The sequence below is a fragment of the Solanum dulcamara genome, chromosome 4, assembly GCF_947179165.1.
Source record: "Solanum dulcamara chromosome 4, daSolDulc1.2, whole genome shotgun sequence".
Classification (NCBI taxonomy): Eukaryota; Viridiplantae; Streptophyta; class Magnoliopsida; order Solanales; family Solanaceae; genus Solanum; species Solanum dulcamara.
In genome coordinates, this window is record NC_077240.1 from 78,598,467 (window position 1) to 78,667,624 (window position 69,158).

Sequence of the window (69,158 nt, forward strand, 5' to 3'; positions counted from 1 at the left end):
GAATTACTATTGGATTGATTATGATCAATATTAGTATGATTTAAACAAACCCCATTTCCCAAATTTCTTGAAATAAGACCATGTTGATGATGATGTTGAATTGTACTAGAAGAAGACTTACCTCTTCTACTCTTTCTACATCCACCACCAATTGGAACATTCCTTAAAGAACCACCTTTAGTCCAATACCTTCTACAACCTTTGCAAAAATACCTAGGTTGTGTCAAACTATAGTTGTTGTAATAACAAAATTTTGTATTTGTTGAACCGCAACGTGGGCATGTTGGTACTAACTCAACATTGGATTTCCATATCCCTCTTTCCATCTAATATCAACACAAGATTGTTGTTCGTGTTGTTGTTGTCGTCGTCTTTGTTGTTGTTGTTGTGCTTCTTGATCAAGAACTTTTTCCTTTTGAATAATAACATACATCTCCCTTTTGAGCAGCTGCAAGCAAATGAAGTTAAAAGTCTTGACCATATGACTATATTCTCTTGAAATATATATATATATATACACTCCCCGTCTTTTCAATTTACGTGATATAATTCGACTCGGCTCAAAGTTCAGGAAAGAAATAAGAACTTTTGGTTTTAAACGTGTCATGGTAATTGTGTGGTTATAAGACTTTTAAAAACTTGTTGTATTGAATATATCAGAACGTCTTAACATAGACAAAGCCAAAATTTAAATTTTGTAATTCTAAATTTCAAAATAGTAATATCAAGTTAGTAATTGAATTCTAAATTTTTCATCTATGTTTGGTGCTTGAAAATAGCTTGGGAATTGCTTGGAGATTACATGACTTAGATTTTTGCTTCTAGTTTTGAACAAATTGTTGTATTATTTTAATAAATTATATAATATTGCTAATAAGCATTGGAGAGAGGGAATTGTCCATGATCCAAGAAGCCCATGATCCAAGACAAAAGTACCCACTTTGAGATTTGATTTTTTATTTATTTAGGTGTATATTGTGACATTCCTGATTTGCCACCACACGAGTGCACAAATGTACAATTACACTTTATCTTATATTAAAAAAAAGTCCTATACTTACTTCTCAATCTTCCCTATTACTTGCTCGCACTCTGTAATAATATCGATGTATGCGTATTAAAAAATAACATAGTTTGAAGAATTTAACTTAGGTCACTAATAATTTTGGAGAGTTCGAGCAGCAAAACATAATTCATTATTTTTCATCGTTCATATCATCTAGTAATATATAACTTTATTCTCGTAGTTATTTATCATACAATTTTCATTACTGCATGTTATTTTTTTATGCTTCAATTATCACATTATTTGAATTTATTATTGTTCTCTCTTTTCAATATGCTATGTAATGCCTTTTCTATTATTTGTTATTTCCTCTTTATAACTTATTTTTTTTAAAAAAAAAATGTTTTGATCTGTGTTATTTGAGACGAGGTTCTTTCAAAAATAGTCTCTATACTTTTACAATATAAAAATAAGATTTATATATATTTTAACCTCCGTAAATTTCACTTAGAAAATTACACTCATATATTGTTATTTGTAGTTTACTACGATATTATTCATTTTCTGCCTTTTTTTACCACTTTACTGTCAATGTATATGGCTAGGGTAGGTGTGGAAGAGTTAGACGAGTGGGGTTGGGGTGGGCAATGAGCTTAAAATAACTCCATTTTCTATACTATAATAAAATATCAAAATTTTCTTATTTGAGAATTAACAAAAGTCAAAATTAACATTTAAGGTTTATGATTTTAAATTTGTCTCCAAACACATTGTTCATTTTAGTTATAATTGATTTGCAATTACATATACTTATACAAATATGAGATTTATGCAAAAACCATACACTAAATTCATCTGAATTCGTATTTAATATTGTAGTTCCGCATCTGCATGTACCCTATAAATATAATTTCCAAAGTCATTAAAAAATAAAAAAAGAGAAGTTGTGATTAGGGGGATATAATCTCAATTAGATATTCACTAACTATCTAACATGTACTTGGGCATTGATGGCAACAATAACATGAGATTATCAAACCGATGAAACAATAGTTCAACTTGCAGCTAGCTTTTAAATTCCCAAGATATCTGAAAAGGAAAAACAAAATATTTTCACTGCAGAGGTTATTAAAGAAAAAAAAAATAGTTCGATGTACAAAGTATTTTGTATTAGTTGATTTAGGAAAAGGCCATACTCCAAGGAAATATGTGATGTAGACAATTTATTTTAATATAAACTGCTTTTACGGTTCGAATCCATAATTTTTAAGCTATACAAAAACAACTTTATCGTTACTCATAAATTCCCTTTCAAGAGCTTAAAGAGAAAAAAAGAAAATCCACCTGCAAACTTTTGAGACCAAACTATTGCAATAATTTGATCTTTTGGGATTAGTAATGTTGAAGCTTGTTATGCCTAAACGTTTGGGATTTGAGATTTTACTTACTCGGTTTGAAAATTTTAAAAATCATTTTATATTTTATATTTATTTTCTAGAAACAATCATTTTATCTTTACAATAAAAATATGGTCCGCGTATGATATTCTATCCTTCTCAAATTTCACTTGTAAAATTTCACTGTGTATGTTATTGTATTTTATATCTATTTATGACTTGTAATAATTTATTTTATTATTTTATAAAATTTTTCAACATTTAAATGACTTATAATAATTAACGATAATATTTTAAAAATATTATTAGTTTGGTTTGCATATTGGGCCAAGTAGCCATAGACTTCTTTTTCCTGGTTTTTTTTTATATTGGCGTTCAATAGCTATTTTGAGCTCGATTAATTCAAATTGGTTCAGAAATGATTTTAAGAAATAGTCAAAAATAATTTCTTTTTCAAGACTCAAATTTAAATTTTTTGATTAAAGATGAAAGTGGTGTGATGTCAATTGCTTGAATTATTATTGCCTAATAATCATGATAGGGGTATATATTGTAGTACCATTCCGACATTCAAATCAGATATTAAATACTTAGGTGAGAAATTGAAAAATAAAAAAATAATTGACGATCTATTTGAACTTTATTTTTTAAAAAAAATAAAAAATTCTGTACTAAATTAAACTGATTCACATAAATTAAGACTGATGAGACATATAGTTATTTATAATCCCTTAAATTATTTTAATTATTTTTTTTTAGAACCCAAGCTTTGTGTCCCTAAAAGCTACTTGAGATTCTCAAGGACTTTGCTCCCAACTCAACCAATCATGATTCTCCACGTGTCACAAACACCCGACACCTCTTCTTCGCCGCCGGGAATGTTAAAGTCTTCTAATTCCGTCAAACCTTAACGCCTCTTCTCCATGTGCACTTCTCATATATTTCCAACGCAACTCCCCATAAAAATAAAAAATAATAAAATAATAATAATATTTACTTTCGATTTTAATTTATGTGACACTATTCACCGATTTGTCAGTTTCAAAAAAATATATTTGGAAACGTAATTTATTAGCTTGTCTTAGACTTTCAGGGGCAGAGGTAGAAGGTTACGTACTTGATCTGTTGAACCTAATACATAGTTTTAGTTCGTATTTTGTATTAAGAAACTTACTAAATACGTAAAAAAAAATAATAATCAAATAATGTTGCTATTCTAGAAATTAGAAACATAAAATTCAAATGATGGTTTCGCCTATGTTTACACTTCTCATTTTATCCTTAATCATGAGAAACTTTTATAATTGCCTCATTATTATGACATTTTTAATATCATGAGTTTTAAAAGTCTTATAACCACACAATTATTACATCACGTTTAAGGCTAGAAGTTTTGAAAATTCTCATTTCTTTCTTGAACTAATTTTGATCGAGCTAGTCAAATTATATCACGTAAATTGAAAAGGGGGGAGTGTGTGTGTGTATATATATATATATCAAGAAAACATAGTTATATGGTCAAGAATTTTAACTTCAAGGGAGATGTATGTTATTATTCAAAAGAAGCAAGTTCTTGATCAAGAAGTACTACTACAACAATAATAACAATCTTGTGTTGATGTTAGATGGAAAGAGAGATATGGAAATCCAATGTTGAGTTAGCACCAACATGCCCACGTTGTGGTTCAACAAACACAAAATTTTGTTATTACAACAACTATAGTTTGACACAACCTAGGTATTTTTGCAAAGGTTGTAGAAGGTATTGGACTAAAGGTGGTTCTTTAAGGAATGTTCCAATTGGTGGTGGATGTAGAAAGAGTAGAAGAGGTAAGTCTTCTTCTAGTACAATTCATCATCATCATCATCAACATCGTCTTATTTCAAGAAATTTGGGAAATGGGGTTTGTTTAAATCCTACTAATATTGATCATAATCAATCCAATAATAATTCTTCATTGGATCATCATGGTCCAAGTATTGATCTTGCTTTAGTCTATGCAAATTTCTTGAATAGTGATAATTCCAAGCCATCACAATTGGAGGACCATCAAAATCTTGAATTGCCTAATCAAGAAGGAGTAGTACTCGCTGCTCCATCATTTGAGTTTTCAAGCATGATAAACATGGAGTTCATGACTAGCAATTTAGGCCAAGAATCGCGATTAATTGGTTATGGTGATGGTGTTGATGTTTACTTAAGTGGGATTCATGAGGAGAAGCAAAATATTATGAATCATGGTGATGTCCATGATGATCGCTATACAAATATGAATAATGTGGATGTCAATAATATTATCAACCATGATCAATTAGACAACAATTATATGGAGTTACCTCCATTGCCTGGTGAAGAGATGATGTGGTCTACTAATTCTCATGATCATCATCATATGGTATTTCTTAATGATATTCTAAATTCAAGTCATAATCTATCAGTCGGAGGATCAGAGCCAGAGCCAGTATTAGCAGTACAAAATCCGAGTCATTATCAATATAGTGCGAATAATGCAAATGATGGGAGCCTTTTCAACTTGTCCAATTTTGAAAATATTTTCAGGCCTTGAGTGAGATCAAAATGGAGGTTCTCATTTTACTTAATTTTGTCTCAAGTCTTCACATTTGATATAGAGAGAGAGAGACTACACTAGTGCATGTATAGGAAAGGTGAATACATTTTTCTGAAGAATAATATATACCTACTGAATTTATGATATATTGGTGAAGTAAACATTTCCATTTGTATTAGTATGATTTTTAGTAGATGCTATCTCATAGCATTAAAATTGATGTAGACAATCACTCATTGATCAGAAGCCTCTAACGAATTTTCTAAATCGATTGTGTCGTGAAGTGAAATTGTATTGTAGATTAGTTAAAGAGATTGAGAACTACTATAATTTAGGGAGGTCTATCTTAATCTGCTCTACTGTAAATAGTATTCATAATGCTATTAAATGTAAACCACATTTGGTTTCTGGTTCGATGGAGTGGTAAAGAAATATTCTTTTTAAAACAAACTAAAAAAAAAGTAAGATAAATAAATTAAACAAGAGAAATATTTATGTGTGAAATTATAATTCTTAAATAGTATTTATATAGTCGGTTTGATTCGATTATTTATTACTAATCAAAATCAAAACCTAAAAAAATTATCGAGTTTATTCTATCTATTTGATTCAATTTATCACTTTTTTCGTGAATTCTCCTACTTCAAAGTTCAAAATATTTGTCAATCATCCAACACAACGAATTATTCATAAGATAAGAATGAATTACAAAAATTAGTGAATAAAATAAAACGATAAAACAATGACTCTAGTTCGAGTAACTTTGAAAAATTCATTGAGCATGTTTGGTAGGAAACCAAGAAAATATTTTCTAAAATATTAAATAATTTCTTACTTATATATTTTCTTGTAAAAAATATTGATAACATTCTTAAATTTGACGTAAATTATTAATTTCGTCTTCGAATTTTTGACAGTTTTAAACACATCTCTCTATTTGACTAACTAAACTTAAAATACATCCCCGATATTGCAATATGAGTGAAGTACACCTTAAATTCTCGTCAAGTTTAGGGGTGTTTTCAACACTTCTCTCGGCTTGTCATGTGGTAGATCAGGGGTATATTTTAGTTCAATTAGTCAATTACAAAAATATTTTTAAAGCTTTTTATAATTTAGAGACGAAACTAATAATTTGTGTCAATTTTTGGATATGGAAATAAAAAAGATTATCTAGAAAATTTTGTATATATCCTAAACTATTTGTTCACATATCCTCAACGTTTCATCTACATAAGGAAAAGGGTCCAAAAAAATTCCACCGCCATAGCTATAGCCACCATGAAACTCAGAATCAGATGCTTCGAAACCAAGGAAACCCTCAAAATCGAGGTACCATCTTCTTCCTGTACACTTCAAGAACTCAAAAATCGCATTTCTCAAGCATTGCCATCATCGTCAACAAATTCCATTCATCTTTCCCTTAATAGAAAGGACGAACTTCAAACCTCTGAAGAAGAAGATACGCTTCAATCTATCGGTATTACCTCAGGTGATCTTATCTTTTTCACACACAATCCAATTGGGTTTTCAATTTCAACTGAAACCCATATTCCCAAATTGAGAAAAATGGATACCGAAATTGTCCACGAATCTGAAACTGTGGATAAAATGGACACCCAAATTGTCCAAGAATCTGAAACAGTGAAAAAAATGGACACCCAAATTGATCAATCGGAACCCCACGAGACGAAACCCCTAAATTCGATGGAAGATTTTATGGAGGTAGATAATAATGGAGATTACAGTGATGTGAATTTTACGAAATCGTTTTCTGTACCTGGGTTTTTAAGGAAAGTGTTCATAGAGGAGCTAAACGATGACGACGGTGGCCGTGATCATAAGTTGTTGGTGATTGCTGTTCATGCTGTTTTTGTAGAATCCAGGTTTGTTCTTCTTGACCCTTTTACGTTTACTGAGATTAGTGTGTCTCATTTTTTGAAATATTGGCCTTCGAGGGCATCACGAGTTACATTGTTTTACACCTTACCTGAGGTTATTGATCATGTAAAAGGAGGTAATTGTAACGTGATTCACACTGTTGAGTTAAAGTTTCAGTCTTTAGGGAAGTTCTTTATTGCTCATGGGTCATTATCTGGTGGGGGTTCGGTTTCCACGAGTAGAGTGGCGTTAAATGAAGATCAATTGGTTCCTTTTTTGAATGTTGTGTGGGCTAATTGTGGATTAGATGAAGAGGTAGATGGGGATTTTGGAGAGAAGGAAGTGTTTGTGTTTTGGAGGAATGTAAAGGATGGGCTTGTATTGCCATTGTTGATTGATTTGTGTGAAAAGTCTGGTTTAGTGCTTCCACCGTGCTTTATGCGACTTCCGACTGACCTTAAGTTGAAGATTTTGGAATCCCTTCCGGGAGTTGAGATAGCGAAAGTGAGTTGTTTGAGCTCCGAATTGCGATATTTGGGTTCGAGTGATGATTTGTGGAAGAAGAAATATGTGGAGCAGTTTGGTGATGGTGAGATATCGGGAGAAGGGGGACATTGGAAAGAGAAGTTTGTTAAGTCTTGGGAGAGTAGGAAGAGAAGGAAAGTAATTAATAGAAGAAGAGTGGTTGATCCGTTGAGATTTTTAGAGGATTCTCATCCATTTCCGGTACCTTGGATGCCACATGTAATTGGTGGAGATTATGATCTTTTTCCTCCACAATTTGCTAATACTGGAAATCCGTTAGGGCGGGCACCACCTTCTCGATTGCTCCATCCATGGTCCAACCATGTACGTCGTTGTCATCTTGCAGGACATAGGAGCAACTTCACTTGAAGTCTTTAGCAGTAAGCTTTGTAGTTTATGTCTATATAGGTTTCAGTTGCAAGTTTTTGTTAATCTGGTACTTTTGGACGTGACCTTTTTGTGTTTTATTAGGAAATTTCAAAACTTTATCTTAGGCAGTTGTGTTTCCTTTTTCTGTTTATGCAAAAACAGCGAATGTAATCTGCTGGCTAGCTCATGTATTGAATTTCATTTTCGTTGAAATGAATCCAGCAAATTATGATTTGCTATGATTTTTGGTTTGTGTTTTGCCCTTTGAATCTGCTTTCAAGCACCTATTGTTTGATAATATATGTGTTGAGTCAGACCTCTCTATAGTATTCATTCTCTATAACAACATTTCGCTATCACGGCCAAGTTTTCTTTGGAACCACTTTCATATTAGTTTATATTATATATAATAACATCTCTCTATAGCAAAAGATATTTGAACAAACGATGTTGTTTATAGAGATATTTGACTGTACGATAATTGTAATGGTAGCTACTGAGGTTGTTCTAGCTTAAGAAAGAGGGACGTTCTGATCATAAGCCATGTTCCAACCTGGAATATTTCTGTTGGGGCATGGGAGTCTTTTGTTCAAGAGATTTTGTTTGCTTTGATCAAATAAGCTATACCTGTACAGTTTATGCATGTAGCAGGTCATGTAACAAGTTGTCCATAAGGTTCTAGTCGCAAGTTATTTCAAGCCGGTATAGTTAGACATCTATTTTAACAATATTTTACTATAATGGCCAAGCTCTTTTACAACCAATTTTTCATGCTGTTATACTATACATTCTATCTAGCAGCATTTCGCTATAGCATTCAAAGAATATCCGAGCAAACGACTCCTGTTATAGGGAGGTGTGACGGTACTACAGGGCATTTGATGACATTTTTGAAGAGTTCGTGCAACATAGCTTCTTGGTGGTTGGACGACTTCGTTTGGCAGATATATTCATTCTATGTCATGTATTTTTTTGTGTGGAAAGTGTTAAAATGGATCTGCTAACTCATGACATGATAGTTCTGGTGTAGTGAGTTGGATAATATTGCTGTCCTTTTCTTTGGTTTGTGTTTTGGCCTTTGAATTGCTTGAAAGCTCCTCGCTGCCTAAAACAGTTGCATATGATATTGGTACCCCAGAATTACTGATATAGTCAAAGCTAGAAAGAATCTTTTGAGCTGATGGTATAGCGGAAACAGCCTTTCTACTTCGGAAACAGCCTATTCTATCTAGACTCCATTTTTGGGATTATACTACTAGGGTTTGTAGTTGTAGTTAAAGCTAGAAAGAAAATGCCTGGATCTTCCCAAACAATGGTCTCTTGAGGAGTTTTGATTATGGTTTGTATCATTTGATTCTTCAGCAACTCCCTGTATAGTTTTTATCAGACATACACCTGCCCAGCGCTTGTCGAAACGCACCACCATTTGGGCGGAGCCAGCATTCCGATTACGGATTCGGTAGAATCCTATAACTGCCACATATTGTATGTGATAAAATATCATCAACTATTTATTAAAATATGCTTCGAAGCTGACTAGATCAAGTGTTTGAATACAATCACCAAAAGACGTATACCGACTTAATTTGCCTGAAAAATTTTGTTCACATGGCAGTTGACTCATTAATTTTAAAGTATTTTTTGATAAATAGAGTTGGTGATAGCTTAGGTAGGAAAAGCGAAACACTTGATAGTTGAGGTCTGAAAGTTAAAAAAAAGTGATATTTCAATTGTAATTTTAATTATTATCTCTTAATTTTAAAAATTTTATTTTTCAATTAATTTCTTTAATTATCTGTGTGGAGTGTCATTTGGCTCCAATTTTAAATTAAAAAGAGAGTGTACACTACAGCACTATCAAAGATAAATGTTAACATTTGAGAAAATGGTGAAAAGTTTCTCAATTTGTTGAAAGATTCATACAGTTTAGGAAGCAGAGCAAAATTGAAAGATTTACATTAACCCTTTCTTGACTTGATTCATGATTCCTCGTCGTCGAGCTAAACACAACTAATTTATGTTGCTTGTAAACGACTAAATCATAAGCACAAAGCACAATCGAACACTGTTATTCTTTTCTCTACTGTTAAAGGCAAACACTATCTCATGGTCTACAGCTTATTTCTCTGCCCAGTTTCACATTAAGTGAAAATTACAGGATCCACATAGATACTGATAGTGTGTGTGGTTTCATCACATTAAATATCTATCGAGGTTCAGAAAGCTATATTTTAATCCGAGTTCATTATGCTACTTAAACAAAGATCATAATGACATTAACATTCAAAAACTCAAGCTCGAAGTCACTCAAAGAATAATCACTGATAATGTCATCCCTCAATGCAAAGCTCAGGCACCAATGTTCTCAATTTCAGCACCTCTGTCCATCCTCTTGACAATACCGGCAATAACCTGAAACATCGAAGTCCAAATCAAGCACTTGCTAAAGCGATAATATCATTAGTCATAAAGTGATACACTGCCTCTCTGTCGATACTGATTTCTAAATCAAACTCGTAGATAAAAGATTTCTGGAGTGTCAATGAGTTTCACCTTTCCAGGTCCTAATTCGTAGCTCTTCTTTAGCCCTTTTGTTAGGAGAGTTTTCATTGTGGTCTCCCATTGAACTGGTGAAGTCACCTGCATAAGTCAAACATGACAAATCAACATTTCACAGAAGATTGTGACCAACCATCTTTAATCAACTTGTGTTCTGTCTGTTTCTTACCTGGCTAGCTAATATTTTCTTAATTGTATCTGGATCTGCATGTGGTTGCGCATCAACATTTGATATTACTGGTATTCTGGGAGTTCTGATCTCTGTTGCACCCAAAGCAGCTTCTAATCTTGAGACAGCAGGATTCATAAAACTTGTGTGGAAAGCTCCAGCAACAGCTAGACGTACCTGGAACAATTAAATCCAATGTTAAGAAGCAAACACCATAAGCAGCTGGCGGCAAGACCTATATTAGCATTTGGAGAGAAAAAGGAAATACCGTCATTCGTGCTTTGAATGATTTTGCTTTTGCTTCTACTGCTTCAATTCCTTTAACACCTCCAGAGACTGCATAATTTCCCTATAAAAAGATAGTGAAACAACAAAACTGGAAAATGCTTAGCCAGGTGCAATATTCCACAAGATGTAGAGTAAATATGGAATTTATTCTGTCTACAAAGCTTTTGAAGAAACTTACGGGGCATAAGAAATTTGCAATCTGAACTTTGTTGGCTTCATCAACTTCCTCATTAGCTGCATCACACAGTTTCTGAACCTTGTCAGAATCCAGTCCAATTATACTAACCATTGCACTTTTTGCAGCATCAGCAGCGTCCTGGACAGAGTAGATATTGTCAGAGCTCCATGCATGACACATATTTATGATCATTGACATTACCTGCATAGCTTCTCCTCTAAGCTTAACAAGCTTAAGCCCATCCTCAAAACTGGCAAAGGCAATAAGATTAGTGGAAATCCAAATACTTGCATCTTAAAGAATGAGAAGGATAAGAAAGTACATCCAGACATAAGCTACTCCTAAAGCATAATGTTATGTAGGGTAGCAACCTGAAAGCTCCTGTAAATGCCAGAGCAGTGTATTCACCCAAGCTCAGACCACATGTGACGTCAACCGAATCAATTATTTGCTGACCCCCTTCACGAGCACGGAGTATCTCTACCGCAGCTAAGCTAGTGACATAGATAGCTGGCTGGGAACAAGAAAATTATGAGCCAGACAAAAATGATCGTTTAAGTTATATCCTATTGTCATAACAAACATCATCTATAAAACTCTGTTAACTGAAAGCAAAATGTGCATGCTTGCAGAACCTTATGCTGTTCCTTTTGTCTATGTGGTTTAATGGGATCAATGTATTTTAGTTATTAACAAATTGTTTAATGGGATCAATGTATTTTAGTTATTAACAAATTGTTTAATGGGATCAATGTATTTTAGTTATTAATAAGTCCTTTTGCCAAATAAGAGGAGTGATTCAAAAATAAGAAAAATATGATGAAACGAATACCTGGCTTAGAACAGTGGAGTCTAACTTCTCTTTTGGACCATTAATACATATATCCAAAAGGTCAAACCTGTAAGCAAGGATGAAGAAATATTAACATAAAATGCTTAATTATCAATCAACATATCTATCTATCAGATTCGACTCAATCCAAAAACTTGGAAAAACAAATATGTGGAAACATTTTTTTTAAAAAAAAGATTAAGATAAAATGCAGATGCGTTTATGCAAATACAGAAATTTTCCCAAGAAATGTTGATTAAAGCATTTATGAGACTTGATCCATCATATTTACCCCATGATTTCATTTGCTCTCTTGTATAATTCAGCTGCAGCAGGCACCTTCTGAGCCTCTGCACCCATTCCAACAGCTTGTGCTCCCTGCAGAGGTATAGTGCTGATAAAATAGTTTGCCATGAAATTGGATATTTTGTGATCACAGTGCATAACTATTCTAGAAACTAGACGTCTATCGTGATGGAGATAAGATATTCACTAAATTAACCGTGGACAGATAGGTTTGAACTGTAGCTGCTTAAAGGTAAGCGTTATGGCGGTCATACAAAGCTTGGAGATACTAACATGATAATATTCCTACTCTCAAGCTTCAGACAATTTCTACCCTTTCTCTGGTTAGGTTACACTATGTTGAAGAAAATATCGTTCAAGCTTTCTTAGGCACAAATACTTATCAAGTACTACCTCCGTCCCATATTAGATGTGCATCTGTAAAACATCGTTCAAGCTTTCTAAGGCACACATACTTATCAAGTACTACCTCCGTCCCATATTAGATGGGCATCTTACTAAAAATGTTTGTTCCATGTTACTTGATCACTTACTAAATCAAGATAGAATTAATTAAATTTTTCTTATTTTACCCCAACAATTAATATGGCTTTTTGAATGTAAACAATTCCCTACTACTAGCTATTTCTATACTCTATGTATAATGCATTAATATAAACAAAGGGCAAAATAGTAAAGTTTTCCAATGTATTAATGATTTTTTAATCACCGTGTAAAGTTGGAAGTGCCCCTCTAATATGAGACGGAGGTAGTAATTATGATCATTGTTGAATCAGCAAGAAAACAGATCACCAATTAGACAAAACAACAACTGAATTAGCAGAAATCAAGTAATAAGGCAAAATAACAACCGAATTAGCAGAAATCAAACATAAATTGAATAAAAAGCAGCAAATTTTCCAAGCACAGTTTTGTGTTCAGTTGATGAAATAAGGAAATTGTACAACATAATAATTTTTCAAAATCTAGTCCAATAGGAGACATATAATCAATTAATTATCACCATTTTATTCAGCAAGAAGTAATAACCAAGTTATTAGACAACTGAACATAGAATTAACATAAATACACAAAATGACCTCAAAGCTAGCAAATTTTCAATCCAACTTTGATGAAATAAAACAATTATACAATATAGACTTTTTTCCCAGTCAAAATCCTTTTTTTTTTATAAGAGTGGTGTCCGATGGAATACCTGTCACCTCCCACGTCACCTCCCACTAGCAACAGATACCAAATAGGTCTATCTATACTCTTTTTTTTTGATGTTCGAACACCTCAACTAATTTTACGGGATACCGTGCCAACTACCACCAATAACAGATATCGGGTAACTCTGTTCACCAAACCTAGGACACATGGAAAGAATCACCAAGTGTTATTTTGTCTACGCTGAGCTTTGAACCTGAGACCTCGCGATTTTCAACCACTTCATTGACTTGGGTACATCTTGTTTATACTCTTTCCACCAAGATTAGGACAGATAAAAACAAATCACCTAATATTTTTTGTATATAATGTGATTGATTTGAATGTGAGACCTCGTAGTTCTTTTAACCCGCTTCACTAACCACTAGGCGTACCGTTGGTGCTTTCCCATTCAACATCTTATCAAGTACTTAGTTATTATCACAATTTCAATTCAGCAGCAAATAATAAATGAATTACTTAGACAAATGAACTACATAATTAACATATATGTCGCGAATTTCTTCAATTTTCAAAATCTAATCCATTAATCGGAGAAATGCTACCTGGCCAGGGAAGAGAAAAGCATTGGTAGGCTTGTAATCAGCGAAGAGAGCATCATCAACCGCGGAAATTCGCGATCCAACGGAAATGCTGCTCATGAAAACCCTAGACTTATCCAATTTCAAAGGACTAAATCTTCGAAATCCATTCGAAGAAATGGAAGGAAGAATCAAAGAGGACGAGCAGCTCATTGTTGAGTTAGAGAGAACGAGTTGGATGGAGGAGCGAATCGACTCAGTCGGCGGTGTTACGGTTAATGGTGGCGGAGGAAACCAGAGACTATTTATATACTCACACAAATCTTAAGCTGCAATGGCGGAGTTCACTAAGTGCATAAGACAAAAGATGAATTAAACAGATTAAATAGCAGTTTTAATTCCTCTGTTATTGTATTATTTGCAGTTTTAGTCTATATATTATTTAATTATGCACATTTAACTTTTAATTATTTGAAGTGTGCATTTTAGTTCTTGAAGTTAACAAAAATTAACTATTTAATAAAATAATTATTTAATAATATAAAAATAAATAAAAGATTTGTAATTTTAAATGCTTGAAAAATTATGTATATATATATATATTAAAATTATATTTTATTCATTAGCTCCATTTTATTCAAATGCACTATACTTTGTTTTTTATTCCCTAACAACTCGTTCTTCCTCTCTTTTTCAATGTTTACCAATCAAGGTCAAATACGATTACTTTTGAGGGTTTAGTAGATGGACATACTCCTTAAGGCTATCAATTTTGTCCTAACAACTTTCACTCTTTAAAAAATTTACATTTAATTTTTATTGAATTTAATTTTTTACCCATATAATTCTTCAAACATTTAGAATCACTAACCATTCAATTTATTTTATTTTATATATTTCAAAATAATTATTTTGTTAAATAATTAACTTTTGTTCACTCCAAGGATCAAAATTGCACACTTCAAATAATTGAAGGTTAAATGTGCATAGTCAAATAGCAAAAAAAACTAAAACTGAAATTATGCAATAATACAGAGACTAAAATCGCTATTTTCTCAATTAAATAACTTTTTTATTAGTAATAAAATAATACTCCCGAACGCAAATAAAATAATTCTGCATTTTATCCAGAATTATTATTTTTTATAAATAATTCTACATTTTTTCAAATTTTTTTAATCGAATTTAGAGTTTTAAAGTATCATTAATAGAATTAATTTAGTAAAAATTTTCTTAAAAGAATGTGTCAAGTCAATATGATTAGAGTAATTTAAAAATGGGAGAGTACAATAACAATATACCCACTGAAATACCATAAGTGAAGTTTGGAAAGGGTAATATACGCAGACCTCGTGAAGATAGAAAAACTATTTTTGAAGGACTATCGGCTCAAGTGTAATAAACTCTAATATAAAAGGAAGCAGACAATGAAGAGAATATGTCAAATAACAAAAACCAAATAAAAAAAAAGACTACAATAATACAAGTAGTACCATCTCAAACATCCATCATCCTAAGCCAGATAACACTACAGAGTAAGCAATTTTCTAAATGATAATGAAGATGAACGGACAAAGTTTAGTTAGAACATGTGATTGTGTTTACTTACTTTGCTTTTATAATGTACAATCGTGTAATTAATCATATTTCACCTAATATTGTTTCGATTGCTCAGTCATAACCAAAACTCGTGTTGTCGACACTAAATCCCTCTTGAAAGTACAATGTAAAGTCGGTTATGTAAGAGAACATATTGCGGGTAAATCCAGGATGTCACAAAATTATCTACCTCTTAGAGAGAAATCCAGGATTTTAACTCAATGGGTCTAGGTCTCGAGTTTCAACCACCGAACCCATCACCTTATTCGAGTTGTGGGTTCATAGTTCTATTTTCAGCAATTCCAGTACATTTTACACAGATAAATCCAGGTCTAGACTAAAAGTTATAGGTCGAAATGAACACACAATTATACTGCTAGATCTGCCTCTGCCTCTCTATGCTAACACCTATTACAACAAAGGGGCATCAAACCTTTTGTTATCAATACATGTTTCTGCACTCAGGAGCCATAATCATCTATATATGGTTTTGCTCACTCCGAGTTGCTATAAATGAACGCGAAAACGCTCACTATAAGTTAGTACCGTATGTCTTGACTATGAAGTAACTCAACCACAGCAGCAACTACACCCTTTCCCTCGACTGAAACGTCAAAGCGGGGTTCTTTGATTTTCCTTTTTAAGATTTTATCCAGTTCCCCTCGCAGTTTCTGGAAAATTTGGATCCATGAGCAACATAAGTTTTAATTTTGAAATGATAAAAATGTATGCCACAGAGATGAAATTGTTGCAGAAATCGAATGACAAACCTTTATTAAATCCAACACACTTTTTGATGCGGAAAAGTGAAGATAGCCTCCAAGCATTTCAATGCCGTCTCCACTTTTGCTTGGAGTGAGATTACCCCCAAACATAAGAAGAGAATAATCAGATATGTTCGTTGAATCTCTGATATAAATGCTTGAGCTCTTGACTTTCTCACTGTAAACTAAGTAGGGAAGAGGGAAAAGATGAACATTAGCGTTAGCAGATGCTGGGTGGATATCAACTTTTCCAACTTCCTTCGTGTAAAATACTGTACGCTTTCCTCTTCTTTTACACTGTACGACATTTGGGTAGAGGCCCGCACAAAGGATGGCGCATACCATCTCTAAATCATTGCTATATTCATTGTATGCCTGCAACATCAGATCACTCTCTTAATCTTGATCATAGATAGGTGTTAGTACAGCTAGCTGGACTCAAATCAGAAGCTAAATATTATTTGCTTCTTCTACACCATGATATACACACTTCACCAAATAGTAAAAATTTACGACAAGACATGGTCAAACAAGACTTGGACAGCATTAGAGTGCAGAGAGTTATATGCTGCATCAGTTGTTCAAGGAAAAGAAATTTGGAGAATTTACCTTGGCTTCTCGTGATTTATCCACAAAACCAATATCTGACAGTAGGTCAACAAACTGATTTCTCATGTCTTCCAGCATCTGCAAGGTTACAGGAGATAAGAAATTTTCCCAACAGAAGGTTCTTTCTTTTCCATAACGTTTAGCATCTTTCCATCCTTCAAATGCTTTAAGAAGTGCAATGTGATCACTGCATCAAAGAGAAGATTGTTTTCACATGAATAAGGAAATATTTTATTCAACAAAGTGATGTCCCTGATGGAAGCCAGAGAAAGAGGCGTATAAACCATTAATATTTTTTGGTTTAACCTGCAAGAATCACCAGCAAAGGATCTTTTAGCAGCATCTGCTTCCTCTTTCCTGTTTATTGGAAGGACAAATGGATCACGGTGTGCCAGAGCAGCAGCAATAGTCAGTGCAGGGTTCAGACATTGGAAGATGGACCCCATCAGAAGCATTTTTCCAATATTTGGATCCAGCGGTAGAGTGCAAAGATGACGGCCTGTAAAGAAACGTTATAAGTAAACGTTCCAATGTGGAATATATAGAGAAAAACATATGCACTATACAAACCAAGTGGAGTAAGTTCTTCTGTATCATCCAGAGCTCCAATAGTTTTGAGAAGTTCAATGGCATTGTGGACAGAGAGAGCATCTGGAGGTTGAAGTGCCTTGGCCAAAAAGGATTCAATGGCACCAAACTGCAAACTCTTAATATGGAGACAAAGCTCTTGTAATGGTGTTCGAAGAATCTCAGGTAGTTGATATTGTGCCATAGCATCATGTATTAGTTTCGGATACAACCTATAACAAACTCCAGGTTGTACCCGGCCCGCACGACCACGTCTCTGCAGATAATCAAAAATCTCCGATAAGCCAAATGAAGTTGGATGAATTTGACTCCAATTATATCAATCTCACATGATATATATTGCATTTTTAATTACCTGATGTGCTGAGGCCTTTGAAATCCATGATGGTAATAAACAAGCTAGCTTGTTAAGTGCATCATAGCTAGTCTCTTTCGCCTTCCCACAGTCTATGACATACACGACATCATCTATAGTTATACTGCTCTCAGCTATGTTGGTTGCAAGAACAATTTTCCTGCGTGATCAGATTAAAGATATTTAATTCAAAAAAAGAAAAACTGACTGACGAGCTGATAGTTTAAACTATCAGTCTTAGCAGCTCCTCAACTACAGCTGAACTGTGAATAACTTGATTCATATCATACTGCTATATTAGTCTATGCAATTGACAATGAAAATCCACAATTCGACAAGAAGAAATAACAGAAAAAGTAATGATCCACTTGAAGAGATTAATGATTGAGCAATGGTATTTTGATGAAGGGCTGTAAACATAATAATATATACGTACCAATTGCGATCCATATTTAGCTAAAAGTATGATTAAAGAATGTGAATTCTTGGAGATCCAGCTTATGCTAAACAAAGAATTTGAATTCTTGGAGATCCAGCTTATGCTAAACAAAGAACGTACCTCGTGTTAGCAGGTGGGCGATCAAATATTTCTCGTTGATTTACTGTTGGCATTGAACCGTGAAGAGGGAGGAATAAAAACTTCTTGGTGTCTCCAAGGAAGTTGTTAGCCTTAATTTTATCAAGTAGCTTAGAAATCTCATCCCAACCAGATAGGAATACAAGAATTGCACCTTCACCTTCACAGCGACAGATATATTCAATTGCTGCTTCCACCTATTCAAAGCGATGAAATAAAATCAATCAAAGTTAAGAAACAAGAGAACCCGTGCAACCAATGTAATAAACATGCCTTCAACCAAACCCCTCTTTCAGTAAGGAACTATAAATTGAAATGTTCAACAGGAATAAAATTCTCTTAGTTGGGAAAAGGTAAAGTACGTACAAGACCTAAATCAAGCTGTGAACCAGACCATGCTTCCAGAGATTGTCTTGTAGTCAAGCTGTAGCCTTTATAATGTGAACCAATGTCCACATCCTACAACCAGAAGTCTTCAATAAGAGTCTACTTGGTAAGAGAATTAAAATATGCATGTGCAAAGAGAAACTTTGTCATTTTTAGAAGTTCAGTTACAATAAAAAGCTCACTAACTGGTCATGCATTCCCCTTGAAATGAGTAAATAACTAAAGGATGAAGACCACAAATTGTGACAAAACACAGTATTCACAGTACATAATTAAATGAATGATTCGTAGTTAATTAGTTTGCTTTTATTATTGTCTAAAGAATGTCTCTTCCCCTTTTTGACAACTCTTTAATTCTAAATTTTTACATGACATGTTTAAGACCACAAGATTAAAGGGCAATTTGCTACATTCTACATATTTTAAATTTAAGACTATAAAATTCAAAAGTCTTATTTACTTTCTTAAACTTTGTGTCAAGCCAAAATCAGACAAATAAATTGAAGATGGAGAATTAGTCATTGTTCACCATCTCATCAAAGACAATAAGCATCTCTCCGGTTATTCTATTTTTCATCATCAGAACGTCAACCTTTTAAAAAGAAAGCAATAGCATGTGCTTTTATAAGTGAAATTACATAACAACTTTTGAGCTTTGCACTTTGGCCGACAAATTAGATGACCACATATAAAAAAAAATGATTGGTCAATCAGATGACCACATATAAAATGTATAGCAAGCAAATATACTTTCAACGGTGCTTTTTGAGGCTCCACTACCCCCCCCCCCACGGTTAGCCTGGGAGAAGATGGGGATAAAGAGTAGAGTAAAGATTGAATCCCGCCTTAGCTCTGCCGGGCACTGGACAGGGGGTTAGCTCTGTGTACATGTGTAGAGCCAAGTGTAGGTACTTCTAGGCCCCTTGTTGGGTACTGGATCACTCCAGTGCTTCGGTAACTATGGACCCTCTGCAATCCATTCCAGCACAGCAGTTACATTTGGGGGGGGGGGGGGGGCTGCTACTAATGAAGATATTTGATAAGCAGAAAAAACCATGGATACTTAAGCTCTTATGTTAGACTCCACAACTACTCCCTCTATCCCAATTTGTGGCACAACTGGAATTTCGAGAGTCAACCATTAGAAGTTTGAATCTCGAAATTCCAATTGTGCCACATAATTTGGGACCATAAGAATTAGAAAATATGAACTTCAACTTCAACTGAAAACGTAAAGAAACACAGTAACAATAACCTCATAGGAGGTTCGAGACAAACAGCCAAGTCTAATTCATCGAATAAGTCCATTTTCAAGAGAATATTTTTTTTTACTTAAACTTCATCAATAATATAGGAAAAGATCATGCCTCAAAATGATCAGTCAGAGGATCTCTTTTAGAATCTTGTTGCCTCATCCTTCTCCTTGAGTTTCCTTGGAAATTTTCTGCTTCAGATTTTATAAGGTAACGAGTCTTCTCCAACACGTCTTCAAGAAACAGCTCTGCCACTGGATATGTCAAACCCTGGAAAAATTAAGCCTAAGAAAATTAGAAGCAGAAAATAATGGTTGTACCTGTCTTAAAATGTGGAGATACACAAGATTAAAACAAAATACCGGTATATGAATTGTGGGTGCATCTCTGAAGTATTTGGAGAACAACTCAGCGTTAATAGTAGCACTCATCAGAATGAGACGCAAATCAGGTCGTCGAGGAAGGAGGTCACGTAAAATTATCAAGAGAAAGTCTTCATTCATGCCTCTTTCGTGGATTTCATCAACAAGCAGATGGCTAACATCAGTCAAATCAGGGTCCTGAACCTATATTCAAAATAAAGGGAGGGAAAAATCATTTTTCCTTCTAATAGATACAAAACCTCTAAATCAGTAGTATTAATCCAAGATTAAAAAAAATTAAAAAGAAAAAGAAAAAGAAAAAGAAAAAAAGAAAAAAAGAAAAGAAAAAAAATCCAAGATAATAATTACATAGATAATTATACAAATAATATCAATCCCTTCTTATGTAGAAAATATATTAAGTTTCCTTCATCCTCCATTCTTGAGCATATTCCGGCACACATGAAGCTGTGTCTAAAAACTTGACTCTCCAAATACACAGCAGCTTAGCGTCAAAGATGTGGACGAACAAAAAATAATAGGTATATCGAGCATTGCAAGTAGCAAACTGCCTGTCCTATTTCAAGGATGCAACAGTGAACAAGGAATTTACACAAATTTTGGCAAAAAAGAGGTTAAGAGACAAATACCAGCCGCCGCAGTAACACTCCTGTTGTGCAAAATAGCAACCGTGTTTGGGCAGAGCGCTTCGCTTCCAGCCGGATCTGGTATCCAACAGTATCACCAAGACTCTCTCCTCTTTCAGAGCATATTCGAGCGGCAACTGATATTGCAGATATACGGCGAGGCTGAGTGCATATAATGTTACAATCAACACCACGAAGGGATGATATCTCCTCTTCTAGAATGAATTGAGGGAGCTGCGTTGTCTTTCCACAACCAGTCTCTCCAGAAACTACCAATACCTGTATTGACCATATAGTGAGTATACTCTTCCTGAAAACACCCTAATAGGCTAATAATGTGATTCAAAAGCACCGAAGTGTCACAAAACCACCAGGAAATTGAATTAGATAAAAAAGGAAAATTTATTGCAAACATGCCAATTAACCTGCAAGCAGAGATATTTACCAATGAAATATTTTTCCATCACAGGTCAATTTTTCCATAAAACTACTTTCACAGTGTTCCTGAGAAAAAAGGATGAAAATAAACAAAGAATGCTAGAAAAGGCATTCCAGAAAGTTGACAGAACTGCTTCTAGATGTAGCTCTTCCTTACCTTTTTTTTTTTGAGATAAGATGCAAGTTTAATAAAAGTGGAAGCACTAAGAAAGTGCTGCAGTACGTACAAAAAGCAAATAGCAAGAAAAATCCCATTCTAATCTTTTACGGATTAAGATGCTTAGTATCGATTCTACTTCATTTACAAGTTCCTCTTAACACCAACAAGCAAGCAAAAGTATGCACTTGAAATTGATTTGCTGAATTGGACTAGCTTTGTCTTCAAAACATCAAGCAGTCATTTCCTTCCACACGGTCCACCAAATACATGTAGGCATTGCGATTCACCACACTTCCTTCATAACATTTTACATTAAGATGCTATTTGATTCTAAGTACATATTGCAAGAGTTAGAGTTCAGTAAAGTTGTATGTGCAATCAGCCGGATATTAGAAAATTTGGAAAGAAGAATTACCTGAAACATCATGCATTCTTGTTGCAATAGTAATTATTACAGATATCTCACCTGATTATTTGCAACAGCTTCCATAAATTCAGATTTTACTTTAAATGCTGGAAGTTTTCCTCTGAATGAGATCATTGCCTTGACTTTTTCACTTTCCTAGCAGAATGATTTAAAAACAGTTAAACTGCTGAAACTAGAAAATACCACCAAAAAATAAGATCGAGGACTGATAAACCGAGAGAAAAAGCTGTACCCTCGTCTTTTCCTGTTTCTGTTTAAGTTCCACATTAAGTCTTTTGGTGGCAGTATCATCCTCTATAGTCAAATTAGGTTTGGCTTTTTCTACAGCTTTGGATGATAATTTGGCAGAATTACCAGATGTTGAAGAGGAAGTTCCAACATATACTGTGTCTTGTGAACTGCTCAATAGATTTCCGACTCTTTCCTCAATCTCTGCAGACATCCTAATCTGCGATATAGTTACAGTTTAGCTATTCTTTCATTAGTGTGGTTACAGTTAAGTTAAACATTAACTAAAACCAGCAACACAAGAAAATCATCAGCAATGATAAGTGAAAGAACATCCTCACCAGCTAATAGCAAGATGGCAATACTATACCTCTTTCTGTGTAGATCCATGACGCTCGTCAAGATCAGCACGATAGCTTGGCAATGGGACTTTGCTTGCAACAAGTGCCTTTCCCTTGTTATAAGCATGGCTTTCTTCCAGCAAATACAAAAGGCATGGATAGGACAATTAGGTAAACACTTTGCTTTACTATGATCACAAACGAAAGAAAAAATATTTTTTAAATGAGAGAGTGGAGCAGATTTATCTACCAGGTTTTGGTTTCTTCTTCCATTATTTTAAACAAAGGAAAAAAGGAAATGTCATGTAGAACATGTAAGTTATTGCAATTACCATACATGGAGAAGTGTAAGTAGCATGTCTGCTTTTCATATTCTGAGTGTTGATTACTTACAAAAACCCTAGTAATTTAAGGTAGAGAAAAATGTAACAATTACATATTTTAAAATAACAAATATACCTCAATCTGAAGCTAGTTGAGACTGGTCATATGAATCTTAAATATCCAGTATTCAATAATTTAGACTCTCTAGCACTATAATACTTGCATACAAATCTCTGACATGATTAAGGACTCCTAATGAATACTGGACCAAAGTAAGCTACCAACATGCCTAAGCCTTAATCCAACTAATTAGATTGCCTAAAATATATCCCCTTTTTTACAATTATACGTGATTTTCACTAAGTTTGCATGGATTGTAAGAGATTGTAGGCTTTTTGAGACAACTTCCTTCCACGTGATTTGAAATGAATTAATAAATAAATTAAATGGTTTACATCTTAAATAAATTGTGCAACTACTAGATTCACTGTGCATTTGCAACCATTCGTTGTATGAAGATTAAGCTCTATATCTCATTTGCGGGTAAATGTAACACAATTTTTTTGCTTGAATTCCCCCCCACATTTTTCCTATTACTTGTTTTTGTGAATTAACCCAAAAATAGGAATAGAGGATGTATGCAGTGTTCACGATTCTCAGTTCGCAGAGCTTTAGGACATGCATGGAGAGAAAAGTAAATTTGTTTTGACACAGCAGATGCGTGTTTGAAGATTTCTTTTCCTTTTGTATATTTTGTCATCTTTATGCACTACAGAAGCAAGATCACTCAAATTTCAAGTACATTTTGTCTTCGTAATCTATGTCTAATTATAAATTTAAGTTCATAATGCTAGAAATGGAAGCACAACCTATGCTTAATACAGAACAAAGAACATCAACATACCCAATGTAGTCCCACAAGTGGGGTAGGGGGAGGGTAGTGTGTATGCAGACCTTACCCCTACCGTGGGAGGTAGAGAGGTTGTTTCCGATAGAATACAAAGCAAAGGACAACGAATCAAATTCCGATTATTGATAGCCACAATTCTTCTTCAAGATCAAACCACTTACAAGTAAAGTTCTAATTGATAAGCCATATCAGACAACTTCTGTTGGTCATCCCTACTAAAATTTCGCCTTATAACCATTTCCTGATCGCCACCTCTCTTAAACTGCTCCATCTTCCCCCACCACTCATTCTCATTCATCACCTCCATCTACAACCAAAAATCACAATGCTAACTTTAAATATGAACCAATTACTTGAAATACATTCACAAAAGCATAAACATAGACATCACGAGATTATAAACAACAACAACAACAACAACATATCTAATATAGTCTCACAAAGTGGGGTCTGGGGAGGGTAGAGTGTACGCAAATCTTACCACTACCTCAGGAGTAGAGAGGCTAAAAAGCAGTCCAAAGCAATCTAGAAAAAGAAAAAATGGAAGTACCAAAAAAGCAAATAGTAACAAAAACAACCTATAGTAACAAATCAGTACTACAACAAAATAATACTATAGTCAAAGCACAAGAAACAACAAATAGTAACAAAAATCGAAGGACAAAAAACTACAAGAGTAATACTACGACGACTAGTATGGACGGACAACAAGACAATGCACTATTACCTACTAACCTTCTACCCTAATCCGTATACTCCACAAACTCCTATCAAAGTTCATGTCCCCACTAAGCTGGAACATCAAATCAAAAACCATGAGGTTTTTTTTTTTATTAGTGATGAATTGGTTGTGATTGAACTTTGATTCTGTACCTTACACTTTCCTATGTCAAAACTCTAACTAAATTCTTCCCTCTAACCTGTTATAAATTAACAAAAGACTACACCTTTTCTTCTAATCCAAATCTCGATATCATTATACAAACACATGTATGCGCTTTTTCTGCAGCCGTACATCTATATTTACACATTTCTAACAAATGCTAGAGCAATGAACCAAAAAGCAGTAACGATTAAAACAGTACCTCAGCTGCCTGATGCCGAAGTCGTTCAGCACGCCATACGGGATCCCACCATCTCTGTTCACCACCACGTCCTCCTCCTCCTCCACGACCACCGCCACCACGTCCTCCTCCGCCACCGCGTCCTCCGCCGCCGCGGCTACCGCCTCGGTAATTCGGACGATAAGACATAGCGGAACGGGAGAAAGAGTAACTCCTATGGGCTGATGAACGAAGAGAGTTACGGAAGTGAAAATGGAGAAGGGCGGAGTGTGGATGGTTTAGAAGGCGCACTGACATTAGTGCGGGAGCGCGTGTGATAACTGCGAGTGGAAATTAAATTGCTTTCAATTTTATAACGTACATAATTATTATTTATTAATGCACTTTAAACGGAAAAAACAACGTATCCTTTAATTTGATTTCATCATGTCTTATATGTCAAGTTGCGTGAGATTTGATACTTAAAATGCAAATGGTTATTTATTCAATTTTTATGATATCAGCAGAAATTATATTAAATGATATATTTATATATTGTGTCTTTTTAGCTTGTGAAGAAATTATACTAAAATTATATGTATAATACATAAATATATCATTTAACTCAATTTTAATGACACTTATATCCTCCAACTTTGAGGTATTCAAATACGTATTTAAAATTATATAAGTTGAACAAGTAGACACATGCGTTTTATGTGACATAATATACAAAGGACGTGAATTTACACGTATTATACGTGTATACTTGTTCAACTCTATATAAGAGAAAGGGGTTGTTTGGTTGAGAATAAGTTATCGCAAAATTAATTATTTTGAGATTAACTATTCTAGGATAAGTTATCACATAAATCAAGTAAATGAGATAACTTATCCCATTACTATGATATAAATGATGGAATAAATTATTTCAAACTTGACAATCAAATAAGACAATAAAATTTTATCCTATAACTATTTATTTTTATCCCTCACATCAAACGATCCTTAAGTGCATACTTGTGCATACAAAAAGTTATAGGACATATTTACTAAATGAGACCAAATTAAATAACATGTTTTTGAATTCTGTAAAAAAATATATCATAAGAATTAATTACTAAAATTATAACGCAAGAATTATAATAATTAAAAAGTGATTCAATCAATATTCTTTTATCGACAAATATTATTTATTTCCCGATTTCTTAAATAATTTTGAGATTTTTTCTTTGTTAAAAAAGATTAAATATATAATTTTATCTCAATTTAAATATTTATAAAGCTATTATTTTACATAAAGAATACAATATAATATCACAGTTATAATATAAAAATAATTTCAAATTACTTTACTTATGTGAAAATAAAAAATTAAACAAAACATAAACATTTTATCTCAAGAATATTATTATTCTCAATTAAACAAAACAAACATTTTATCTCAAGAATATTATTATTCTCCGTAAAAACTTTAAAAAGGTGAAAACAAAAAATTGGACTGATAAGCATTACAGCCATTTAATTTGGTTTGGGCCATTAGCCCATAATTCTCATCGCTTCATTTTCTCTTACACAACTCTGGATCTGAGCATAATCGCCGGTGAGATCAAGCGAGCCGGCACCAGCGGCGAGTCGCGAGTCACGACGAGTGAGTTCAATCTCAGTCACTGACGATAATGGATCCGGCGAACTCAACACTTGGCCGAATGCTATTGGATGAGATCACTCCTGTGGTTATGGTTCTCCGTACTCCTCTCATTGAAGAATCTTCTCAGAAGAATCAACTATCCTTCATCCAAATGCTTTCTCCTTTCTGCAATTTCAACAATATCGACGGTCAACTCCATTTCAATGCAAATTTAATGTAGTCTAGTACTAATTTTTGTTTTGTTTTTGTGTGGAACTGTTTGTAAAATGCTTTACTTTATTGGAAATGCAGTGCCAGTTCGAACTGCTAGTGATCAGCCTTACAGACTGAAGAAGTTCAAATTGCGGTTGTTTTATGGTTCAGATATTCGGCAGCCCAATATTGAGGTACTTTCTTAGCTGAAATACTCGACAGACAAGTACACATTTCAGTTGAAGGTCGTATTATTTTTTTGGAAAATAACGTTGCAGTATACATTCATTAATACCAAAAGAAGTAGTAGATGATTTGCTTGCTTGGAATGATTGCACTGTTTCTGAATTCCTTATTTTCATGAAACTAAATTACTGTAGTGCTTCAACCAGCAGCTACTAAATAACAAATTAATTGCAGAGAATTCTTTATGCAATATATTGCTTTGATTTGGAAATTTATGAGGTAGCCTGGTACACAAAATCAGCAGAGGTTTTAGATGTAATTAAAAATAAAAGAAGTGACTTTCTGCTCAAACCAGTAAAACTTGACGAGATCAGGCTTCATCCAAAATATAAACCACCTTTCTCTATGTTTAGACATTATGTAACAAGAAAAAGGAATAGGATTGGGGTGCGATAAGTGCCCCTTGGTCCTTGGTGAATTTTGAAGGTTAAGTTTATTATTATTAAACTCAAAATTGTTAGAGATGAGGAAATAAAGGGGGCTGGGGGTGATTGTTCGATGTAAATAGTGAAGGTAGCAAGCTGTTGAAGAAGCTATAGTAGAGAAACAGAGGCGAGAAAGCAACTCTAAGCCCCAGGGATTAGTTCAAGTGGCAAAGGTGGTGTGGCCTAGTCACAGGTGTGAGCCTTGTTCCACGCAAACTAAGCGTGTTATTTAAGTGGAGAAGGGTAGAGGAGAGAGAAAATTATTCTCAAGTTTTGTTGGTTGCATTTGGTCCTAAGGGTTCAACGGGGTTGGCCCTAGATGGATTTCTTGATTAAAAGAAAAAAAGAGTTGAGCGGAAGAATGAAGAGAAGGGTATGATGACACGAGGATCAAAATCTTTTGGGACCAATATAACATAGTTAGTTAAACCTAATTCACCTCACATTCTGCAAAGACAATTGTTATGACCCATTGGAGCAAAATATTGGACTTTTGGGACAACGTGATGACTTAGAGAGCAAAATCGTGACTTAGAGAACGAGTTCCGTCTTGATACATTTGGAGGACCTTATATTAACACAAGAAAGACTCTTGAAGCTTTGAAACCAAGTTTTGACCTGATAAAGTGAAGATTCGTGAAATCATAAAAAGATATCTATTATGACTATGTATGAACATCCTAACATGACTAGAAATATCTACATTACTAATAAAGTTTGTTGCTTCATCCAAAGAAGTACATGACTAGAATGTGATTCATGTATAGTAGCTCAAAAAGTGAGTATAACATAACATTAATAGAAATATCTACATCTCTTTTTGGTTAGAAAAGTCTCCAACCATTTTTAGACGGAATCTCAGGGTTCATAGTATTTTCTTAATGAGTAAATAACATATTGCATACAATATTTGCACTAAGCTAGTGCAACAGGCGTGATTTCAAGTTGTGCAAAATGCGGATCAGCTATTGCGTCTAAAATATCATCTGCATTTGATACAAAACTAGTTTGCACTAGAAAGCGATCAACAAAATGCATTTGAGTTTAAGGCATTGTATGTTTCTTCTTTGTCTTAAAAGATTTGTCTATTTCTTTCAAGCCAAACAAACCACTAGATAACTTGAGCTCTCAAGGCTCATAGTATTATTAGGGTGATAGTCGTAATTATAAAAAAAATCAATAAAAGAAGAGCTATGGACTGTGTTTTGGAGAGCGAGAAGCGAAGAAAAAAGTGACAAGGGCTCGCTTCACCGAAGCGTGAAGCGAAGCACACACTTTTTTCGACTAAAGCACTATTTAGTACAAAAAAATAAATATAAAATATGCATAGATAAATAACCAAGAACTCAATAGAAATAAAATACTAAGCAAATCTTCAATGCTTAAATTAAAAAGTAAATAGAATTTACCACCAAAAAAATGAAATAATGTAAACAGACATAGAACAGCAAAAACATTACAAAACGGAGGAATTTTTTTAGAATATGGACAAAAAACAGGGCATAACATAGAAATTAAATACAAAGCAAAACAGTGACGAAACGCTTGCTTTTCATAACCCTGGCTATGGATAATTGAGGCTGAAGGTGTTGTTGTCTCCTTATATGATCAAAGGCAGTCCTCACTTCATGTGTTGTTGGACCCATATAGATTATATTGTCTACACTTTAGATGTCCAGTGCTATTGCTGGGCATGTTGGCGAGGAGTTGTTAAAGTGTTGGTTGAGACAATGTACTCTACCTCTGAGGTGGAGGTAAGGTCTCTGTACACTCTACCCTCCTCTCCCCAGGCCCCACCTTATATATTATATTGTCTACACTTTAGATGTCCAGTGCTATTGCTGGGCATGTTGGCGAGGAGTTGTTAAAGTGTTGGTTGAGACAATGTACTCTACCTCTGAGGTAGAGGTAAGGTCTCTGTACACTCTACCCTCCTCTCCCCAGGCCCCACCTTATGAGATTATACTGGGTATGTTGTTGTTATTGTTGGTTGAGACAATGAACTATTATCTTTTTATAGTCTTGAACAATCTCACTTCATAAGCTAGTTTTTTATGATGAGTTTGGCTTAGGGTTCATTTTCTCAACAATAATGATATAAAAACACCTATACTTCAACAATTGTGGACATTAGGCAGGATCAAGGATGGTCCACCTTGAGAAGAAATCTCAATAGTTTGGAACTTGAAGAATACATGTAAACGTTACATCCATTTATCAGTATATCTCCACTTTCGAACAACAACAACAACATACCCAGTGAAATCCTACAAGTGGGGTCTGGGGAGGATAGAGTGTATGCAAACCTTACCACTACCTCATGGAGATAGAAAGGCTGTTTTCGAATATATACCTCCACTTTCTAGTGGAGTTTTTTTTTGGCAAGAGCTACTCTCGCTTTTTTCTTCTCCTCCCCAATCTTTTGGCCTTATATACCGAGGCCCCTTATATCGTCAATTGCTACATCTAGATTGTGGAAAATGACAAATGTCTCACACTTGATTATTTACAAAAAAGAGGCTTCCAGTTACGTAATAGATGTATACTTTGCAAGGAAGATGAACACGGCGACCATCTACTCCTTCATTTTAAAAATATACTATCAAATCCGGAACCTACAACAACAACATACCCAGTGTAATCTCACAAGTGGGGTATGGGGAAGGCGGTGTGTTACCTTGTGAAGGTAGAGAGGTTGTTCCCGGAACTATGTGCATGCCAAGATCTACAATTGAGTTTCAAGGAAAGACATGGCTATATCTTCTACATGTGACACTATTCCTTTTGTAGTATGTTGAATTATTTGGAAAACTAAAGCTCCAACTAAAGTAGCATGCTTTGGATGGGTTGCTACCTATGATACTTGTTTGACTCAAGATGATTTACATAAGAGGGAATTTAACTTATGTGACATGCATTTTCTATGTGAATGCGCCGAGGGAACTGTTAGTCACTTGTTGTTGCACGGTAAACAATTATGGCTAATCTGGTCCTCATTTTTGGACATATATGGTGTTTATTGGTTGATGCCACAAAGCTTTAAAGATTTACTGAATTGTTGGCAAGGTCAGAGTGTGAAAGAAAGCTGAAGAATAATGGCAGCCCATAGGCATCATATGGACAATATGACAGGAGAGAAACAAGAGATGCTTTGAATGAAAAGAGGAGTTGATTGCCTGTGTTAATAAAGATGTTTGCACAACTTGTTTTGTTGGCAAAATGAAAATTTTGTTTATAGATTATCACAATTTATGGTCTCTCCTAGATTCTATTTTTGCATAGTGTTTGATAGAGTCAAGATTTCTGTAAAAGTTGCAGTACCTCCTAGGTACTGTTTTATCAATAAATATTTTGCCTTACCTACCAACAAAAATATGGTCGATTATCGAGAAAAGAGAAAGCCAGAGATTTTTAAGGCCTGAAGGATATTGTTGTTAAGCTGATAAAAAGAAGGATACTATAGTTAAGATCAACACAATTGTGTATTTTTGCTTAGTTTTTGGTGTGACAAGATTACAAAAAAGGTTTGAGTCTTGCATTAATGACCACCCTTGTTCTTTATACAACTTATAATTCTCATAGTACCGTTGGTTTACTCCTATTCATCATTCTCTTTTTCTAGTTAGACTGTTATTTTACTTAGGGGACCTAGTGGTCAATGAAGTAGGTTAGGAACCACTAGGTCTCAAGTTCAAAATTCCAATGCCCACAAGTGGGCTTGTGGAGGGTAGTGTGTACACAACCTTACTCCTACCTTGTGGAAGTAGAGAAGATGTTTCGGATAGACCATTGGCTCAAGTAAAGCATATCAAATCATATATGAAAAGGAAATTTAGTAGTAAAAAAGCCATGTTGAAAATAATGGAGAAAAAAACAGTAGCAACAAAAAATAATACAATAACCAAAGCAAAGGAAACAACAAGTAATAATAAAATTGAAGAATTCATGGATTCGTTAGTCATACATATTTTTTACCATTACACAATGCTTTTTGTGGTGTGCCACCGTAATTTTGTGTGCCAAGTGTTGTTGTCCTTGCTAATTAGGTTTGCCTTATGAGTTTAGAGTTTGATGTCCCAAAGACAACATATAAACCATACAATCTCTTTGAAGTTTACTAAACAAATTAAATGACACAACCATGCATCTTATGAAGGTCCAACTGTCTAATTCTCTCAATCTAAAGTGAAAAAACTGTATGTAATTCTCTAGTGTTGGGAATGTTTCACATCAAAAAACTCGACCATGAGAACAGAGTTGTTAGAGAATTAAATAAGCCTTTTATCATTCAGGGTTTTGAGTTGATACTTGCATATGTATCTCTCCCAAGGGTCTAGTGTGAGCCTCTTCATACCATTGAGGTGGTTTTGGCACAGCGGAAGTGTATGTGATGACATCCCTTAAAGTTCTTAGTTTACAATGGAATAAAGAAAAAGTTCCAAAATATAGTGTTTCATTGACAACATGGTTGCCTAACACCAAGCTTTAATCTTTGTGAAAAAGTGCAGCTTTGCATTTAATCATCTGCCTTTGTGGTGGAACTAGTGATAAACACAAATTATTGGTTTAAATTCCTCCTTCATTTACTTCCTTGTCAAATTGGCCTATTCCTTCCAAAATCTGTTTCTGCTGAGGGCAGAACCATTAAAGTATTCAGTTTATGTTCTATTTGTTGGTTTCTATGACCTGAGAACTGAATGATGGTATCTTTTTTCTGTATTATGCTTATTGCCTTTAAAGTTGACATGTTTCCTCGTCTAGGTTGCAAAGGAGCGGTTAAACCAAGTTATCACTGATGCTGGAGAGAAAGATCTTTCTAACTTATGTTCAGAACCTCTGCAAATTGAGAGTGTGCTCAACTGTATGTTTTATGCCAGTTACATTAAATTGTTAAATTCTTTTTCATCCTAGAAAAGAAGGATATTTAATCTCCAAAGTTATTATTAACGCAAGTGTATCAACTTATAAAACTTAGGACTAGCAAGATTGCAATTCACATTTCACGGTGAACAGCTAGATTTATAACTTGCTTGTTTTGTTCCTGTCCTAGTTAGTTTTTTTGCTTTATTTATAGTCCCATTACCAATTATTCACTTTCTGTGTTTGGAGCTATAAAATAGTTTTATGTCTGGAAGTGTGTGATTGTGTTGGACTAATTCCCTTATGATGTGCAATGAAGCTTCTCAAAACGAGTTCCTACCATCATGGTTCCAATATTTCAACAAAGAGCTAGTACGTATGGTCTCCTTTTCAGAACATGAAGCTTTTGACCATCCTGTGACATGTAAGCTATCTTTTTTTAATCCAACACTTTTTGAGTTACTTCCCCCCTGTACTCCTTGGTTTTCACTTCTCTTTTCCTTTTTAAGAAATGAGGTTCCATCTTACTTTACTAAATTTATGTTTCTGGCTTACAATGCTCCTACATCTGTTGTGATCATAATATAGGTCTTTTGGCTGTTTCTTCACGGGATGAAGATCCTATCAACAAATTTGTTGACCTATTTAACATTAATCAGTTGCCTTCCCTACTCAATGATGGTTCAATGGATCCAAAAATGCTAAAGCATTTTGTATTGGTACACGATGGTGAGGAAGTTCCATTAGAAAGGTTTGATGCTCTTTCCTTCTGAAATTTTCCAGAGTGTAATCTAACACAGTGATTTATAACATTGAAATTGTTTACATCACAATCTCAAATCCATGAGGAGTGGAAGTTGAAGTACTTTAATAAAAATATAATCAGTGTCATTCAACACATTTATACTCTCACATTTCTGTCGCTTAGTTATTTTGTCACTTTAATGCTCCCAAGGCCTTGGTGTAGTGTTAAGAGCACATGTAATGTGTAGATTAGGCACCTGTCATGGGTTTGAATCATACAACAAACAAAATCTGGTATTTAAGTGGAGAAGAGTAGAGGAGCCTAGGCACTGCCGGTAGGTCCTTTCTCTTCCTTGTTTCTTGCTTCTTCGTCTCTCTGATCCCGTCTCTTGTCATTCGTTTCTTTTCCTAGATCTTCTAAGTGGTATCTCCTTACTTAAATAACCTTCAAACACAACAAGGAGCCTTGTCAATGCTCAATCACGACATATAAATCACTTAACAAGTCCCAAAGCCGCACAAAGTCATGTTGATGCAAACTACATGCAGTGTCATCAAGGATTTCACGTTTAACTTAGTCTTGGGATGAATATGCCGAACATAGCTATAAAAAGAGGCACACAACTTAAGAGGAGTAGTATGTTATGATGTTCATACTTATGTAGGCCTTTCATTATAGTCCTTTTCCCCACTGCATTTCAAACTATCAAATCTGTTTCCAGGCTTATGGTTTAGTCTTACTTTGGTGTTATTTTGATTACAAAAAGATGAGCTCAATTTTGCATGATGTGGCTGCTAATGATGCTCTGTATTTTGTACAGAGCAACCAAAACCTTGGCAGAGATGAGCAGCACTTTTGGGGCTAATTGTTGCCATTTGCTGTGTATTAACTCCTCTAAGGATGGCTCAGAAGAACATGAAAACCTATGGTCTGCTTATGTAAGAGAACCTTCCGAAGCTCATCTGTTTCACATCATATCTATTGTCTTTGTTATCTTTGTTTATTAGATAGAGTAAAGAAAAATTATTTTCTTGTGTTTTACAGAAAACTGATATTTCACATGGCCAGCAGCTACGTTGCTTCCTTAGCTCAGATGACTTGGATGAGGTATTTGTTCCTGAACCTTGTATGGCCTGAACTTAGAGGTACTTTCTTAGGATAGCTGGTCATCGACATCTTTCTCCTTGATATAAGTACTTATTTACATGTGTGTTGAATTGAGCAGCTGAAAAAATTTGTACAAGATCTATCGTCTAAACATATTATTCCTCATATGGAGCAAAAGATCCGTCTTCTTAACCAGCAGGTATCTACCCCCAAACCCGACCCTGGTTTTTGGAATTTTATTTTATTTTTTAATTTTGGAAGTTGATGATAACATGTATGCTATCGTTTTTTTTTCTGACTTAGTGCTAAATTTCAGGTTTCTGCAACAAGAAAAGGTTTTAGAAACCAAATAAAAAACTTGTGGTGGAGAAAGGGTAAAGACGATGCTCCAGAAAACCCAGCTGGTCCAACGTAATTCTGCAAGCTCGTCTTTTGTCTAGTTTGTGGCATGGTTGTGTTTTCATTTTCTTTTCATGACTAATGAGACTTTGTGATTGCTTTTCAAGGTATACTTTCAGCTCAATTGAATCACAAATAAGAGTTTTGGGTGATTATGCCTTCATGTTACATGATTATGAGCTTGCATTGTCTAACTATCGTCTACTTTCTACCGACTACAAGCTCGACAAAGCATGGAAACACTATGCTGGTGTTCAGGTAGTTCTTGACACTATGTATGGGCTTCCATTGTCACTAGCAGTGTACTTGTTGTAAGCTAAATTTCTGGATAATACATGTCTCTGGAATGATTTCCTTCACTTAATAAAGGTCGTGCCTTTTCGTAACTTGGGTTCCCAAGGTGCAGTTGCTGGTCCATGTTGTTAGATGAGCAAAATAACAAGTGTCCAGTGAAACCTCGGTACTTTTTGTGTATTTTGCTCAATTATGAGTTTTGTAAGTTCTTGTGTCTATTTGGCCTAAAGAGTTATTCAATTGGCGAATGGAATTCTTAAATCTTAAATACCTCTGAAAATATGAAGCATTTTGTGTTTTTATTGCATATTTCACGAAATGAATTGAGATTTGGAAAATAGTAAGTGCTAGCAGATGAGCTCATTGGACACCATCTGCATCATCATATCCTCTGGGTGCATCAAGCAGCACCTTGTTTTTTCTTTTATTTAGTTGATCCATGCTAGTGGTAATAAACTGCTAATGCATTGTAAATTACTGGTAATGCACCTCACAAATTGTAAACGGTCTCCTTCACTGTCTTTGAGATTATGAATAATCTCTGAATAATGCACTTCCCTTTTTTACTTTTTATATTTAGACATGAGAAGTTTTTCTCCATTATGTATTTTTCTATTAGTGGCTTTAAAACAAGAAATTTGAGGTGCAATATAGCTTTCCTCATCATGAGTTTGCCATTTGGATTCAGAATCTTTGTTGATTTCGGCTGGTTTTATTTTGATTTTGATCCTTGAGGACCTGTTTTGTATTTGGTTTTGAAGAATTGATGGTTTGTGTGTTGGAAGAATTGTTTTTCTTAAACAGCCTTTCACTGTTTTTGGTTTTCCTGAAAACAATCATTTAACGTTCTGGTTTTAATTTGGAAAACAAAAATGCTGTTTGAATAACAAAATTGGCCCTTAGTTTGGACTAATAAAGCAGGTCTTCTTACTATATGAACCAGTTAGACATCTGTGCCATGGAGTTGTCTTCTTTTTGGGAGGAAAAAAAGGAAATTGTTGCGATTGTCAAATTTGGTGTGGTTAAACCAAGTGGACTTAAAAAATAGCTATTTTTGATTTACCTATTATTTTATATGCAATCGTTCATGAATGTAGTTGCATATCCAATTTATTTTGGGATAAGACCTACTTATAGGTTAATGTGAAGGTATATCAAACATTTTGAGAGAACTGGAGTGTTAAATACATTGAACTAGAGTTAGAGTATATTATTGGTGGGGTGAGCTTGGAATATCTTGGGTTTCTATTTGGATGTGTCTTATTATTGATTCAAATACTGCATTTTCCATCAGATACTCTTCCGAGGAGGGGAGATCCAATAGAGATGAGAAGTAGTTAAAACATTAATTACTTGTTGACCTTCTTTCTTTGTTTTTGATGCATATGGGGTGAATATGCATACAGCTGTAATCAACTGTAGTTATAGAAGGGTCATGAATGATGAACTTCTACTTAATGCTTTGCCTGGTTTTATAATCTTTCCATTGTGTTCTAACCTACACTATCAAATCCAAATTTTCTGATTACGAGCTTTTTTCTTGATGCATCTTGCCCTTAATTTTTTTCAACTCATATTGCAGGAAATGATGGGACTGACCTACTTCATTTTGGACCAGTCGAGAAAGGATGGTGAATATTGCATGGACAATGCATTTACTACATATTTAGTATGTACGCATCCCTCTTCTATGTCAGTTATTTGAACTTTTCTCTAGTCTGTCAATTTTATTGGAGTTGTCTTTTTAATTTCTTCACCAGCTACCACTGAAAAGGAGAAAAAAGGGAAGAGAATGTGCTTCACAATTTTTAATATATTTGGATAAATCAAGGAAAAGATGGTAGTATTCACTACTGATAATTGTTTAGAAACCTGTTTCTCTTAAGATCTGCATGTTAAGCTTTTTAAATGACCTAGCAACTGATGGCTCAAATTTGTTGTGGTATTGCATACTTTTTAGTTTATTTAGGTGCTGATATTCTGGATTTAAGTGTTTGCTGTTATTATTTTTATAGTTATTTTAATTATGATTATTGGCCTTAGATGTAATATAAATACGATCGAAGGTTTTGTACGGTTTTGGTTGATGGATGAAACATTATTTTTTTGCAGAAAATTGGATCATCAGGTCAGAGAAATGCTACACGTTGTGGTCTTTGGTGGGTAGAAATGTTGAAGGCCAGAGATCAGTACAAGGAGGCTGCCAGTGTATACTTCCGTATCTCTGGTGAGGTAATGCCCAATTTAGATATCTTGGTGGATGACAATCCTTATTTCCTGTTCTGAAGAGGTTTATTCTTTAGGAACCCCTCCATTCAGCAGTAATGCTCGAGCAAGCATCATATTGTTACTTGTTTTCCACTCCCCCCATGTTGCGCAAGTACGGGTTTCATCTTGTTCTTTCTGGGGACCTGTATAAAAAATGTGATCAGGTATTTGTTCTCACCCAATCATGCATATAGGTTCTTAAAATGCTGTGATCTAGACTGTAACTATTTATTCCGTCTCCATTATCAGATAAAGCATGCAATTCGAACATACAAAGGCGCTCTTTCTGTTTTCAAGGAAACTACATGGAGACACATTAGAGACCATGTTCATTTCCACATAGGGAAGTAAGTTATAAACAACCTCCTTTTTTTTTTTTTTTTGAACTGGTAACTAGTATTCCTCAGCATTTTAGGGCTATGCTGGCAATCTCCAAAAGGTGATCTACAGAGTGAAAGTAATTACAGAAGTCTTTGAAAGTCCATTATCTGTACTTCATCATCTATACATTGCTCTTTACACCAAAAACATAGAGAACTGGTACAATTCCATTTGATTTTTTGAATGGAGTTGAACCTGTTTTCAAAGATTCTTCATTCCATATGTTCCACCATATACAAGCTGGGACTGTACCCCATAGCTTTTGATACCCCCTTCTAATCCAGCAGCTCAAGAGGCCTGCTATGTGTTTGGGCATGGTCCACCTCTTCTTAGTCAAACTAATAAAAACCAGTGTAGTCAAAGGCGCTCTTTAAGAGCACTTAAGCCTTGAAACGAGGCTCAAAACATGTTGAGCGCTTCACCTTGCTTTATGTGCGCTTTAGTGTCATCATCAAGGTTCGAGGCGAACTTTTCCTTGCCAATGAGTCTCTTTTGAAGAAGTGACACTAAACAATTGATATTTCACTTTATCATAATTTTTTTTCAATTTCCTTGGTCATATATTTGTCATTCATGTTTATAATTATTAGTCTTGGACTAAACATATATATTTGTATTTTTTTCTCCCTTTGCACCTTTTTTCATTAAAGCCCACACTTTATTTGCGCTTTGCGCTTAAAGCCCCAACGGACCTTAGGGCTGTTTTGCTCTTTCGCCTTTGATAATACTGATAAAAACAGCCCAAACCTGAGTTGAACCTCCTTGTTTTTTTCAGCATCGTACTTAGATCATATTGGTCCTGTCAACAGACAAAACTGCTTGGAAAAGCAGTTGACACCATCGTTCCCACAGCTTCTTGTTTTTGTCCTTCCTCTTAACTTTCTTATTGCATTGGTTATGCCATATCCTTGTACCAATCTAGCAAAAGATTTACTCCCTCCACTGCGACTGGTTATAATCATAAAAGCTAGTTAAGATATCATTCAGGAATTAGTAGTAACATAATAAGGTTGTCATTTATTCAGGTGGTATGGTTTCTTGGGGATCTTTAATGTTGCTATTAATAATATCATTTATTCAGGTGGTATGGTTTCTTGGGGATCTTCGATGTTGCTATCAAAAATATGTTGGAGGTTCTAGCTTGTGGTCATCAATCTAAGACAACACAGGAGTTATTCCTAAAGGACTTCCTTCAGATAATTCAAGTAAGCACTAGTTTTGGTTCCTGATATCCGCCTGTTACTTACCCGTGAGTGTCTCCCCCCCCCCCTCCCCCCCCCCCCTCCCCCGGTTGGTTGTCTGTTCATTTCTTGATAAATATTATTGTGTACAGTGAAACTGGTTATATATCATGTCAAGATCATTAGATTGCCAGTTACATATCATGGAATTCTGGATTTACAGGTCTACCAGTTGCTAATTTTCCTTGATGAGATTCGATTACCAACTCCAATCTTTTGAATAATCAGGACCTGGAAATTGATTTCAGATGAAATTTATATTAGCATCCAATAGAAATGAGGTGTTAGTGACTTTCAGTATTCAATAGACCAGAAGACAGAAAGAATGCCCTGTTTGCAGGATTTGATGCTTCTAAATTTAAACTGAGCAGTTTAATTTAGCCCACTGTTGTCTTTAAAAGATGGTAATTGCCAAAAATTGCTGAAGATAATTTGGTGTGCTAATATGTATTAGCTTCAGCATTGCCAGAGACAATTTCCTTGACCTATGGTTTTGATTATTTATATAAATATGCCAACTAAAAAATTAAAAACTTGGCTTGTAGAATAGTTCTCTTAATTTAGATACATGGAACGATCTTGATTTTGATTTCACTTAATCTTGTTTTTTCACAGCCATTTCTGTTTTGATTTTAATTTTTATGGATTAATGACAAGTGCATTGAAGATGCACGTGTTGCTTTGCAAGAGTTCTTAACATACTGCTTTGTTTTTTCTTCATCTAGTTATGTTGCATATTTTTAATCATTATTGTTCTTGATCTGAAATATATATTGTCCTTGTTTACACTTTTGTTTGTAATATTATGAAGCAAACAGGCAAAACATATGAGGTACCAAAGCTGCAATTACCAGTAATCAACATCCCTTCAGTCAAAGTGGTGTACGAGGATCATCGTACCTATGCATCCCAAGCAGCTGTAAGCTACTTAGTACTTTCTAAATCTTTTACTTCTTTCTATTTGTTTGCCGTTTTCTTCTCTTTCCGTTCTTTTTTGTGGTTTTCTAGAATCTATTAAATGCCCAAGGCCTTCTGACGTGTTACTCTGCCCGTCATCAGGTTTAAATTATCTGTTTCTGTTAGGCAGTGAATGATGCAAATTTTTGGTGCTACTTAATAATACTTATATAGTCTTCCTATTCAATGGTCGGTCTCTTTCGTTACTGTTGCCTTTTGTTTTCTCTTGATTATGTGTTTTCCCTTGGTTTTCAGCCATTGATCCACTATGTTCATCCTCATTTTCTTGCATTCTTGTAACTGTGAGAAAATACACTCAAAACATTTTGCTGGTAAAACTGGGCTAACAAAGCAGGATCTTATTAAAGTAATAGACTGTAACCACTTAGTCTTGAAATTCTCTACCTAATTTTTTATCTTCCCAGAGTTCATTAATTGCTTCTTCTGATGGTCACTGTTTACTGTGCTGATCATCGTCACAAATCATTTCGCTAAAAACTTTTGTTCATGAACTATTTCGTGTTTTAATTTTGAGGGGATGGCCACCTCGTGATTTGTCTTTGCCTATTAACTTGCCTATTACACCCTAAAACATTAAAATCTATTTCCATAGAATTATCCAAGATATGAAGTGATCAACATCTAGTTGTTGAAGTTTGTTGTTCGTAAAACAACAATTATCATAAACCTGCAAATTGATAATAACATCTAAAACATATAAACCAACAATGTTATGCATCTTGGGAATATATTCTAATTTGGTTTGGGACATTCCTGTTGCTCAACACAAATTAGAAAATAAAATGTTTTGTCTCATGGAATATCTTTGTGTTTTGAGTAATGTTATTTCCCATTTGTCCTCGTTAGACCGGTCACTTTGTGTTCCACTGCTTTTGCTTTGATGTGTTCTTCATGAAGATTGGGGAATCATTGTTCATCTCTTGGGTAGTGACCCCTTCTTTTGGTCAACATTTTGGCTTTCCTCTCTTTTCTGTTGGTTATTTCTTTGCGGGTGTGCTTTTTCCGCTGTATACTTTCTCAGTTAATTACTATAGATCTGCTAGACTTCGAAGTTACCCAATTAACAACAACTCCAGATGTGAGATCCTCACGAATGTTGCAAAAACAAACTGCTTCTGAATCAACTAAATTCTTCCACCTCGTATGCTCAACACCATAAATTCAAATCCTTGATTCAGTTACACACTTTACTGGTCTTTTCCCCCCAATTTCTTTCTTGTTCCATGTTCTTATATTTTCCACTCCATCCAGGCTGTTGTCTGTTATTGGCATGTCATATAAGGTTGACTGAAGTCAATGAACATACTATGTCATTTTAAATAAAATGTAGTGTTTGAAAATTTGTTGTTCCATCCCCCCCTTTTCATCCTTTCTATCAACCAAAGCTTTCTGCTGCTGTGGCATAATAGAGTAACTGCATTCATTGGACTTAATTATGTCTTTGTTTATATTTATGATTTCCTTTATATATTTACAATTTCTGATACAATCTTTATTGTTTTTCTTCCTTTTTTCTTTTGGAATGTCAGATTCATGTCAAAGAAAGTATTTGGCGATCATTAGAGGAAGACATGATTCCAACATTGTCAAGTAAGAGTAATTGGTTGGAACTGCAATCTAAAATTTTGCCAAAGAAGTTTAAAGAATCCAACATTTGTGTAGCTGGAGGTAAGTGGCTGATCCTATTTCACTGTTGATAAATTTATACTCCTGTCTTTTGCTGATGAGCATTTGTTAAACCATGATTGAGTTTGTTGTGTCCTTAAAAGAAATGCTGCAATGCATCCAAGGGACGCTAGACAAATAGACACAAGATAAAGGATTACTAGAAACAGCAGTGTACCTCCAGTAGGAGTAACTACAAGGAGTAGTAAGTTTAAATTAAAAGTTATCCAATGATAGACAAAGCACTGTTTTGGAACATTACTGGATCTTCCAAGAAGCCAGTCTCCTTACAATTGTTTCAATAACATCACTCCAGACTTCAGTAAACCTGAACTTGGCACCTAAAGGAAGTCCCTGATAAATTTTGGTTAGAGAACCAATATTGCAACATAAAATATCAGCTAGTTCCCTCAGATTTGGGACATCATTGATAGGATATTGGCATATAGATGTGTAATCCTGGTAAGGCCTCAAATATTAGAAGGGTAAGGTTGAGATAGAGGACTTGGAGTTTTTCTGCTCCACAAAAAAAATAAAATGTAACGTCTACATATAGCAGATGTTAAATTGAAATTTCATTCCCAGGGTTTGTACCCACTTCAAGTCCTCTTATCCCGCAACACTAACATATGGTTTTAGCACGTTCATCACCAACTTATGGTTTTAATACGCTTAGCACAAGCGTGTACAAGATGGTTTTCACCGGCTCACCATCAACAAAAAGATTGCCTAAACTTTCTCTCATTTGAAGGCTGGGGCTTTTACAGGAGTTTAGTAATAAAGAATTCTAACCTTTCATAAATTAGTGTTTTACTCTAGCACAATGAAAATGAACGCTCTTTGTAGTTAGATAAGCTAGACATTAGGCTAAAAGTGTCCTCTCTCTCTTTTCTTTTTTAAAAAGTTTAGGCTTGAGAATATCTCACTGATTTGAGAAGATTAAGATAAATAATTTTCCAAGAGAGCTCTGTATTCTTCGAAGTGTTTATCTTCTATTCATAATCTTCCATCGGTATAGTGATTTTTTCTTTTTCTACATTATCTTGTTAATTTCCTAAAATATCCGAGTTATTCTTGCTTCATTTTTTGCAGAGGCTATCGAGATATCCATTGAATTCAAAAATCCACTTCAAATACCTGTTCCAATAGCTGGTGTTACCCTAATTTGTGAACATTCTCCAGTAGTATCTGAACTTAGTAAGTACAATAGCCTGTTTAATGCCATCTTCTTTCTATTTGTCGAAAAACAAAATTGCTCTCTTTATACCTCTCCCCGTCTGGCCCAAAGTTCTCACCCTTTGCTTTTCAGAGACAATTTATTGAACTTTGACTGCACTTTTAACAACTTCATACTTTAAGAAGAAATAATCTTCATTTATCTCTCAGATATCCAGATATTTTGTGCAAATATTTGCAAAAAGTGGTCAAGTTATCCCTCAGAAAGCATATATTTAAGAGTTTTGGGATGAACGGAGTATTATTTTCATTCCTTCTCACTTGATAATGAAATTGATAAGCTTTTCAGTTTGCTTCCTAACAAATATTTTCTCCCTTAATACAACTATTGCAATATCAGAATTATACTAAGTTCTAGTATGAATGATGTAGATGCAAATAATTCAATTGGTGATCAAAATGGTGAGACATCAAACACATCAGCCACTAGTTGGTAAGTGTATAGAAACTTCCAGAGTTTGACTTTCCGGCTCGGTTATGTTTTTTAGATGATAATTTTATCCCCTTTACATATGCATATGATGCTGCACATGTTATTTGATGCTTCAGGAATTTTGCTTCTGATACATCTTCATTTACATTATCGGAGGCTGATGTTGCCTTAGGAGAAGGTGAAACAGTACTGGTGAGTTTTTGACAAGTAATTGAACATGTCTATCTGGCTGCTTGTAGATTTCGTTTAGGCTTTTCTTCTTCTCCCTGTTCTACTTGGGAGGGGTGCTGAAGCTGTTATAGGAAAAGATGACATAATCTTTTGTTTCTAGTGTCTGACAAATTTGGCAAATTATGTTATAAGAATCCACCGTCTAGCAACAAAGATTAGTTATGAAAAGACTGGAGCATATAAATTTGAGGCCTCAGCAAAATTCAAGCAACTGAGATGGAAAGAATCATCCTCTAGTGCTGCATCAATGCATCTTCATTTTAAAACCCTTTCTTTTGCTGTTGAAGCTCTCCATTACGGCATTACTTTTACATGACTAGTTGGTTGAGTTGTCCAAAGCTTGCAGGTCTGAGAGCTAATGATTTCAGATGCAAAAAACGCAAAATATTTTTCGATCTGATTTTTCAATTAAATTTGGGTTCAGTGTTGTGATTTCTACTACCAAAACTTATCCCTTCTTAAATCATAAGCTAGACTTGCCTCTTGCTCTTGCTCTCTGTTGTTTGCTGGTCAAACAGACAAGGCATATGATAAAAATGGATCACTTCCTTTTCATTCTAAAATTAAACTACCAGTTCTGTTTACCTATTTATCTGGTAAGTAAACAGTAATTTGTTGTATGGCGATTGCCTCTTTCTTAACGTTCTCTTTGTCTGTGTCCGGTAGTTTAATATGTCTGTTTTGTGATGCTGTAAGAACTGGGAACTTAGTTTTTTGTTCTGTACATATTGGTATAATCAGAATACAAGTTACGATGAAAAACCTTGCCACTTGGTCCATGAAATGTGTGAGAGAATCTGAGTAATCATTTCAAAACCTTAGGCAATAAGTGGAGTAACCCAAGATCTTCATACACATCTTCCAGCATGCCTTACTTGATTTGGGGTTCACAAATTAACTTATGTGCATCTGGACTGATTTACCTGGTAATTATTACCTCCCACTAACACAAGTATCGGGTGACTTTGAACATCAAGATAAATAACAGCAACATCATATCTAGTGTAATCCCACAAGTGGGGTCAGGGAAGGTAGAGTGTAAGCAAACCTTACCCCTTATCTTGGGAGGTAGAGAGGTCAATGAAGTAGTAATTGCCACCAAGATATATGTAAATAAGAAAAATTCACCCAGTGTTTGTTGTCTTTGCTGAGATTTGAAACCAGGTCTACTTCATTGACCACTAGGCCACACTTTTGGGTGCAATTCCAGTGTCGTCCCAGCATCTTATGTCGATTTCTTTCTTTCAGTAGCTTTGTGATTCTGATGTTCCATGGTTGTAGTTTACCTCTGTTGTCTTATCATATCACTATCTCAACTTTCAGGTACAGCTAACGGTTACTCCAAGAGCAGAAGGTACTCTCAAGATAGTTGGTATAAGATGGAAGCTGTCAGGCTCGTTGGGAGGATTTTGTACTTTTGATTCCGACTCGGTCAGAAAGAAAGTAATGAAAGTAAACAGGAAATCTAAACAATCTACATTCGATAACCTGAAGTTCTTAGTCATAAAGGTGATTTCATCCTTCCATGTCTACGGGTTTATTACTTGTGATGTAGACAGTTTAAGATGTTTTAGTATTTTGTACTTGGATGGCCACAGTTACATTTCTATATGACTTGATTGACCATATGCAGAGTTTACCAAAGCTTGAGGGCTTCATTCATCACCTCCCGGAAACAGTTTATGTTGGTGATTTGCGGTGTATCGCTCTGGAGTTGAAAAATCCATCTAAAATTCCAGTTAAAGTATGGTTCTTCTTTTACACCTTATAAAAAAAGTATGGTTCTTCTTTTACAGCATGTAAAGAATTTCCTCATGTCTGAACATTAGAATGATGAACATGCCTAGTTCTTATTTTCCCCTAATAATCATCAAATATCACCTAATAAAGCTGTAGGATGCAATTGCTGCTGTTACATCGGCTAAAAATGGGCTGTGTTCAAAAGGCAGCTTCAGACCTGCCCTACTTCGTGGGCAAGACAAGTCATTAGTCAGGACTCCATAGGATTGATAGGATACATTGCCTTACAGTCAGGTCTTGGAAGATATTCTAAGCGGAACAGTAATTCTCAAATACAGGATGACCGGAACTATAATCAAGGCTGAGAACAAAGTCTGGAAATGTAAGACCGAAGTTCTCTTGTTTCAAGAGAATGTCTGTGTTTACAGCTAAAGAAGTAGTAAACTGAAGAGAATCTTGGGAAAGCATTTCATTCAATGTCATCACCTTTTCTTTTTGGCTATAACCATCTTGTACTTAGCTGGTACCCACTGAACTGACTAATCCACAACATATATTCATTAAAGAGATAAATTTAAGAATAAATATATTTTCTGAGCCAAGTCTTGGAGTTACTAGCTAATCCACCAAGCTGCATAGCTTCAATTGCTATTATCACCACCTAATACTTCTAGGTTAAGCACCTCTTTTGTTTTAATAAAAATCTGCCGCTACTGCAAGCAAATAGGTTACAGTGTCTGATTCATCAAACTTACTCATAATAATCTACATCGAGGTATCTAGATAATATAAATTGAGATTATTTTGATACATATGAACTGAGAGATGCCTGTGTAATGGATACATGCATTGCTTGAAGATGAATTGGCATATATGGTTGTTAAACTAATAATATCAATTTGGAGCATCGTTTGTTAAAAAAAAAATTGTTCTAATGATGATAGCTGTAATGTCCTGGCAGAAGTTGAAGATGAAGGTCAGTCCGCCAAGGTTTCTCCAAATTGGACACAAGGAAGATCTGGAAGTTCAGTTTCCTGCTTGCTTGGAAAGAAAAAATTCAAGACAAAGTTCTTTGAGGTCAAAGACTGATAAAGTATCAGATGGCATATTTCCTTTACCTGAGGTCAGTGTGGGCTAAAGATGTTAGCCATCTACATTTTAAGCTGGGATCAGGCCCCTTTATCTTTTCTGTGTTTTTTTTTCTAGGACACATCAATTGCTGATGGAACTCCAATCTCATGGCCTCTCTGGCTTAGGGCTGCAGCTCCCGGGAAAATGTCTTTATATTTATCAGTATACTATGAGATCGGAGACATATCAAGTGTGATGACATATCGGACCTTACGTGTGCACTTCAATATAGAGGTTGGTTCCTGCTATTTGCTAGATATTCATTGTGTAGATTTATTGTGATGTTTCCAGTTGAGAACAGTCTCACGAATCTGAGCAAGTGCTATTAGTTTTACAGTTTCTTTATCCTCTCAGCTGGTGTGTCTATTGATCAAAAGTGAGCAAGCTGCTTTTCCAAAAAAAAATCTCTTACAAGTACCTGCAATGTTTTCCTTGCTGTGAAGTATCTTATATATCACTTTATAGGTACTACCATCTTTGGATGTGTCTTTCCAAATCAGCCCTCGTCCATCTAGACTGCGGGAGTTCCTTGTCCAAATGGATGTTATCAATAGGTCAAGCTCAAAAGGCTTTCAGGTTCACCAATTGTCATCTGTTGGAAATGAATGGGAGATATCATTGCTCGAACCAACTAAGGTCCTCCCTTCAGATTTTCTACTGGCTGGTCAAGCAATTTCATGGTTTCTCAAGCTCAAGGTTAGAAATGGAGTGTTTCCTTGTTCTGTTTACTAATTTGACGCAGTTCAACTTCAGCTTTCCAAGATATATTCCCTCTCTGATATTACGATTCAAGGATTCATTTTTTAAAATTTAACCCATCTAATAACTGTTTTTTGGTTTATATAATGGAATTCCTTTTTGTAATCAGAATTGTAGGTCGGTAACTAATCATGACAGTACTACTTCTCTTTCCCCTCCGGAGAAAGCAGACATCAACTTGCTCAGCGGAAGTGAAATACTCTTTGATCTATACAGCTCTCCCTTGTCTGAATTTCACCATTATGAACGAGTGCATCAGAGAATATCGGATCAGGTTCATTTATTACTCTGCTGAATTTCTGATTAATTAGAAGTATACTAGTGTTGTATTGTCATCAATACTGATTATGGGCAGCCCGGTGCACTAAAGCTCCCGCTATGCGCGGGATCCGGGGAGAATAAATGCGCAAATGAATAAATGCGCGGGATGCGGTGACAAATATGAGGTTCTTGTGCTTGTAGTTATAGTTGAAGTATAAACAGTAGTGAGAGTATTAATGGATAGTTATAATGAGTGATATTTTTGATTGCTCAGTGGTTAAAGGTTCCACGAAATAAATATACAACATACCCAGTATAATCTCATATGCGAGGTCTGGAGAGGGTAAAGTGTACACAGACCTTACCCCTACCTCGTGGAGTTGGAGAGGTTGTTTCCGAAAGACAAGTGTACACAAACCTTACCCCTACCTTGTGGAAGTAGAGAGGCTGTTTCCGAAATATCCTCGGCTCGAGTAACGCACATCAAAGCTGTTTAAAAGGAAAATACAAATGTAAAGAGGCCACAATATAAATATGTACTACTATTATATTTTAGAGTTCATTTGGCTTGTATATTTATGATTTGGTAATGAATGTGTACAGTCCCTTACTATCCCTAACTGGCTACTGCTATACTCAAAAAATTCTTTTAATTTGAATTGATCAGGAGCATGAGGACACGGTTGACTTTATATTGGTATCCAGATCACAAAGTGAGGAGAATAAATGCGCAAATGTTTTCTCGCATCACATTTGTCACCGCAGGCAAGGATTCTGTCATGAGAATTATAAACAAATGTATACATACGTGTTTCACTTATAATGCATACAATCTTGTTTGTTCCATTTTGCAGTGTCAGGACGAGTAGCCCAATATGGTGGATAATGGATGGCCCCCGAACTGTAAAACATGATTTTAAGGAACCTTTCTATGCGATTACACTAAAGATGATGGTCCACAATTCCTCCGATGATGTTGTGTCCATTCGCTGTAACCCCTCTGATTCTGCAGTCAACATCAGCTCATCAGGAAATGCATCAGCAGCTTCTGGAAATGAAGTTGGCTGGCACTATTTGTCGCTGTCAAATGACATTAAAATCACTTCTGATACCCCAGGAACTCGAGTAGTGAAGCCAATGTCGTCTGATGCAGTTCTGCCTTTCATTTGGTCAGCTTCAAGTTCTACTCATTTTACACTCGACCCCTTATCATCTAAGGAAACTCCTCTGGAAATTTGTGTATTCTCACCTGGCACATTTGATCTATCAAACTACTCATTGCACTGGAGTCTTTCATCCGAGAGCGATCAAAGAGATGAATCGAGAGCTTCATCCGGTACGTGCCATGGCCATCCATTCTACATAACAGTGCTGCAGCAAGATTGAGAACTTTTGAGAATTGGCAAATCAACGTGCAGTGATTTTGTACCATGTAAATTATGATGTTCTTGTATTTACACAAATAGAAACGTCATAATTGGGAAAAATAAAACAATTTTGACTGGTAGCAATAGAATACGAATCTAATTTGTTTCAAGCCTCTTGGGACCACATACAAGCTTGTAATCCACCCATTTTGTGGTTTAAGAACATGGAAAGTAGACATTTTTATTTCGTGATACCATATTTTCTATTTCATTACTTTAATTTGTTCTACTTGAGTCGAGGGTCTTCTGGAAACAACTTTTCTACTTTCGAGGTATCTCTAGTTTTTGTGACATATTAGAGGACCATTTCAATTTATCTCTAGTTTTTGTGATATATTGCATTGATAATTTATCATCTTTGTTTTATTTTATGTGAAAGTGTTTAATAGGGAAATTATCACTATTATTAATATCGATCTCATCAAGAAAAAACTTTTAAACTCATCCAAAAACTTGTTTAGAAATATCGTAATAAAAGAAGCATACCTTGATAGAAGTTTGTCAATAGGGATCATATTTGACCAAATAAAATGGTTCAATTCCTACCTAACTTACAATAAAAACATCCATAGAAGGGGATAAGGCATGATCATTAAAGGGAAAATAAAAATGCTAAAATTAAATATTTTTCAATAGAAATATATCATCATTTTCGAGACAAACAAAAAATGAAAATGTGTTGCATGAAATAATATTCAGACGAAGTGGGGGGGGGGGGGGGGGGGGGGATTGAGGGGCTCACAATCAAATGCAAAGCAATAATGTTTTATGTGAGCAAAATAATTTAATTAGTGGGCAAATTGGCTTAGGACAAAAGTAATTAACTTTGGACGTGTTTTGGTCGGCCAATAATCAGAGATGGGCAGGCAAAATTTGAATATATTTAAGAAGCCAAATGGTTCATCTAACTATAATTTGGAATATGTTTTAATATATAAAATACATTATCCTAATTATACTAAGCTGTTAAAATCTACCAAATTCCATTATCCTATTGATCACTTTGTTAACAATATCGAATGAGGTTAAAGAATTTGGGATCATCGATCTCATAGAGATCCATAAAGATTGGGAAGATCGAGTAGATGTCGATCGATGGTGTGAAAATATTTTTTGATCCTGAATTCTATAAATTATCATTTTTGGCGTTTTGGGGTTAAGAAACAGAAATTTATGATTTTTTAAAATTTTCAGTATGTGTTAGTTCATAATTTTTTTGAATTTTTTTAATCATCTTTATTAGGCCTCAAACTTGATAGATCCATACAAAATGGACTGATGGTCGATACTCATTGTTTTACCTTGACTAACATTGTTTTTATTGGTGATTTATAGTCACGAAACAAAAAATTATGTTTTCTTTTAAAAAAATGGTGTGTAATGTTCATACTTTTTTTCGGAATTTGTTCGATCAACTTCGTTGGTCCCAAACTTAGTAAGCCTATTCAAAACAGGATCTGAAGCACCTAAATAATACAGTTCAGACAATCATTTTAGAAAATTTATACCATACCATCGTCTACAAATTTAGTTTCAATTTGAAAAGGATTATGAGACACATGTTAGATAAATAAACTTACTCGTTTTCTATAATATAATATAAAACAAAATCTATATTTTTATGATCATAGCCATCTTCAGTTTATTCTAGAAAAACAACCCCTTCCAAGAAATTTCTTAATTAGCTTTGTTTTCTTTTATTCTTAATCCTTAAGTTGGAAAAAAAAGGTAATATTTTTAGTCAAACGCGTTTTCCTACTCGTTTAAACATTTCCTCAAATTATTAGAACAATATCTATGACTCAAATATTTACTTTTTTAGCATATTATTTTCTTCCTTCGTTTCAATTTACGTGATATTAATTTTTTTATAAGTCTATTTAAAACAAGACACATTTTTATATATATACACAATTTGACTTTGACTTTTCATTTTTTTCACACAAATGTTATGATACATGTTTCAGACCATAAGTTTTAAAAAATTATTAATAACTTGTCACACAATTTTAAAGAAAAAATATTTAAACTTCATATCGGGTTACACTATATCACATATATTAAAAAAGAAGAAGTTATATTTACACCCCTACACACAAAAAAAAAAATAATAATAATAATAACCCCCCCCCCCCCCCTAGACCCACTCAATCTTATCTAAATTTTTTTGACATTTTCCCCACTTTTTTTTTCTATGCCATCTCCACGACCTTTCCGTAAACAACACCCCTTTCTACATTTATTTACATAAAATCTTAATTACATATGTATATAAATTGGAATTTTCCTTTTTCTATATTTAGTGATTTGATAACCGATTTGAAGGCGAGTTATACAGTTATTAATTCGTATTACCACGTTTGGTAGTTGATTAAGTGGTAAATTATTTATGTATAAAATTAATACGGTGTTTAATTTGCAAAAAACCCATTTGGTAGCTGATTTAAAGATAAATTATGCATGTATTAAATTCTACATAAGTATTACCACATTCAATAGCTGATTAAGAGATAAGTTATTCATGTATAAAATTACATATATAAGTTATTACGAAATATCTAAACCCTATATAACTAATACTGGATAAGAATTTCTACAATTCTCTCTATATTTTACTATAATATATTATGTTATATTTAAAAAGAATATTTGACTTTTCTCTAATTCCATATTTTTTACCAAGTCTTGTTAATAGTAGTTGAATTAGACGACCTATTTGACTAGTCTGTTTCTTCTTTCATCAAACCTTCTCATTATATTCCTTCACCCATCACTTCCATTTTTCCTCAAACCCCATCTTTTCTTATTGTTCATAGTTTTATCAAATATCATAATATTAAATTTTTTGTATAATTGGAAAAAAAAAAGCAAAAAGAAGAAGATGAATGATCTTTTTTCAGGATCGTTCTCTCGAGAGAACGATCACGATCAAGATTCTCATGGAATCGAGATGGGAGACTCCAGTGGAGTTAATCTCGATAAGTTCTTTGAAGATGTAGAAACTATTAAAGACGAGCTGAAAAACCTTGAAAAACTCTTTACTCAACTCCAGAACTCTAATGAAAAGAGCAAGACCCTTCACAACGCAAATGCTGTGAAGGATCTTAGATCAAAAATGGATGACGACGTCTCCATGGCTTTGAAAAAAGCGAAGTTTATTAAGGTTCGCCTGGAAGCATTGGATAAATCCAACGCTTCTAATAGGAACCTTCCCGGGTGTGGCCCGGGGAGTTCCTCAGATAGGACGAGAACGTCCGTTGTTAATGGATTGAGAAAGAAACTTCAAGAATCTATGAATCAATTCAATGAGCTGAGACAAAAGATGGCGTCGGAATATAGAGAAACAATTCAAAGAAGATATTATACTGTCACTGGAGAAAAACCTGATGAAGAAGTTCTTGATACACTCATATCTACAGGTAAACATTTTACTACCTGCAATTTTTTTCTTAGTTTTAAATATATTAACATTTTATTTCAAAAAAATCGAAGATTGTATATTCAAATTCACATGGAAAATTAGACAGAGGGAGTAAAAATTGAATGGACAAGTTACAAATAAGTCAAAACTAGTGTACACCCCACGGTTGTGGTGGGGTGATAAGTATTCCGCCATCTCAATGACGAATCAAGAAATTTTGTCAAGGATACTCAAGATTTAGTTATGATATATATACTTATAATAATTTTTTATACGCACAGTATAGGATGTTCAACTAACGACCACTTAACTAGAGGTCTTCGGATCAAACTTTGGGGATGGAGTCATCTTAGTAAGGAGTGGTTTACCTCTACGTGGGACTTTTTGATGTAAATTCAGATTAGTCAAGCTCCAAAACGAATATATGACATCGTGTGGAAAATAAAAAAAGTTACAAAATGAGTAAAATTCAACCAAATTTCCAAATGACATGTCAAAAAATACTTGTTTCATGTGTCTTAGAACGAATAACTTGATGGATCGTTTATCGCTTTATCTCATCGGATCAAGTCAACAAGTGTTTTTGGCTCCCACAGGTCAAAGTGAGACATTCTTGCAAAAGGCAATACAAGAACAAGGAAGAGGACAAGTAATGGACACAATAATGGAAATTCAAGAAAGGCATGAAGCTGTGAAGGAATTAGAGAGGAATTTAAAAGAACTTCATCAAGTTTTCTTGGACATGGCTGTTTTAGTGGAATCTCAAGGTGAACAACTTGATGATATTGAGAGCCAAGTGAATAGGGCTAATTCATATGTTAGAGGGGGTGCTCAACAATTGCAAGTAGCAAGAAAACACCAAAAGAATACAAGAAAATGGACTTGTTTTGCTATTATTCTTTTGCTTATTATCATCTTGATAGTGGTTCTTTCTATTCAGCCATGGAAGAAATGAGATGGTCAAAGGTCTTTGGTTTGGTTGTGGATGGACCCCTTTAATTATTTTTTTGAATATTCTAAATTTTATAGTTTATTATTTTAGTCATCCTTATTATTTTGTGTATTTTTGGGATATTTTTATTGATGTGGGGGGAAAGTAAATTGGATGGGGATCTATGTGTTATTCTACTTGGGAATCTTTTTTTGTAATTATTGATGTATTTAGAGTTATATTTTTGTGTTGTTTGCGTAGTTATTTGTTTGTATGGTTATTCTCATTCAGATTTAAGTTATTCCTTTAGTTGTTTATGTTGAGTTTTTCTAGATTGATGTTTCTTGGCTTCTTCACTCCTATTGTTTTTGTTTTTCAGACTGCTTTGCGATACTTTTATTTGAGCCGAGGGTCCATCAAAAACAATCTCTTATCTATCAAGATAGGGGTAAGGTTTACGTACACATTACCCTCCCTAAACCCCGTGAAATTACACTGGGTTTGTTGTTGGTCTAAAGTTTAGTTCTCACAATTCAAACTTTTGACTATTTGTCTAAAATTTTGTTCTAGTAGTAGGTTAGTTCTAGTACATAAATTTTCACCACTAAGCTAAGATTTAGTTCTAGTAGTTGAAATATCAGACCACTGGTCTAAATTTAATTGTGTTAATTCAAACTTCACCAATAATCCAAAGTTTGAACTCCTAGAAGTTTAATACTCCCTCCATTTTAATTTATTTAATTTATTTGTTTGATTTTGACTTGACGTAGAGTTTAAGAAAGTTAAGAAGACTTTTGAATATTATAGTCTTAAACTAAAGATATGTATAATTTACCAAGATGTCACTCAATTTTGCGGTCTTAGATATGTGATGTGGAAAGTTGAAATTATACAGTTGCCAAAAAAAACCCAGAGACATTCGTTTTGAATCGAACTAAAAAGAAAAATAAGACAAACAAATTGAAACGGAGGGAGTAATACAAAAATGAGCAGAAATATTTGTGTAAAACTATGATTCACAATTACTATAATTTACTAAGATCAACAACAACAACAACAACCCAGTGAAATCCCACAACATGGGGTCTGGTATTTACTAAGATCAAGAAATAAAATTTAAAAATACCAAAATGAGCATGGTAAAGGGAGCAATAAGTAGTTGAATATATGAGCATAGAGCATTTTACAAAGAGTTATCTCTATTGATTCTAGTGATGAGTTATATTACAATCAAAATACAATATTTGTTAACTATGCATTTAAAAAAATTTACAGGCAATGTAGTAACACAGCTTACCTGCATCAAGTTACATAAGCCGGAAAAAGCATGTCTCCGTCGCATATAAAACTCTACATATCTCCAAATCGCCGATGCTGTTATGAATCTCGGTGATCTTATGAGCCGAGACTAGAGAGTATTTCACTGTTCTCAGAATCATTTTCAGGACTTGTTTCGACTACTGGTGGAGAAGATACTGGAGCTCTCTGCCCAGCCAGATTTAGTCGCAATGGCCGTCCTTCAAGATCCTAATTTTATTATAAGAAACTGTGAGAAACAAGGAATATGTTAAATTTTCCTAAGATACTTCATCACTACTTATCCTTACCACTTCATTCATGGTATCGAGTGCGTTGTTCATCGCTTCAGCTGAAGAAAATGTAATGAAACCAAAACCTCGAGATCTTCCCGAGGCCCTGTCATAGATGACTTTTGCACTCAAGAATCCTGTCTGGTCAGCAAAAGCGTCTTTCAGACCTTGAGAAGTGAGATTCCAGCTAAGATTCGCAACATATAGTTTGTGAGGGCTATCTACAAAACCTTGATAGGTGCTTCTAATCTTTGCACTCATTACTTCCCTTTCACCTCCTCTTGGAACCTCAGGGAAGTTCACCTTGACCGTACGACCTCCAACTTGCTGTTAAACATTTTACAGCAAAGCAAGGAAAGAGAAAAGAGAAGATATGTAAGAAAAGAAGACATCAAATTCGAGTAAATCAATAAGACAAACAAATTGGTTTTGATAGACAATAATTACTTCAAACTTTTGTATATCTTATATATAAACACAGTTCTGTTTTCAGTTTAAGATTTTCCTAGGCGTCAAGGGAACGTCATGGGAATTTGTGCTTCAATAGATTGCAATAACCATCTGATTTTACAGAATAACCAGAATAGGAGCCTATTCGGATAAACTTTTTTTTAAGCGGTTTATAAACTGAAAACTATTTATTATAAGCTAAAAAAAAAGTTGGGATAACCCAACTAATTTTTTGGCTTATAAGTTATTTTCAGTTTATAAGTTGTTTTAGATAAGCTAAGTCAAACAAATCAAATTATTTTTTGGGGCATATTTTAAGCACAAAATGACATTAAGTAGACTAGCGAAACAGTCAAAAACGCTAAAAGCAGCTTATAAGCTAATCCAAACGGACTCTAGGTTACAATCTCTTCTATTGTTTCAAGCTATGAACATCAGGCACTATAAAATTGTCGTAAATGCATGGTCCAATTGTTAGTTTTGTGAAACTTGGCTATCAATACTTTATTCAAATGTCTTACATGGTTGAAGTACTAGTTTGGTTGGAACTTGACTATAAATAATTTATTCACCACTTTTTCTCCCTTGAAAAGATGAAAAAAAGAAGACACGGATTTTACCGAATAAAAGTCAAAGATGCTAGGAAATAAAGGCCTCATGGTACATATTGCACAAACTAGAAATCATCAAATCATATCATCGTATCATCATATCATATCATCATACTTATATACTATACTAAAAGTGGGAACATCCAAAGTTAAAAGTTGGATTACGAAAATACCCTTTTTAAATATTGAATGACCAATATATCCTCTTCTAACAATAAAATTACCCCCATTAAATAATTAAGTAATTACTTCTGTTCCATCAATTGTGGGTTTAATTATCTTAATTAAGCAGCTTTAATTGTTTGTTGTTTTAGATTCCATGAATAATGATTACTTTTGATTCCATCAGTTCACAAAACCATTCATCTACCAAACCAATACTAATGGGGAACGAATTAAAGGGAGGAGGTTAGGGATGATGCAGTCAGTTGTTATTACTCTCAAAAGGCAAGGAATTTGAAAAATCACATTCAATGATTTTCTTAATTAGCATCAGGCCAAATTCATCTTGATAATTTCAAATTACATTGGAAAAGTTATTACCCACTGCTATAAATTAGGAAATTACCTTTCATCAAATTCCAAGTTCAGAGAAAAGGAGCAGGAAGAAAGCAAAAGAAAAGTTGAGCGAGCGCAGGTGGAAAACAAACGAAGAACAACTTCATTACACACAGGAGTATAAGACTTCCACAGTTCGAGCTATAACACATAATGGAATTTGTGTAGTAGCTTTTTCATGCAGGAAGCTTTTTAATTGGATGTCTCCTTCAGAATGGTCAGTAGCGGAATTCTTGAAAAAATAAAAAAAAATTAGCATTCTCTGTTGTCTACTTGGTTTTTATTAGATGTGAACAATATAGTTGACGTTTCAGTCAAGCAAGTTTTCTACTATATATGTTTTTCCTAAGTAATCATAATGTAGAATGATCAGCATGCAACTTTTGTTTACTCTTTCTTTACATTCCAAAGTTTTAGCACTATAGTTTCTTATTTATGAATTGATTTTATTGAGAAGATTGTTAATCATTGTGACATTAGTAGCCCTGACGTTTAAGTTGTCACAATTGGTCATTTGAGAATACAAACAATGTCCAAGTTGATCTTATATTAAAGGTTTTCAACCATAAAATTATTTTAATCATAAAATAACGAATAGACTGGTGTTTTAGAAAATGATACACCTTTACCATCCAAATTGTAGTACAGTCAAACCCCTCTATGACAGCGTCATTTGTCTGGATATTTTTTGGCTTCTATAGTGAAATGATGTTATAGAACATATAATATAACATAACATGAAAATCGATTCCAAAAATAATTTGGCCATTATAGTGAAATGTTGTTATAGAGAGGTTTTGCTGTAGTAGGAATATCATGGCACAAAACACATTTTTGACGAGATGCGTAGGTAATAAAATCCATTATATAGATAGCAATGAATGACCCTCAAGACCAAACTAAATGCTTATTGAGACAGAGGACATCAGTAACTAAAACAAAATCTTAATAAAATTGCTGTTTCTTATTGGACAATGACATCAGTTCAAGATAGTTAACTAACACACAATCTGAATCATATTGTTAATGAATGAATATCAAAATGTAACATGCGTACGATATTTTCATATTCTGGTATTGCAAATGAATCAAGTGTTTCAATAAGCTGATGCAAAGCATTCAAGAAAAGAGATCTTGCTAGTAAATGATGAGAAAGATGTTAAACTTACAGATCCATCAAACAATCGAACTGCCTCCTTCGCTTCTTCAACACTTCCCATTGTAACAAATGCAAATCCACGACTCCTATCTGTAACTCTATCATAAACAATCTACAAATACATTGAAGAAAACCAACATGAGCCATCTTGTATCTTATATTAACAAAAGAAAAGGTATAGGACATCTATCAAAGTTGAACTTATGTACAAACATGCAAGCAACTTAGAAATCATGAGCCAGATTTCAACAGCAGCTACGCAAAATTAAATCAACCTATAAATGCTCTTACAATAATAATCCACCATATCTAACCACTTCGACATGAAGATAAAAACCGCCTATACGCTATTCCAAATATTTTTGAAGATTGAAGTACCCCTCATCAGCATCAATCTTGCCAATCTCAACAGATCAATGTTTGATTACTTATGCTATGAATTACTAATTAGTAAAGGTTTGATAATTATCAACAAGAGCACTCTCTATTTACAACTTCTGTGACTACATATACCTGAAAGATAATCTCTATGATATTTCAAGGGAGAACATTTCCCAAAAAAAAAAAAATCACAAAAAGCATCTTGAGTCATACCAAAGGCCAGCTCAAGTAATCCCACAGGTGGGGTCTAGGAAGGTAGAATGTTCGCACACCTTACTCGTACCACTGAGAGTTAGAGGCACTGTTTCCAAAAGACCCTCGCCCCGAGTAACAAATATCAATGTAGCTAAAAAATTAATCACAAAAAAGCATCTTGAGTCATACCAAAGGCCAGCTCAAGTAATTCCACAGGTGGGGTATAGGAAGGTAGAATGTTCGCGCACCTTACTCCTACCTCTAAGAGGTAGAGACACTGTTTTCAAAAGACCCTCGCCGCGAGTAACACATATCAATCTAGCTAAAAAAATAATCACAAAAAAAGCATCTTGAGTCATACCAAAGGCCAGCTCAAGTAACCCCACAGGTGGGGTCTGGGAAGGTACAATGTTCGCACACCTTACTCCTACTTCTAAGAGGTAGAGATACTGTTTCCAAAAGACCCTCGCCGCGGGCAACACATATCAATGTAGCTAAAAAAAATAATCACAAAAAAGTATCTTGAGTCATACCAAAGGCAAGCTCAAGTAATTCAACAGGTGGGGTCTGGGAAAGTAGAATGTTTGCACACTTTACTCCTTAACACTGAGAGTTAGAGACACTGTTTTCAAAAGACCCTCAGAGTAACACATATCAATGTAGCTAAAAAAATAATCACAAAAAAGCATCTTGAGTCATACCAAAGGCCAGCTCAAGTAATCACACAGGTGGGGTCTGGGAAGGTAAAATGTTTGCACACCTTACTCCTATCTCTAAGAGGTAGAGACACTGTTTCCAAAAGATCCTCCTCGCCTCGAGTAACACATATCAATGTAGCTAAAAAAATAATCACAAAAAAGCATCTTGAGTCATACCAAAGGCCAGCTCAAGTAATCCCACTGGTGTGGTCTAGGAAGGTAGAATGTTTGCACACTTTACTCCTACCTCTAAGAGGTAGAGACACTGTTTTCAAAAGACCATCACCGCGAGCAACACATATCAATGTAGCTAAAAAAAATAATCACAAAAAAGCATCTTGAGTCATACCAAAGGCCAGCTCAAGTAATCCCACAGGTGGGGTCTCGAAAGGTAAAATGTTTGCACACCTTACTCCTACCTCTAAGAGGTAGAGACACTGTTCCCAAAAGATCCTCCTCGCCGCGAGCAACACATATCAATGTAGCTAAAAAATAATCACAAAAAAAGCATCTTGAGTCATACCAAAGGCCACCTCAAGTAATGACACAGGTGGGGTCTGGGAAGAGACACTGTTTCCAAAAGACCCTCGCCGCTAGTAACACATATCAATCTAGCTAAAAAAACTAATCACAAAAAAGCATCTTGAGTCATACCAAAGGCCAGCTCAAGTAATCCCACAGATGGGGGACTCTATTTCCAAAAGACTCTCGGCTCGAGTAACACATATCAATGTAGCTAAAAGAAATGCTAACATAAAATACAAAAGCTCAAAAAACAGACCTCAACGTTAGCAACTTTACCAGCTTCAGCAAAGATTTCAGACAATTGAGAAGGTGTCATCGAAAATGGCAAATTACCCACATACAATCTACCATCTTCAATCGATTGTGGCTGATCAACACTCCCATCTCCTTCTTTCTCTTCATCTTCTTCAATATCCTCTTCCGCCGACAATTCAACTTCGTCATCTAATTCAACAACCTCAGCTCCATCAGACAAAGCAGAAGCAGAAAAATGGATTGAAAATCGATTCAAGAAAGAGAAATTGGAAGAAGTGGGGAAATGGGGTTTCGGTTTTATAGGTTTTACAGAGTTATTAATCTTGAAATTGAAGTGGGTATTGCTAGTACTTAAGGAAATGTGCTTTACTACAGAGAATTTAGGCTTTTGAGTGAAGAAATGAAGTGAAGAACAAGAAGAAGAAGAAGAAAAAGCTGACATTTATTTTATTTTTTTTTGCTTCTTCCAAGTTGTAAGAAGAAAGTCCAGTGAAGAAATGAGAGAGAAGTATAAAAGATGAGGTTTTGATTTAATGGATTTTGGCGGATAAGACAGAGTTATGGGGTTGCAACTGCATGTTTTTGATAATCATATTAAAGTCCTATTAAAGTCCAACTAATTTTGCACCATGTCAAAAAATACGCAGGTTCGAATTCGAATGGTGAAAAAATCATATTTATTCCATAGTTAACTCTTATTAGTGAATTTGGATCTTAGCAATTATTGTATTTGTTCACTTTTATTCCATCATTTTAGATTTTGCAGGTTAATTAATGTAGTCTTAGTGATGTTGAAGGTAAAATACAAAAATATAATTGTATAGGTGAAAAATGATAGTAAAAGTGAAAATTCATTTTTGAAAATAATAGATAAATAAAAGTGAATGAGAAAGTAATTGATAATGATTAAGTTTTAATGCGGAGATGAAAGAGATGATTTGGTTGTAAACTACTCCGTCAAATAAATTTTTACCTTATGATATTATATTGTATGTCATATTAATTTGCTATGGTTTTATTGTGAAATTCATCATTACGTAACAAAAGAGAGACGAGTTAACACAATTCGTTATTATTTTACCAGACATGATCTGAAGTTGGCATATTCCATGTCTAAAGTTGGTTGAAAAAGACGATAAAGCAGTGTTTTCAAGTTTTTCTTCAATTTTTCAGTATTCATATCGATGATCTTCAACAATTGTAAGAACCATTAAATAACTAATACCCAATATTTTATCTGAAGTTTGTCAACAATGACAACAAGTATTTTGAAACAACTAAATATAAAAGCTCACATGATAAGTTAAAAGATTAATGTATCAACAATATTGCGATGGAGTGGTAAGTACTCAGAGCTTTACCCCTCCCACCCCCAACCAATGTAGGACTTTCCAATGTGAATCCAAATTTAATCAGATTTCAATACAGATAGGGAGACAAATATGACAATTTTAAACATTTCACAATCTACACTCCAAACATACAAAATACTATATAAACTGGATCAAGTTCAATCATACATCATTGTATTTTCACAAACCAACATCACAAAACAGTAATCCAAACACATTGCAACATCACAGACCCAATCGACAGGGTCATCATCATCATTACTTTATCCAAAACAAGTTTATTTATCCTACAAAGTGCTGAAAATTAAATAGCATTAAGGCTTTAGCGCCTCTTACCATCCACATTGCTTGATAGCAATTGAACGATAGAGGTAGCTGCGTTAATGCTAAGCCAAGGATGAACTGCCCATGATAGCCAAGGATGATCCGCCAATTGCAAGCAACAAAATGCACATACATTAGGTTGCAGCACGGATGAGGTCAGGCTCAACTCGTAACACCTGACCTCGTTCTCAAGCCAAGGCTATCAAACTTTGAGGTTGCAACAGCTATCTGCTGTGCCAACCCACTTACCAGCCATGAAAATACCGTGTCCAGTATTCATCATGTCCGGTATTGCCTGGACTGGAGGCCTCAGGTTTTGAAACGGAAATGGTTCAAGATTCCCACTAGAGTACATGTTAGTGACCCCTGATGAATCGAAGAACCTTCTGGCAGATGTTTCTTTTGGTGAGCTCAAATTGCTGTTATCAGACTGCAGCACTTCAGAATTCTGGGATCCAGTGGGGTAAAAGTTTTGAACGTCGCCTGTCTTGAACGTATCTGTGGTTTTTCCACCCTTCATAGTTCCATTCACACTCCTCGTGTTCAAGAAACGACCGCCACAGCCCCTAGGTCGGCGCAAAGCATGGAGATGGCGAGAGAGGTGCAAGTACGGCTGTAGGTTAAGCAGTGCAAAATTCAGCAACACAGGGTGAACAAGAGGACATGCTTTTGAAGAAAAGCATAACAACAACAACAACAACAACCCAGTGAAATCCCACATCGTGGGGTCTGGGGAAGGTAAAGTGTACGCAGACCTGACTCCTACCAATGTAGAACGGCTGTTTCCGAAGCATGAAGATCAAATAAAATATCATACTGATATGTAGATCCACTGTCCATAATCATAGAAATAAAACTTTACCTTGCGTGGTTTAAGAGCTTTTTTCTCCATTTCCTTAGCCCGGGACTTTCGACGCCTTAGTATCCCATGATACTGCTTGGCATTTACGAATATCGGACCTTCATCAGAAGCCAAATTCAATGGTAGCATAATGCGTCCCTGCAGAAATTGCGAAGTGAAATTATATGAATATTAGAGCCTCGAAATCATTCAGCTTGAAGATGTAGAGAATGGGAGATTTCCAGAAATGCAGCACAAAAGAGAGAAATAAATTACACTACAAATGCCAACTATATCGCCGAAGTACTTGATATATAGCATTTTTATCGGAAGATATGTGTTTCCTGTTACTGCATATATTCTAGTGTTCTGCATTAATTCGAAGCATTTCCCGTTCCACCTTTCATTCATTATTCCGTAATTGTGGCTAATATTTGAAACCGCTGCTACTGAAAGACGATCCTCTGAATTAATCCAAGAAAGTAAGTTCAATCTGTTGATCAGTTACCCTTCCATGTTCTAAACAACTGTGAAAACTTTCCTCTAGAGATATTTATCCTTTCAACGCTTCTCCATTTACTCTTGATGCAATGAGTGAAGATTCTTGGTCTCTTCTACTTTGAACAGTGCATGTAAGAGTAATATAATTCCATCTGAATAGAACAAGCTTACCAGCTGAATATTCAGTATCTGTGACACACAATGCATTACATTATCATTTTCCTAGCATTATACCACAAACAATTGCGAAAATATGACTATATCAAGTAGAGAGCAGAATCAAATGGTAAGCATCAGTTCAATGGAGCTACTTCTTCCCCATTTTCGTCTATTTAATTGCTTACAAGGAGATGTTCATCTTCTCAGCCAAAAACCTACTAAAGTGAAAAATTGGAGCCGTGATTCCTCAAGCTTCTCAGGTTATATAATGTCCTCAGAGGTGGCTTCTTCTACACATGACGCACGTTATAACATCTCGGCTTGTGAGAAAAAACTTAAATACACCAATTATATCAGATGTTACACAAGTAGATCCGTCAGTAAACATTAGTGCCCATCTTACAGTGCCTGTATGTTGCTTTGAGAATCGTACTACAATCAGATGCTGTCTTTATCAATCAATTGATCCAACTAACTTGCAAAATACAGGCATAAATCAAGGTTTCGTGAACCTCCTCTCGTCTTTTGCAACTAAAAAAAATTGCCAATATTCTTTCGATGGAGGAGAAAGAATGGTTTTGGAAAGTTTTCCAAATCAACCACATTAAAAATCCAACTCAGCTCACATATGATGTGCTAAAGCAAAATTTACACAATATTATCAATGATGGAAACATGGCAATATAAGCTGTCATCAAGTTTGAAAAGATTTAGAAGGCTTTATAAAGCTGAAGTTTGTTACTGTAGTAAGTTATGCAACGAAACAGCAGAAATGTCTACAGTAATGCTGTTACGAAATGTCTTCAGTAACTCTGTTACTTCATTTTTTGGAATATGTAACTAATCCCAGAGAAAAAATAAATTACCAAACCCAAATAACTCTAGCGATTGGAAAGTGATGCTATCAGAAAGTACTACCGAAAGTTGAGGACCATAAGCTGAAAATAACCCAATGCACTGCTCTCCATAAGAATATTTTGCAGAAATCTGCACCATGTAAAAGCAAATCACATAAACAGAATGAACAACCACATGCATTGAGATTTATCAAAGACATTTGGGCTTTCGTGATGAAATAAATTACCTGGGGCTGACCAAAACCTAGCTCAAAGTGACCTCGGTAGTCCATACTAGCTGAGTGAACAGAGGTAGCAGCCTGAATGTTTGAAACTTTTTGCCCGTTTGATGTAGATTTGCAATCACCTGAAGGAGATACTACATAAATGTCAACTTGTCTTTTGTAAAGCATGCTGTAAAAGGAAAAATCCTCCCAATTGGTTAAACAATTCAACAGAACACGATTTCCCTTAACAAGAACTAGATAACAGAAGGTGTATGGAGTATGATGTTAATCTACAAAATGGCACAAAAGCTGAGATTCTCTAAGTCGAGATAAAATGGAGTTAAAAAAGAAGCAATAATAAAACCCCTTGTTAACTAATAAATTGCTTATGATATTTTAGGAGAAGCAGAAGAAGGATAATAGTTCTATCTCAAAGGAAGAATATGGGAAGAAAATCAAGATGGATAATTCCAAGCCCATTAGTTCCACCATGAGAAGAATGGAGAAAATCAAGATGGAGAAGTGCAAGCTCGTTAGTACCACCGTAGAATATAGACTCAGATTATCCAAGAATGGAAATAGAGACATGATTATGCCGCATTTTTCAAGAACCTTGTTGGAAGTTTGGAGAAATAGATTTGTTCCAACTTCCAAACTAGATATTCTTTTTGGTCTAAGACTTGTAAGTACAATATAAAACTCATAATATTTTTGGTCAAAAGAATATATCAGTACATGAAATCCACAAGGTAGTGGTAAGGTCTACATACACTCTACCTTCCCCAGACCCCACTTAGCGGGATTTCAATGGGTCTGTTGTTGCACCGAAAGTTTTGGCTTATTGTTATTTTCATAATGATTGAGCCTGTGATATTGATGATAGGAAAAGCACTACCAGTTTCTTTCTTTCTTGAAAATTCTGAATTTAACATTGAATTTTGAGAAGCAACAATTGTGGTTCTCATGCAATGTAGTTAAGTTTTTTGTTACAATTCTGAACTCACATTGGCCAGGAACTTGGTGTTTTTCATTAAAGGAGCAAGTATATTGTCACTAAATATCATTTTATTAGACAATGCATATTTAAGAAAGAATCAGATATCGAATCAGATATCAAAATTTGAGAGTCCACCAAGCCATTGAAATTGATGATCTTAGAAATTACTAATGTCTTTTGGTGTGACTTATCAAATTTAAGAGGCATATTGAATTTGTAGACTACATTCATCCCACCCTGTCAAAAAGAAAAACAATGCTCAATAACCTACTAGCATTCTACCTTTATCCGTGACTTCTACAGCCTCCTATCTAAGGTCATGTCCTACAAATTGCCAAAAGGATAAATAAGAAAGTACCAGAGGAAATAGTGAACTCTGTTGCATTCCCCTTAGGCTGCTGCTCCACAGATGCAGATTTCAATTGTCCAAAAGGCTCAACATAAGCCACAGATTGAGACACAAAGCCACTATTCCACCAAGGAGCAGTGCACAATGTTGCAACAGATTGATTCTGGACAACCCCTTCATTTCCTTTGGAAAATATAGTAGTATGCATGGTCATAAAAGAGAAATTCACACCTTTTTTCTTGAAAATCTTAAAGAAGGCTCCTGCAGCTCAATCAATTGAAGCAAACAATATTTCATAAATTTCCAAGATATAATATTACATAAGTTCTAAAACTTAATCCAAATTTTTCAATAATCTTTTCCAGAAATAACCATCAGGATTAAAAAAATAATAACAAAAAAAAAGAATTTGAAAAGATTTGCAATAGGAAAATAAAATCTTTTCTCGATAACTATGATGTCTAGGCCAACTTGCTGACATCTCGACTAATTCCAACAGGTATCTATTACCTCCCATCAAGCACAAGTATTAGGTAGTAACAAATAGGTTTTTGAGTTTATGAATTCTAGATTCTAGGGAAAAAAAGTATTTGGCTTTTTGATAAATTATTTATACGATCCACCAAGGCTTGGACAGATAAAAAGACATCACCTAGCGTTTTTGCCTATGCTGCAATTTGAACTTGAAATCTCATTTGATCACTAAGCTACACCCTCAAGGTGCTAGGAGAAACAAAAAAAGATCTTGAAAACAAATTCTATCTTTTCTTCACTATAGTAAGGAAAGAAAGCTAAAAAAGGGAAACTTCACAGAAACTACATAAAAACCACCAATCTTTAAACAAAAATTCTAACAGAAATAAGCAAAACTACAAGATAACCAAACAAAAATCACAAAAATGGCAGTTGGCAAAGAACATAACAATACACAAACACCATAAAACTAAAATCAAAATACATAACCAACCTTGAGTTCTACAGTACCAAGAATGGTACAAAAAGAAAAGAAGGAAAGAAAGAACAAATTTTTACAACAGCCATAATAAAGAACAGTGAATAATCTTGAAAAAAAAACAAAGGAGAATTCATAGTTGCTAGTGGAAGAAGGAACGTATCCCCTAGAATTAGTCGAGACACACACAAGCTAGCCCAAATCACCTAATATTTTTGTATTCGCTAAAACTTAAACCAACTATATTCACCACTAAACTACACCCTCCACTAGCTAAGAAGAAGAAAATCTTGGAAATAAGTTTTTATCTTTTCTTCAAAGCTAAAAATTAAAAAAACATGGAAAATTTAAAGAATCCCACATATGACAAACCCCATATGAGTAAAATCAAAATATACATTTCTACTGTAGCATTTGAACCAGAAAGAACAAATCTTTACCACAGCCTTAATAGAAGAAAAAGAAGAAAAAAAAGAGAAGTGAATATTGGAAGTAGAGTGTTGTACCTAGTGAAGTAATAGTTGTACGTTGGAGAAGAAAATTAAGCTGTGTATGATTGTACGGTCAATTAGAGAAACCTCATTTGCTAGTAGCCATGTCAGTACAATTTCAAGCAGGGAGAAAGAGAGAGAGAAAGAGAGGGCAACAGAATGATTTACAAGTGGAAAAGAAAAAAAATTGAAATACATGGCAATGACCAATGAAATATAGCCTTCATGTAAGGACTTTGTTTTATGTGCTTTATTAGTCTTTTCTTCTTTAATCACTCCCACCACCCACACACACCATGACTAAGGAGGTCACGAATCATAACGTACTCTTCGTATAAAAAATTCACTTTAAAATTAACTTCTTTGTTTAGACAATTATTGAAATGTGTATGAGAATATCATAAGGACTCAATATTTCAATTCTGTAGAAAAAAATTGACTAAAAAGTCGTTCAACACAATATTGAAAAATAAGTGTTTATTGAAGAAGTTCACAGCTACTAATTCGCACTTTGGGATCGAAGAAGACCAATAAAATTTTGATTTAGCAGAGGCAAGAGACGAGAGAGGTTAACAATGGCTCTTTCCCATTTAATAGACTTATTATTTCATTATGGTGCTTGTGGATTTTTGTCGTTTAGAGGTGCTATTCGAGTATTTAAGATTATGGCAGGAGATAAGTATACATTCATGCATAATTAAAGAATTTAGGTTTGAATTCTGGAAATAAAATCATTTTTAAAAAAAAACGCTCTATCCTTTGATATAAGACTCTTGACGTGAAAATTAGATTAACATAAACATGGGTCTTATGTTCAATAATACGCATTTGAAAAAATTGAATTAGTCGAGCCCTAGAGTGGGTGTCAACTTTGGCGTAGGAAAAAAATAACTCTCCCAACACTACCCGTCCACCTCTCCTAGGGAAAAAAGAAGAAGTTTGATATGCTTTTTCTTATTAATATTGACAACAAAATTCATTCGATAATTTTTCTATTAAGGCCTAATAAATAATAAAAAATCACTTAACGTTCTTTTTGGCTCTAATGAGATTTGGATTCTGATCCACTATCGTACCCTCATCCACTTTATTAATGACTAATTTTTGGGTACGTGAGTCACACGTATGTTTCATTTAATTTTTTAAAATTCGTAAAAATAATTAAAATTTTATAAAAACATGTATTTTATGAGAAAATTAATGCAATAATTACAAATAAATTTTGAAAAATGTGTCAAGAAATACCTAATGAAGGGCGTATTATAATTTTAAAAGTAATTCTTTTACGCTATCAACGGTAAACTTAAACTTTGGTTAATAGTAGTAAACTTTCAATAAAGTCACAAATGACTAATTTTAGCCTAAATAAAAATACAAACGTATGATAATAAAAAATTCATAGAATATTAAATTTAAAAAGTTAATAGAGAGAAATATATAATAATAAAAAGATTTAAAAAATGCAACATACGCATCCTTCTTAAGACTTTAATCATAACAATATAAATGGAAAAAGAAATACATTCTTGTCTACAACTTCTCCCATAACCGGTCAAAACTTAAGAGTTTTTTTTCATCGAGTCAAACTAAAACATAAATCAAATGGTACAATAATGATAAGAGCATTTCACTACTTTAACTATAGAATGAAATGGATAGGAGGTTCATGAAATCTAAAAGATAATTATATAAATAAAAATGAGAAATATCAAAAGATATCTTAATGTTTTAAATCAAATGTATAGTGGTTATGAATATCAAAAGTAATAATTGAATAGTTAATTATATATGAATTATGAAGATGAGTATTTAAAGCAAACAAAGGAGAAAAACAATAAATAAATGGAAAAGAGAAAAAAATTAATGCATATAATATTTAAGTGAATCGTGTTAATAATGAATAAAAAATAATTGTGTTGTCACTATAATAAACTTTGCGTAAATAAATATGCTAAATAGTGAAGAAGTTTCCCATATCCAGCAAATATGTCTTGTGCTTTCTTTCTCTCACTCTATCCGTTCCTCTTTAGAGAAAAGATGTACGTAATATGTATGCTAAAATTGGGTTACAATTTTTATATATGGAGTGAAAATCTTGTGATGGCCGCTCTTCATTTGAAAATGAAGACTTACACCAAAAATAAAATGAAACCAAATGATTGCTCTTTACCATTCAAATCCAAGGCAGGTTTGAAGAATTTTAACAAACGTAGGAACGTTAAATATTGTATTATATCTTGTTGCATATACATCATTGAATAGTCAAATTATAGTTGAGAGCTATTTGTATTATACAAAGCATAGGACTCCTATTTCTATATACAAGAGTCAAGAGACTACGGCATGGACTCCTACTCCTTGTGTGGAACTCACTTTCATGGTGCACTTGATATTTAAATGTTTGACTCACATTCTTGCATTAGTGAATATATGAACCTTTTACCATTAGAGACATATATAAATAATATTGAGGAATTGAAGGAGACCACTAGCCTTTTACTTCATCTAATACAGGAATAAAAAGGCGAAGGTTAAGAAAAATGAAAGGGTTTGAAAACTGAAAGAATTTATGTTTTAAAATACATTTTAATTGAGCAATGAATGTAGACACTCGCAGATTTTTTTATAGCAAAATTAGGAAAAACTAAAAAAAAGACGAAAAAGATAAAAATCAATACAAGTGTATTTTCATAATCCAACTTTGAACTTAGTGGCCTTTCCATTTTTAATAATAATTATATATATATATATATATATATATATATATATATGATATGATATGATATGATTAGACCACACTTTTTTTTGGCCTAATATGAATTAAACATTGTAAATTTGGAGCACTTGCTACTTCCCCCTTCTAC

General features: G+C 34.4%; 9 protein-coding genes across 10 annotated transcripts in view; 4 read left to right on the forward strand and 5 right to left on the reverse strand.

Annotated features, from left to right (window-relative positions):
* LOC129885154 (dof zinc finger protein DOF3.5-like) overlaps window positions 1-326 on the reverse strand; it is a 942-nt gene extending 616 nt beyond the window's left edge. The window contains exon 1 of the mRNA XM_055959355.1: window positions 1-326. This exon is cut by the window's left edge and continues 616 nt beyond it. Within this exon, the coding sequence (XP_055815330.1) occupies window positions 1-326 (326 nt within the window).
* Window positions 327-4,028: 3,702 nt separating this feature from the next.
* LOC129885155 (dof zinc finger protein DOF3.5-like) lies at window positions 4,029-4,970 on the forward strand. The gene has a single exon (XM_055959356.1). It carries the CDS (start codon window positions 4,029-4,031, stop codon window positions 4,968-4,970), a length of 942 nt encoding a protein of 313 aa, XP_055815331.1.
* A 1,208-nt stretch (window positions 4,971-6,178) lies between these two features.
* LOC129887728 (F-box protein SKIP22-like) lies at window positions 6,179-7,990 on the forward strand. Its single transcript, XM_055962937.1, has one exon. It carries the CDS (start codon window positions 6,255-6,257, stop codon window positions 7,746-7,748), a length of 1,494 nt encoding a protein of 497 aa, XP_055818912.1. The 5' UTR covers window positions 6,179-6,254; the 3' UTR covers window positions 7,749-7,990.
* Window positions 7,991-9,790: 1,800 nt separating this feature from the next.
* Window positions 9,791-14,167, reverse strand: LOC129887729 (uncharacterized). The gene is made up of 10 exons (XM_055962938.1): window positions 13,835-14,167; window positions 12,067-12,152; window positions 11,775-11,841; window positions 11,314-11,456; window positions 11,144-11,192; window positions 10,943-11,080; window positions 10,745-10,825; window positions 10,477-10,653; window positions 10,302-10,388; window positions 9,791-10,160 (listed from the first exon to the last, which is right to left on the reverse strand). The coding sequence occupies exons 1-10, from the start codon at window positions 14,021-14,023 to the stop codon at window positions 10,098-10,100; spliced, it is 1,080 nt and encodes a 359-aa protein (XP_055818913.1). The 5' UTR covers window positions 14,024-14,167; the 3' UTR covers window positions 9,791-10,097.
* Window positions 14,168-15,637: 1,470 nt separating this feature from the next.
* Window positions 15,638-25,179, reverse strand: LOC129887731 (DExH-box ATP-dependent RNA helicase DExH1). 2 transcript variants are annotated; one of them, XM_055962939.1, is made up of 16 exons: window positions 24,865-25,179; window positions 23,941-24,086; window positions 22,575-22,674; window positions 22,209-22,424; window positions 22,016-22,111; window positions 20,955-21,230; window positions 20,305-20,508; window positions 20,057-20,212; window positions 18,669-18,761; window positions 18,285-18,499; window positions 17,726-17,885; window positions 17,353-17,626; window positions 17,089-17,281; window positions 16,783-16,969; window positions 16,180-16,548; window positions 15,638-16,080 (listed from the first exon to the last, which is right to left on the reverse strand). In XM_055962939.1, the coding sequence occupies exons 1-16, from the start codon at window positions 25,138-25,140 to the stop codon at window positions 15,949-15,951; spliced, it is 3,093 nt and encodes a 1,030-aa protein (XP_055818914.1). In that variant the 5' UTR covers window positions 25,141-25,179; the 3' UTR covers window positions 15,638-15,948. The 2 variants fall into 2 exon arrangements, with proteins under 2 accessions (XP_055818914.1, XP_055818915.1); XM_055962940.1 differs by lacking the exon at window positions 24,865-25,179 and having other exon boundaries at window positions 22,575-22,678; window positions 23,941-24,031.
* A 1,163-nt stretch (window positions 25,180-26,342) lies between these two features.
* LOC129887732 (uncharacterized) lies at window positions 26,343-48,706 on the forward strand. The gene is made up of 28 exons (XM_055962941.1): window positions 26,343-26,661; window positions 26,765-26,859; window positions 32,098-32,197; window positions 32,516-32,620; window positions 32,785-32,947; window positions 33,762-33,879; window positions 33,986-34,048; window positions 34,167-34,247; window positions 34,365-34,459; window positions 34,555-34,705; window positions 36,324-36,410; window positions 36,854-36,973; window positions 37,045-37,173; window positions 37,259-37,356; window positions 38,472-38,595; window positions 39,443-39,550; window positions 41,139-41,277; window positions 42,367-42,471; window positions 42,883-42,943; window positions 43,060-43,135; window positions 44,498-44,683; window positions 44,808-44,918; window positions 45,876-46,037; window positions 46,121-46,279; window positions 46,511-46,741; window positions 46,914-47,078; window positions 47,733-47,830; window positions 47,920-48,706. The coding sequence occupies exons 1-28, from the start codon at window positions 26,502-26,504 to the stop codon at window positions 48,449-48,451; spliced, it is 3,822 nt and encodes a 1,273-aa protein (XP_055818916.1). The 5' UTR covers window positions 26,343-26,501; the 3' UTR covers window positions 48,452-48,706.
* Window positions 48,707-51,119: 2,413 nt separating this feature from the next.
* On the forward strand, window positions 51,120-53,161 carry LOC129887734 (syntaxin-121-like). Its single transcript, XM_055962943.1, has 2 exons — window positions 51,120-51,911; window positions 52,510-53,161. The coding sequence occupies exons 1-2, from the start codon at window positions 51,374-51,376 to the stop codon at window positions 52,866-52,868; spliced, it is 897 nt and encodes a 298-aa protein (XP_055818918.1). The 5' UTR covers window positions 51,120-51,373; the 3' UTR covers window positions 52,869-53,161.
* Window positions 53,162-53,975: 814 nt separating this feature from the next.
* Window positions 53,976-59,821, reverse strand: LOC129887733 (33 kDa ribonucleoprotein, chloroplastic-like). Its single transcript, XM_055962942.1, has 4 exons — window positions 59,267-59,821; window positions 57,222-57,323; window positions 54,452-54,760; window positions 53,976-54,371 (listed from the first exon to the last, which is right to left on the reverse strand). The coding sequence occupies exons 1-4, from the start codon at window positions 59,705-59,707 to the stop codon at window positions 54,240-54,242; spliced, it is 984 nt and encodes a 327-aa protein (XP_055818917.1). The 5' UTR covers window positions 59,708-59,821; the 3' UTR covers window positions 53,976-54,239.
* Window positions 59,822-60,733: 912 nt separating this feature from the next.
* Window positions 60,734-66,481, reverse strand: LOC129887735 (nuclear transcription factor Y subunit A-10-like). The gene is made up of 6 exons (XM_055962944.1): window positions 66,310-66,481; window positions 64,861-65,112; window positions 63,527-63,645; window positions 63,361-63,429; window positions 61,804-61,941; window positions 60,734-61,554 (listed from the first exon to the last, which is right to left on the reverse strand). The coding sequence occupies exons 2-6, from the start codon at window positions 65,063-65,065 to the stop codon at window positions 61,144-61,146; spliced, it is 942 nt and encodes a 313-aa protein (XP_055818919.1). The 5' UTR covers window positions 65,066-65,112; window positions 66,310-66,481; the 3' UTR covers window positions 60,734-61,143.
* Between the last annotated feature and the right edge of the window lie 2,677 nt (window positions 66,482-69,158).

Excerpts from the sequence above, each read along its gene's own strand:
- LOC129887729 (XM_055962938.1), bottom strand. The coding sequence starts at position 14,023 with ATGAGCTGCTCGTCCTCTTTGATTCTTCCTTCCATTTCTTCGAATGGA. Across the intron at positions 11,842-12,066 it reads AGAGCAAATGAAATCATGGG|GTTTGACCTTTTGGATATAT; the intron begins GTAAATATGATG and ends CCTTGCTTACAG. Across the intron at positions 11,081-11,143 it reads TTAGAGGAGAAGCTATGCAG|GACGCTGCTGATGCTGCAAA; the intron begins GTAATGTCAATG and ends TACTCTGTCCAG.
- LOC129887731 (XM_055962939.1), bottom strand. The coding sequence starts at position 25,140 with ATGTCAGTGCGCCTTCTAAACCATCCACACTCCGCCCTTCTCCATTTT. Across the intron at positions 21,231-22,015 it reads AAGCTGTTGCAAATAATCAG|GTATTGGTAGTTTCTGGAGA; the intron begins GTGAGATATCTG and ends TGGTCAATACAG. Across the intron at positions 17,282-17,352 it reads AGAAGAACTTACTCCACTTG|GCCGTCATCTTTGCACTCTA; the intron begins GTTTGTATAGTG and ends GTTTCTTTACAG.
- LOC129885155 (XM_055959356.1), top strand. The coding sequence starts at position 4,029 with ATGGAAAGAGAGATATGGAAATCCAATGTTGAGTTAGCACCAACATGC.
- LOC129887733 (XM_055962942.1), bottom strand. The coding sequence starts at position 59,707 with ATGTCAGCTTTTTCTTCTTCTTCTTCTTGTTCTTCACTTCATTTCTTC. Across the intron at positions 54,761-57,221 it reads TTCGATTGTTTGATGGATCT|CAAGTTGGAGGTCGTACGGT; the intron begins GTAAGTTTAACA and ends AATGTTTAACAG. Across the intron at positions 54,372-54,451 it reads TCGATACCATGAATGAAGTG|GATCTTGAAGGACGGCCATT; the intron begins GTAAGGATAAGT and ends TAATAAAATTAG.
- LOC129887734 (XM_055962943.1), top strand. The coding sequence starts at position 51,374 with ATGAATGATCTTTTTTCAGGATCGTTCTCTCGAGAGAACGATCACGAT. Across the intron at positions 51,912-52,509 it reads TGATACACTCATATCTACAG|GTCAAAGTGAGACATTCTTG; the intron begins GTAAACATTTTA and ends TGGCTCCCACAG.
- LOC129887728 (XM_055962937.1), top strand. The coding sequence starts at position 6,255 with ATGAAACTCAGAATCAGATGCTTCGAAACCAAGGAAACCCTCAAAATC.
- LOC129887735 (XM_055962944.1), bottom strand. The coding sequence starts at position 65,065 with ATGACCATGCATACTACTATATTTTCCAAAGGAAATGAAGGGGTTGTC. Across the intron at positions 61,942-63,360 it reads CTTATGGTCCTCAACTTTCG|GGACGCATTATGCTACCATT; the intron begins GTAGTACTTTCT and ends CAATTTCTGCAG. Across the intron at positions 61,555-61,803 it reads AAGCTCTTAAACCACGCAAG|CCGTACTTGCACCTCTCTCG; the intron begins GTAAAGTTTTAT and ends CTTAACCTACAG.
- LOC129887732 (XM_055962941.1), top strand. The coding sequence starts at position 26,502 with ATGGATCCGGCGAACTCAACACTTGGCCGAATGCTATTGGATGAGATC. Across the intron at positions 34,049-34,166 it reads GCTCAGATGACTTGGATGAG|CTGAAAAAATTTGTACAAGA; the intron begins GTATTTGTTCCT and ends TGAATTGAGCAG. Across the intron at positions 46,038-46,120 it reads GCATATTTCCTTTACCTGAG|GACACATCAATTGCTGATGG; the intron begins GTCAGTGTGGGC and ends TTTTTTTTCTAG.